General features: G+C 37.2%; 3 protein-coding genes across 11 annotated transcripts in view; all 3 read right to left on the minus strand.

Moving 5' to 3' along the window:
* Positions 1-211: 211 nt before the first annotated feature.
* On the minus strand, positions 212-27,234 carry LOC149775188 (NFX1-type zinc finger-containing protein 1-like). 3 transcript variants are annotated; one of them, XM_089944150.1, is made up of 4 exons: positions 27,151-27,234; positions 6,865-14,309; positions 6,001-6,231; positions 212-3,028 (listed from the first exon to the last, which is right to left on the minus strand). In XM_089944150.1, exons 2-3 carry the CDS (start codon positions 14,243-14,245, stop codon positions 6,023-6,025), a joined length of 7,590 nt encoding a protein of 2,529 aa, XP_089800276.1. In that variant the 5' UTR covers positions 14,246-14,309; positions 27,151-27,234; the 3' UTR covers positions 212-3,028; positions 6,001-6,022. The 3 variants fall into 3 exon arrangements, with proteins under 3 accessions (XP_089800276.1, XP_089800277.1, XP_089800274.1); XM_089944151.1 differs by lacking the exon at positions 6,001-6,231; XM_089944148.1 differs by having other exon boundaries at positions 212-6,231.
* A 13,951-nt stretch (positions 27,235-41,185) lies between these two features.
* Positions 41,186-44,850, minus strand: LOC149775189 (histone H2A-like). Of its 2 annotated transcripts, none has more exons than XM_089943217.1 (2): positions 44,776-44,850; positions 41,186-41,986 (listed from the first exon to the last, which is right to left on the minus strand). In XM_089943217.1, exons 1-2 carry the CDS (start codon positions 44,782-44,784, stop codon positions 41,576-41,578), a joined length of 420 nt encoding a protein of 139 aa, XP_089799343.1. In that variant the 5' UTR covers positions 44,785-44,850; the 3' UTR covers positions 41,186-41,575. The 2 variants fall into 2 exon arrangements, with proteins under 2 accessions (XP_089799343.1, XP_089799342.1); XM_089943216.1 differs by lacking the exon at positions 44,776-44,850 and adding an exon at positions 43,333-43,450.
* A 10,063-nt stretch (positions 44,851-54,913) lies between these two features.
* LOC149775190 (sin3 histone deacetylase corepressor complex component SDS3-like) overlaps positions 54,914-72,089 on the minus strand; it is a 56,227-nt gene continuing 39,051 nt past the window's right edge. For 3 of the 6 annotated variants that reach the window (XM_089944100.1, XM_089944098.1, XM_089944103.1), the window contains 3 exons: positions 70,966-71,170; positions 64,308-64,392; positions 54,914-57,309 (listed from right to left, as the gene is read on the minus strand). In XM_089944100.1, the coding sequence (XP_089800226.1) occupies positions 57,214-57,309; positions 64,308-64,392; positions 70,966-71,170 (386 nt within the window). In that variant the 3' untranslated portion in view covers positions 54,914-57,213. The remainder of the gene's footprint in view (positions 57,310-64,307; positions 64,393-70,965; positions 71,171-72,089) is intronic. The other 3 variants (XM_089944101.1, XM_089944099.1, XM_089944102.1) reach the window with 2 other exon arrangements.

The following is a 72,089-nucleotide window of genomic DNA, read 5'->3' on the forward strand; positions in this document are numbered from 1 at the left end:
TTCAATCATTTAACCATCGACATTGTTGACTGGGGGCTCGGTGCTTACATCTATCTTTCACTAATTTAACTTTCAACCAAAATCGAGCCTGGGTGGGACTTCTATAATAATTTAAATAAAATATTGTGAGCCCCCCACCCCAACAATAATAACACACCTACCACAGTGGCGGCATAACAACCCGTCACGCCACAAAAAACAACAGCTGAGATGGAGTTTAATATGTCTTTATTTGTAATTTAGGCAACTGGTTCATAATACAACATGAATATAAAAAGTGTTAATTTAAACGATAACGCCAGGCAAAAAAACAAAAAAAAAACAACCCAAAAGCAACCAAACAAACAAAATGTGCTAATACAAAAGAAACACGAAACACGTGGTTGACAATTTAACATCATATTAGTTACACATTTGAATCTCGTATCACTTATTCTAATATACTGCATACCTTTACATACATTTCAATATAAGAATGCATTCCTTTACATTCGTTTCACGAATATATTTAATAGTGTAGCTCTGACAGGATAGCGCATTATACAAATAGTATGAATGTTGACATATCGTCGTTTAAGTCGTCATGGTAATCAAAACAACAAACGTTTCTTGAGAAATAAAAAATCAGTAAGTTTCTTTAATATATTTCTTTACTGCCGGATATTAACAATTATTGGCATATGATTGGTCCATTATTTGGATTAATCTTCAGTATTTATGTTAAAAGTTTTTCTGGCGAGATGTATATACTCACCGGTTCATAATTAGATAATGTGATTTACAAACTGTGTATATATAGGACTCATGGCACTAATTCAGCTCCCATAGTAAACCATTAAAAATTCCAGAACTTTAAATTTCGGAATGCTTATGATCAAACCAGTATTTTTCAGTATAGACTTAGCAATAATGGAAGTTTCTGCGCGGAATAAGTCACATGTCCCGTAGCATTTCTTTTACATCTACAAGTTTAAAACACGCGTTTTCAACTCCGCACTTAAACAACCAGGTGTCAATTTCAGTAAGGAGTGTTCTAAAGTCAAACCAGTGCAGGGCATGATATTCCATCAGTAAGATTGTTTATTTCTTCAGTTACAAAGAAGATAAACTCTCAAAAGATTCCTTTTACTAAAGCGTTTTTTTCGTTATCAACCAGTCTCATATATACTCTATGTCATCTTCACCTATTTGTTGACTGGTTCTCATTCTTACATATAATTAGTACCGTGAGTCCTATTTTGACCTATTTGTTGACTGGTTCTCATTCTCACATATAATTAGTACCGTGAGTCCTATATCCACCCATGATTTACCCAACAGTAAAGTGCATAAGTAGACAGAACACATAGGTCTGCTTGGTAATGGTTACAGTAGTGAATTAGACTGCAACTCCTTAAATACGAATATTAGCAATGGTGGATTTCAGGTAACATTTAAGTATCTAAGTTTCATTTTATAAAATCAGAAAATATATTACAATAAATCCGTTTAATCAATAGTTACCTTGTTGTTATCGCCATTTGTCTCTCTTTAATAAAAGACTAAAATATATTATCAGCGTTGTCATAGTATGCGATAAAGAAGTAAAAGGTCAATGTATGACTTACGAAACGGAGATTCAAATGACATAATTACTTAAACAGTAAAAAATTGTGGTAGATATTAAAGTGACCATATCTGAAGCAAACTGTTTCAAAACAAACTAGCAAGTATTAAACTGGTGACCATTATTTCTCCATAAATGACAAATCGTCAAAATTTTATATTAATGATTTGATAGATATTAAGTCATGAGCAAAACACCCCATCTTGCATCGTCCATCTACACCCTCCCTCACTTCATGAGCAAAATACCCCATCTTGCATAGTCTATCTACACCCTCCCTCATCATTTCATGAGCAAAATACCCCATCTTGCATAGTCCATCTACACCCTCCCTCACCACTTCATGAGCAAAACACCCCATCTTGCATAGTCTATCTACATCCTCCCTCACCACTTCATGAGCAAAATACCCCATCTTGCATAGTCCATCTACACCCTCCCTCACCACTTCATGAGCAAAACACCCAATCTTGCATAGTCCATCTACACCCTCCCTCACCACTTCATGTCGAAAATTGCTATAACAATACTTGTGTTTAATACGCAACTGAAAATCATTCTAAGGTAGAACAAATGTATTCATTTTGCTTGTTATCTACTAATAGAACCAGAATTTTGGCAAAACTATAGAAACACTTCATTATTAAAAAGTCAATAACTGTAAATTTCGGAATGCACATGATCAAACCTATATTTCTCAATATATAACCAGCCTCGATACAGGCGTCTGTGTGCAAAACGTCACATGTCCACCGCATTTTGTTTGATCTATATATGTTTGAAACATGAGTTTTCATTTCTGCACCTAAAGAACCGGAAGCTAATTTCACCAATGAGTGTTCCAAAGTCAAGCTTGTGAAGTGATTGATATATCATCAATAAAAATATTGTCTAGTTTTGTTTTCAGTTACAACTTGAACAAGCTCTCAAAAGATTCTTTATACAAAAATGTTAATTCTATTATCAACCAATCCTGGTCAGCCTGACCCATATATCCTCTATTTTTTCTTCATCCATTTCCAATCTGATTAAAATCAGATCTTCTCTGTTATAAATGAAGATCTGACAGAGACCGCTCAGGGGTCATGTTCTGGTAACCTATGTTACTACCATAATCGCTAATTTTATCAACCAATCAGATGAAGTCTTATATATTCGCGTTTGGAGAAAGAGCAATGGGGATGAAGAGCATCAATGTGTACCGAACGATTTGATTCACTTTCAGATTTTTGAAAGATGCATTTTCACTGGCTAATTCAAAGGTCACAAACATGACCCTTAAGCGGCCGTCGTCAGATCTTCACCCAGTACAGGGGAGATCTGATTTTAATCAGACTGCATCCATTTCATTGACTGTTCTCATTCTTCTATATAATTAGAACGGCGAATCCTGTATGCCACATGACGATTGGAAATACTCAACTGGAAAACAGAAAATGGTGCATAACCTAATAAAGGAAACATGTTTAGTATCAATGTATGATCCAAATATATGAAATGATTTTATTATATAACACGAATGGATTACTGTGTGGTTTATCCATCCGTGGAAATTATCTAACACAAAATGGCTCTATTTCAATTAAATAATGCTTACTGGAAAGCAAGTCATTCGGAGAGGAACTTTGTAGACCCAAGAAAGTGCAACAACAGGCGTGAAGTTTTTAAACAATCATCTACAGAGATAGTAAAGGTGGCTACGATATCTATGTGGCATTCTCTCAATAAATATGTTATATAGTGTTTATGATTTAATCAATGCATTGCATGTTAGATTACTCCAGGGTACGGACTGTTATGGTCGTCCGTGTATCCCCTATATTCGGCTGAAGGTCCATGAAGTTATAGATGGTCATACAATCCCTTACAGCCACGAAACCAACATGTTATTAATATTCCCAGTCCCATGGTGAATGCGTACAAAATAAAAGTAATCTGCAACAAGTTGAATATTTTGTTATTGACTAAAGTCGGCATATTTGATACATTCAAAATATACTTGATAAAATATTACATGTATGATTAATCTCTTAAAGAAAAGTCATCATATATAACTAGTTATGACACTGATGCACTCCATCAAAGAAAAAGACAAATACTGGCAATCACTAAAAATTACAAGGACACGCATATGCTGATGAAAACTGCTTTCGAGTGATTTTACATCGTATTTTTATTAAATATACATTTCTAGTCTAAAACTAATACATCAATACCATATACACATTGCACTAAGTCATACATACGTTTCAGACCTATTGACATTATTAAAATAAGTCATTTAAGATCGTATTAATCAGGCCAAGAATTTTGTTCCATTCCTCTTGGAATCAAGCATAAATGTCTTCCCTAGCTGGCGTTGTTTGCCACCAATTCTTGCTTTGAAACACGATCAAGCACCTAAATGTTCTTACCGTCTCGTGCTGCTAAGACTGCAGTTACAGTAAGTGGCCAGATATATTTCAACAACTGAGACCACGTCATTCAAACAATTACCAGATATCGGTTATGGCTTAGTTTTGACGCCTTCTATATACACCCGACAAACTGGTCAGCAGACGATATATTGACTTGCATGGACGTTTATATATATATATATATATATATATATATATATATATATATATATATATATATATATATATATATATATATATATATATATATTCTGATGAAATCCAAGATTTTATCGAATTGTTTTTTTAGCGTATATAGTTGGAAAATGAGTGATAATGTTTGGAAATCCGAAAGTTCTATTTTGTTTCAGCCTGAGTCACGTCTACATCTGAAATCTGAACCAATAACTTCATTAGGATGGGGGTAGGTGTGATAGTTTCAACAAAGGCTGTGACATCTTACGTTGGACATCATCTTTCTTACCTGTCATGATATCGTCAAAGATACTGAAATATATATGACCACATACGTACCAGGATAATTGATTGAATTGGTCACTGATTGTTTAATGTCACATCAACATATGTAAAGGTGATTGTGTCAAGGCAATATACACTTTCCTCTATACCAAGAGTTACGTTAGTAGTGAAGGGGGATATCCCCCTTCACTAGTTACGTTCCCTATATGACCCTTAAGCCGGCTTTGATTATAAATCTGGAGTTGGCACTGTACCAATGACACTTCATACATGGACAAGTTTGTTATTGGAAGATTTAAGTCTTGCATTTAAACAGAAAACAAGTCATTTGTTTTAAATATGTTCTATGCAAGCGACGGGCTATTAAACAGTTTATTACTGTTGTAGTAAATGACTTTATCTTCGATGCGGACCTTTAGTGCAGTGGATGGTTGTATTTAGACCGGTACAGTGAACTGTCTCTGTTTATGATCATAGACCACGAGAAGAGATAGGTCTTGCATTAAACTAAAACAAATTATTAGCAAAGCATTTTATCAATATTTTCAGCAAAGCATTTTATCTATATTTTCAGCAAAGCATTTTATCTATATTTTTTCTTTTATACTGGAGATTGACAAAACGGCCCAAAGTTATCTTCACTTACACTCCAACGCTCGATCATTTACCGCGTAATTCATAACGCTGTATAGCAAAGACAGTTTTAAAAATAAAAAAAAGGAAAAGTGAGATTGGAATTATTTGTACTGAAAATGTAAACATGTAGAATAATATACATTAATAATACCTGCTCGAATCAAACGCTTTGATGCAATAAGCCCGACAAGAAAACGGCACGTGTGATTCACCTAATGTAAATCTGGCGGCGTTACACAGCGTTGCCATTACTGTCCGAGGCAACAGCCAGAGGTCGCTCGAGTATTGCCAAGACACAACATGGCGGTTGACCCAACTTGGTTTTGGAAAGATTCTAATTCGCACCTTACCGGTCTCCAATTCAGTATAAATGGATGATGTAGTAGATTTCAGGCGCCAGATTTTTAATGTAAATATAACGGCTTATACTGATATATCCATTTCAATCCATCTTGCACTAAGTCAAGCTTGTTCTGCAACTTAAATCCCTGGTTAAAGTCTAACTTTCACAAATTGGTCAACTCTGACCAGTGGTTGCCAAAAGACACTATCAGATATAGCAACGTTTACTTTTATTAGGCACCCCGAATATCCGACCGTCTTCTAATTCGAACCGATCCAATGACCCCCATGATTATCATACGAGTACAGGAAACATTTGCATATCTGTATATGTACGTACCCATCTAATTAAGACCAGTGTTCCCCGGAGAGTTCAGATAAACGGACTTTTACTGTACTTACATTAGTCGTCTTCAAAACAATTACAAACAACTACTAAAACTATCGAAGAGAAATGTAAACAGCAATTGTTTGGAGTTATTATATAGCTTCAGCTTTTATACATTATCATATAAAATTTATTATCACATATTTACACACATTACATTAATAGATGCCCATTCTAAAGCATTTCGTCAAAATTCGCCACCAGGTCATAGTTTTGCATATTGGCTTGTTCTGACCAGGCTGAGAACTGGGCTCCATCCATCTCGGAGGCTACTTGATTGTCATCCCTCAGACGGTGGGCGCTGCCGCCAATGGTTTCCCTACACTCTGGACATTTTCCTTCTACCATCGCTCCACCACATTCACCAATAGCATATATATGGCCTGTTTGAAGAAACATAAGTATGTGATATATTATCCATGGCAATTCTTCTGTTTCGTTTATTACTTAACACAACACATTTTAGATGAGCGAAATTACAACAAAAAAAAAACACAGATATAAGCAACTTACCTGTTGTTCAGAGACAGAGATGGTTAATTAGTTAAATTAAAGTTTTCATTGTGGTATGATCATTAAACTCGTATTATAATTAATGAGCGCGTGTTTTCACCAAAACAAAATCGTTGACATGAAAGCGTCTCCGAAAGCTTGTTTACTAGGATCGCATACCTCGGGAATACCTGCATTAAATGAATTTAAACATTTTTGGATTCGCTTAGTGATAAAGCAAAAATTTCCTGCATATTCTCTGAAACAAGAAAACTGCATTCCAATGCTTCTAAAATAAACGTTTAATCTTCTTCTTTGCCCAAGTTTGCTGACTATGATGTTGAAAGATACCGAATTTCATGTGTACAATGTTCAGCAAGATGAAAACAGTGCAGATCTTGTCTGCCCTCATATTAATCGCAACCAAATTAGGCCCCTATGTTATTTGGAACAGTGCAGTGTCAGATCTGCAGATAATGTATTCAGCGCAGTGCATGTTACGAACCGGGATAATGTATACTTACCGTTTTTACACTTGTACCAGTGACCCTTCTGTGAGAAATCCATGGCATTCAGTATCATTATTCTCTCGTCGTCGTTGATGCCAAGTCCAGAATGAGGATATTTTTCCTCAAGCTGCTTCAGTTTTATTTCTACCTCTTCGACTGTTTTCTCATTCTGTTTCTCCCCGCTATCCAACTGCATCTTCGTTTTCTCGGTCCACTCAGTGTCACAATGAGGTGCATTTTCCCTTTTTTGAATGCTGCACATTAAGACCTCAACTCTGAGGCTCAGTCTCACTCTAGTCAACTCCAGTTTGAACTCCGATAGTTCTTGTTCACTAAATCTGAATCTTTTAATTAGGGTCCACTCACGAAGCCCCAGAAGTTCTTTCAATAGATCTTGTCGCTTTTCTTCGAAAACGATGTCCTTGTACTTGGAATTAACATCTGCGATGCTTTTTGTAACACTCAAATACAAGTTGATTTGATTGTGGATTGCAGTAACCTGGTTTTTGTTTCTCGCTTGCGAAATACACGATTGAAGGAACTGACGATCATCCTCGATTTCTATTTTGGCAATTGCTTTCAACACCTCTTCTCTATCTCGACTAATATCATGGTAGCCAATTTTCCGTTTCACAGCGTCAATTTCCCGACTACATTCTTTGATGACATTTCCATATCGTTTCGAGTGAAGAATAGGTGTCTTGCATCTTGGACAAACTTTCAGCCCTACGCTTCTCTCTGGGTCCTTTTTATCCATATACTCATCAAGACAAGAAAGTTCAAAGATATGACAGCAGTCTTCAAGCTTATAAAAAAGAGCATTCGGATCATCTTCCTTGCCAAAAAAAATTTCAAAATGGTCCCCATCCTCACATTCTCTACATATGCATTTCTCGCAGTTAAGTGCAATGCACTTGTGCCTGCAAGTGGATATTACTCTTCCACATGGTTCATTGCATCTGGATCTGCTACAATCTTCGCTACATATTCGTATACACTTAAAGCCACTAGGACACCGTCTTCGACATTCCCACTGACAAGGTTCACGGCATGCGATGCATGGCTCTCCGCATTTCTTGCTACATTTACTATGTTCACATGCATTCATGCATACTTTTTCACAAGGAGGACAAACCTCTGTGCAGTCTGCTTTGCAAGGATGACCACAAATCAATATTCGTTCACATTTCTTCCTGCATGGTATGTGCAGTCGACCCTGGTGACATTTGCCACATGTGCCCGAACAAGAATGTCCACAGTCAAGCACTGTTCTGCACGGTATTTTGCACAGAAAATGTTTTTGATGTGAACATGCTATCTGACACTCATGACCGCATTTGCCTGTTACCTTGACCAACTCTGTACAATTATCCTCATCGTTGCAGATCTCACCGCATCTTCTTTGGCATATATGGCCGCATGCCAGTTCCTTGTGGCACCTTTCATCACATTTCACTTCATTGACATCCTCAAAGCACCTTTTCACTTTTGTATGCCCACATCTTGGGAGTATTACTTCAAGCCTTTCTATGCATTTTCGAATAGATTCGTGGCAAAGTATCTCATGACAATGCCCGTTCTCACAATATTTCTCGCAAACCTTTTTGCAGGGTATTTTGTGATCAGGGTCATCATTATGACATTTTCTACTGCAGGTGTGACCACAGTCCATACGAAACGTACAGGGCTGATTACACCCTCCATCTGTATATTTTTCGAAATCCTGTGGCGTCTCAACGACCATCTTGTTCTCTTTATGATTAAAGCACTTCAGCTCAAGATGTTTTCCACAAAGCCCCTGTGTCTCTGCCTTAGAAATAACCTTCTCCCAAAGATCAGATGCTTGCCTAAGACATGCCATATTTCCAATTACAAAAAGACCCTCTCGTGCCCGTGACAAGGCGACACACACACGGTTGGGAGCTTGCAGATATCCAATGTTTCCCTTCTTATTGCTCCGAACTAGTGACAGTAAGATGATCCGATTTTCTTCTCCTTGAAAGTTGTCCACTGCTGTGATCCTAACCTCAGGCTTGTTTTGTATTTTTGCCTTAGCACCAATATATCCTGGAAACACATCACCAACAGTACACTGCTCAGCAATTCTTATGTTCATCAACAATTCATCTGTTTGCTCAAGTTCTCTGATTTTTTTTCTAAGTAACTGTACCTGATCTTTATACAAAGATAAAACAGTTATCTCGTGTTGGAAATAACCTTGAAGGCGCAGATGGCGGTAAAGCTTTGAAATGAAATCTGCCTCGTATGTGTTGCTGTGACTTAAAGATTCATCAAAGTTGTCTTCCTCTTGTTCATGTGCTATGAAATAGAGATTAGTAGCAACACCTTTGATATCAGAATACTTGAATACAGATTCGTGGTTTTCCAGGGACTTGTAGATATGAGGCACAAGCAATGACGCTATCTCCGGACGCATACGATGTTGATTCTCCAGCTGCTGATAATACATTCCATTACGGATGAGGCGTTCAAACAATGACACGTCAGTGTGGTGCATTCGGGCTAAGCTATAGTCGTTGTAAGCCGGCCTTAGCTGTTGGTGATCCCCTATCATGATGAGGTGTTGACATGCAGAGGAAAGAGCACCTAGGACATGTTGCTCTGAGACCTGGGCAGCTTCCTCAATTATGACTACTGGTGGTGCGACCTCCTGAAGAGTGCGCGTGTAGCGGGCCGCTGCAGTAGTTGTCATGGCCACAATGCAAGCGTCTTTCATAATTTTACAATCCAGAAGATTCCTTGCTTCCCGATATCTCCTGGAGGCGTCGTCATATTCCCTCTCGTGTCGATGGAGTTGTTGACGCAAAGGAAATGTTGCCTCAAATACCCAGTATCTGTACAACCTCCATCTATCAACAGTAGACAATCGCCAAATATACCTAAACCTCTCAGTTTCTTCCTTCGTCATGCGATCTTTGACAGAAAGTTCTTGTATTATACTTCCCATCAAAGCACTGATCTGATTTTGCTCAATGTCTCGGTAATATGGATCCTCACGTAATATCTCCTTGTCAATCGCAACAACCGGTCTCCTTGCAAGATCTTCTTGTGGCATGATGGTGAGACCCCATTCATCCTCGTTATCATCGAGCATTCTTTCAAAATCTTCATTCATAATGTCCTTCTCTGTTACGTAATCAGACTGCGTATTTTGTATTCTTTGACTACTTAGTTCTTTTCGATTTGAAAGAGAAGGTAAATCTAGCCAAATCCATAAGCTGGTTTCATTCATTGGTCGATGCCTTTCTCTGTAAAGTCGTCCGACCAGCTGATTGTACATCCATGCTGGAATGAAATCCAATTCTCTAAAGGTTCTTTCATGCACAAGGCATGTTTTGTAGCAGTTAATTGAGTTTTTAAGTTCTAAAATATTTCTTTCTATCGATTTCAATTGAGCATAATTTCTTCTGAATGTGCACATATGGGGTCTCTGCAGCTTTCTATGTGATTTTAATGTAAATTTGTCAAGGTGTTCAATTTCGCATCTGGACCCTACTCTGACAACATCCTCTGTCAAACACTTTGCCATGACCGGAGTGTTCAGCAGAAGCTGTAGGAACTGATCCAGGGCATGATTTGTGTAGCTCACTAACAACATAGGTTCTCGTTTATGTCCTCTCCACGTGTGTTTATTGGAAAGAAGCAGCTCTGCGATTCTTATTCCCATTGTAGTTTTGCCTGTCCCTGGTGGACCTTGGATCAATGATAACTCCTTTGTCAGCGCCAGCTTCAGAGCTTTATGCTGAGAAATATCAAGACCTAACTCAATAGATGATGGCCACGTTGTTGAATCTCGAACCTTGACTGCACGAATATTTTTGATTGGTGCGATTGTACCGTCTCCATATCTTGTCAGACAAGTGAACGACATTTCTCCACACTCCACAAGGTATCTTGGATGCTCTATGTCGTTAGTGTTTCCCAACAGATATTTCCCAAACGGAAGCGTGCATTCTCCATGTACAAGGCCCAGTGCTAATTCTTTCAGCAGGGACAGGGTGTGCGAATAAGCTTCATAAAATGCTCGACTTTCAAGCATCACGAAAGTTTTTTCTACATGTGCGGCCATGTCATTATTTTCAAGAAACTTGATGTTTATTTTTCCATGTCGCAAACAATCTCTATTGACTACAGTTGCATAGTGCATCGTCTTGAAGTCGTCAAGGGAAAGACATAAGAGAGAGCCATACTGCAATACAGAGGGGATGTAAAAATTTCCCCGGAAGTTAAATTCAAACTGCAACGCCCATACAATGCCATTGTCAACATTTGAATCTGTTGAATGCAACTGTACTCCTTCAAATAATCTCACGTCTGTACTTCGAAATTTTGCAATGGAACCTCTTTCTTTATAGCTGATGTAGTCACGTATTCCTTTGCACAACGGTCGAATGAAATCCTCTCTAAATAGGATGAACATATGGGATACGTACTGTCTATCACTGTCAAACTTCTGTCCAATTTCGTGTTTAGGTATATCGGTTTCTTTTACCTCTCTGATTATATCGATATCAGGTAAAATTGGAAGTGTTTCAGCAAATAGCTCTCTCCGAAATTCTTCGTTTTTTCTTTGTTCCTTTAGTTTATTTTCAAAGCTTTCTGATATACTTTTCAAAAAAGTACTCTGTGTTTGAAGTCTCAGATCTTCATTGCGATGTTTAATTATGCTTTCAATTAACGACCTTGCAACTGTCGTATCATCTTCTTTTAAATTCACAGTGTCTATCATTGCTTTCATAACCAAAAGAAGTCCGAAGAGAAACCTGTCTTCTGCACTGTCCTTTGTTGGGTTAGTTATCATTTGTTTCAGACTGTCGATGACATCTTTTCTCTCGAAGAACTTGTTTCTCCTCAATATGTACATCACGTTCCGCTTGTTAGTCGGGCAAACTTTGCATTCAGCACATCTTACTAAGATGTCGATGAGAGACCAAAGCTTCGGGCATTTTTCCTCCTTGTGTAGATATTGATTAAGTTCATCCGATCTCATGGCCAAGATAACTGCTATTTTATCATTGGTATGGCATGATCGAGATAGATATTTCAGAGTGCCTAGGAAACCGTGCTCATCGACCTGACCATATTGCCTGTTTCCGATTTCTTTCCTTGTTTTCGGAATGATTTCAGATCTTCTGGGGAATGGCTGTGTGTTTGAAACCCTGCCTTCAAAGCAAGCTTTCGTCTTCCAGATTTTTTGTGAGTGAGCCACATGATAGTTAGTATCATTCCTTGGGTAACTAACATTCTTATCATGCAAGTTTAACTTCACCTGACTTACATGTCCAGCTTCCCATTCCCTCTCTTCAATATGACGAGCTGACAGATCGCGTCTTTCCAACGGTGTTTGGCAGCCATAATTCGTAGCTTCTTTACGATTGTCTTTGTCACTACGATGGGGATCTTCAGTAAGTTTACTATGTCTATTATCAGATACAAATCTTGGAATTCCGTCGTCCTGCTTTGGTCTGTGATGTGCTGAACTCCTATTACTCGTATTTGTAGATGGACTTTCCAAACTAGGTCGTTCTCGATTTCTTCGATAGGTGTCCCGAACATCTCTCCCATAATTTCTGCTTTCTGATGAAAAATCAAATGTCCCCTTGCCATCATGTGGAGATTTGTTATTTAAATCTTGAAACGCATGCTTTTCATTACCCCGCTCTCCACTTTTTTCCTTTATGTTTTCTCTCTTTTGAACTAATAGTGATTTTTCTCTGTTCTCCCTTCTGCCTTGAAAAAATCTAGAGCTTACTGCGTTGGGAGGATCCCGTCTTCGATCACATCTGCGAATTGGTGAACTGCTACGTCCGCTACTTCTTTGTGCACGTAGAAATGACGATCTTTCTGCATATCTTTGATTTTGATCCAAGATCTGATGGCCTCGTTCCTCAGGCAAAGAATTATGTATAAAATCATTTCTATTTTGTCTTGTCCTAAGATATGTGCTTAAATACCTGCCATCATCATGATGACTATGAGACGGTCGTGGAAATCTTTGGTCAGATGTGTCAATGTATCTTTTTCTTTCTGACGCACTTGTTTTGTGAAGTAAATGCGATCGACTGTTGTTTACATTTTGTGTTTCACTATCTCTCCGTCGTTTAGATCCACGTTCGTCTTTAGAGTATGGTTGCCTTCTTTTCATTGATATGATACCAATTGCGTCATGGTCACGCTCTTGTATGGTCCTTACAAGTTCCTTCGGATGTTTCTGTACATCCTCATATATCTCTCCTTCCTCTCTCAATTCAATACTCTCGGTTTTCTCTCTGTCAGCCTCGGAAATTTTATCTACGGTTCTGGTTGTGTCACAAACTCTGTCTGATGAAATGAATTTCAAATCGCCTAGTTCGTGGATATTTTCGTTCAACTTATGTCCTTCTGTTGCAACATGATAATACTTTCGTGAGGTAACTGAAGGTACTTTTTCCTGACATTGTCCGGATCTGTGACAGTCGCTATTTACGAATCCTTTATTCGATATTTCTCTTTTCCCCTTGATTTGTGAAACATATGGGACCGATACTTCCTTTTTAGTACTAAGTTGCAGCAAATGCGAACGGCTGTTGGTTACATTTTGTGTTTCATTATCTCTCCGTCGTTTAGAGCCACGTTCATCTTTAGCTTCCGGTTGCCTCCTTTTCTTGGATTTTATACCAACTGCGTCAAGGTCACACTTTCGTACGGTTCTCAAAACTTCTATTGGCTGTTTTTGTACATACTCATCCTCATAAACCTCTCCTTCCTCTCTCATTTCGTCGCTCCCTGTCTTCTCTTTGTCAGTCTCTGAAATTTCATCTGCGTCTGTGGTTGAGCCACAAACTCTATCTAATGGAATGGATTTCAAATCGCCTAGTTCGTGGATATTTTTGTTCTTATGTTTTTCTGTCGCAACATGACCATACTTTCGTGAGGTAATTGAAAGTTCATTTTCTTGAACTTGCCTGGATCTGTGACCGTCGCTATTTCGGAATCCATTTTTTGATATTTCTATGTTGCTATTGCAGTTTGAAACATTTGGGTCTGATGATTCTTTGTCAGCACTAAATTGCAGTAACTCGTCCTCCACAAACATACTCTGTCTGTTTCTTTTCCAGATACCGCCACTGAAATCTGTATTCGGATCATCTTTGTTCAAATCATCACTGGTGATCAGAATATCTGAATAGTCAATTTTTGGACGCAGGGAAGCTAATTCGGATATATCTTTGGCATCTTCCCTATTTCCAGATGATTCTAAGATTTCGCTGTTATTGACGTGTTCATTTGTCCGAAGAGCAGTTTGTCTTTTACGATCGATCACTATCCTTAAATCGACAATTTCCGAACTTCTCCCTTTCCTTCTACGTCGAGACGTAGTTGTTCTATTTCTCATGCCTGTCTTCCTTTGAAGTTTACCCCCGCTAAGTTACTCGTGTGCTGGTACTACGCTAACTAACCTGTGAACAAAAGTTTAAGTGCATATTACCAAATGCATCCCATGCAGCGTAACGTGTTGTGCTTGATTTCATCAAGCTTTGAGTAATAAAATAAATCAAACCTTTCTGCAAGTGGAAAAGGACTCGAAGGTTATATGGATTAAAATTATGTTTATTAGCAGGAAGTCTATCGCATCAATTACGAAACCACAATCCATAGCATCTATGATTTATCCGAAAACCCCAGGGGCGGATCAGAAGTATATAATTTGGGGACAGCATAAACAAGTAGGCGATGGGGTCTCTGGGACGCAACCCCGAATCAGGTCCCAGTGGGGGAAAACTCCGAAGTTCCTCGATTTTAAGCATTTCGTGGACTTATATGTAACTATCTAACTGTAAAGGAAAATTACTCTAGGAAACGCACCAATTGATTCGCAGTAGAGCTCGACTCCACCACACCCTCCTTTGTTCCCTCCTTGCAACCAGTGTGATCAAAATGGCATCTCTACTTTAGATGCAGCCATGTTCCAATCATGTGATTAAAAAGTTGTTCGCATATGGTGATATCGGTATTACTATTGAGTTCATTGATAGACGCCCCAAGATGTTGCAAGTGACCTGAAAGTAGTTTCAGGAGATTTCTATGCATTGTGAACAGTTTTGAAAAGCCTGCGGTGTTCCATGTGCAGACCGATGTTAGAAGTCAAAATGACAAACAAATTACTCTCCGGATTTTGTCGGAAGCAACGCCACTACCAGCATAGGCCATTGGTCCCTAGGGTCAGCCTCGTTTTTATTTATCAATTTAAAATGACTTTTTCCGTTGAATTTGAACTAAAAATATATAAGAAGATTAGCAGATTAGCTTGTTGAAGCCTTAAAATTATATATTTTTCATTATTATTTCCTGTTAAAAATGAGATTTTTAGAAAAACCCGAAACCACGCATATAGGAGAGAGTTGTAGGAATGAACTTGGTGGCAATAGCGTTTAATAGGAAGTAAAGGCTCTACCTCCGGAACAGTTTGAACCATAAAATGCCGGCTGCTCAGTGTAAAATCCTTAGGTAAATAGCACCATCCATATTTAAGTACGTTATACTCGCGGTCAAACGAACTCAACAACCCGTAAAATGTATGCTCAGACTAAGATTGGTTCAAAGTGTACGCTTACAGGATGCAGTGATGAATCAGAATGTGTGTGTATGTGTGTGTGTGTGCTGCGTTTGTGTGTGTGTGTGTGTGTGTGTGTGTGTGTGAGAGAGAGAGAGAGAGACACACACACACACACACACATGTTAAGGAAATAAAACGAGATAATACTGCTAGATCTTTTGAAAAATCGAACCTTACGAATACTAGTAAACAGACTTGAAAAAGAAATAAATATCCTGAAAAGAAAGTTGAGACAAAGCTATCAGCAGACGAGTGATGAATATAGGGATAAGGCTTCGGTAAATGAATAAAATTCCAAAACGCCTTGAACTATCAGCTAATCAGTTGCTGATATCAAAGTCATGCAGAGTTAGGTGACATGTTCTTAATTATATGCAAGACGTCGTGCCCACAGAATATTGACAAGATCTTCAAAATATGCCTGGTGAAGAAAGGAATTATGGATTATCCAAGAGAAAATAACAAAACGGATCTGATTGAGATAATTTAGAGAAAGTCTTACGTATTCTTATATGTAAAGGATGCAAAACACTGTCAACATTGACAGAAACACCCAAATCCTCGCGTGGAATGGTACAACGGTGTCGCTTGGCAAGTAAATTAAATACGACATAACTGTTGTGAATACAATATTTTAAGCCTGGACCTTTCCGCCTTTCATAGTAAGATGAAACAATGATGAATAAACTTTCATGTCATGAGAGAGAGAGAGAGAGAGAGAGATGCTGTGCAATTTCAGTTAACAGTAATTTTTACAAAAAGGAATGGGAAACATCACTGTTAAGTCTATGCAATAAACCTGGAGAAAAAAATATATTGTATGGAAATATATACTAATTGCAAAGAAATCAAACATTTATATCCATAAGGCAAATAGATTTTCGTGATCTTACTATCTTCAAGAGACGGTCTAAAGTTACAAGAGGCAACAAAATACGGCATATACAACATTCCGTGTGACAACAACATGCCCAGTTCAACGGTTTTGAAAACTGTTGATTGTTTAACATCCGTACACTTATTCAGTAGGATTACTTTCTTGGTTCAGCCTAGCCCCTTTGATTTCCATGGAGCTTTTATAAACGAGGTGTCGCTTGATACTAATAATAACGTCTCACCACCCATAAGCCAACCAATAGTAAGTATGGTGGTTACAGTCGGAAGCGATGATGAAAAGAGGTTGGGGAAGGTGGAGAACAGGCGTTCAATAAGATTGGCATAATAGCTGTTTGAGATTTTTAAATGGATAAATAGGGATAGAGGAGGGCAAAACGCCCCATTTAACAACTTTTTGTAATTTATGGCATGATTTACATGATTGTGTTCGCAATTGGACAATTTAGTTAAAGTATGCGTTACGTCTAACATAATGGAATGATGTTTGGTTACAATAAAGAAACTATTTGCGAGAAAAATGAAAAATGGTAAAACTGTATAAAGGGTCATGTTGCCCCTATGGTGGGGCAACACGCCCCCTCCGTTGCATTTTGCCCCACAATGCATTCGACATCTGTAAAAGTCTGTAAAACTACAGGAATACTATTGAACTGTAAAATCAAGTATTATTCCTATATGGACATTTTATATATGGCAAAGATGCTAAAACTGCATACTGTTGCATCATTCAAATTAGCACAAGAATGTGGATAAGAGTGCATCTACAACAATGCTCATGTCTAAATAGTCCCTAATTTACACCGTTAATGAAGAAAATGACAAAGCCCAAAAGTTGTGAAAGTTCCTGGTAAATTCTTTATTACTCACACTTAGCACAGGAAAATTGCTTATTGAGGGTGGTGTCACATGATTCATGGCACCACCTGGAACATTCCATGCACTGCGACCAGGAATCTTCTATTAAGGGATCATCACTTCCTCCATATTCAAATTCGCAGTTTCCACAAATGTTGTCTTTATCATGTGTTGTGTCTGCTGACAAGGCGTGTTTAGTACCTGACTTTGGACCCGAAGCCTATTTTCCCTTTTCATGGTTCTCTATACAAGTTGTCTTCATAATCTTAGATGGTTTCCTTTTTGTCATTTCTACGTATCTGCTTCCTTTTCTTCTGTATTTCTTTCTGTTTTGAAACTTTGGTTTCATTCCGATTGCTCCCACTTGCCTGTACAGTACTATCACATTTGCCTTTTGTATTTTATATCGTCTTTCTTTGCTTTTCAATAAGCATATATTTATACGGTGATTATCTTAAGTTAATAACTGATTCTGCCTTTCGTTTTCTTGTGCACTGACTGGATATTCTAGGTTTTGGCGAAAGTTTAAGCAATATGTTCATAAATGCTGAATCGTCTGCATTTTTGCATTCGTTATTAGATACCCCCGAGGTGGCACTTTCCGTTCTTTCAGCAAGAAAAGCTTCGTCAAACATTTTCAGATTGCCTGTCTCCTCGACGGCGATGGCAGAGTGATGTGTTTGTTGCTTATCAGGTGACTGAGTATAAATTGTTTTGTTTGTCTCTAGATTACCCGACCCATCCAGTGGCTGTAGAACTACGTTAGCAGAAACTGAACAGTTTTGCTTGGTTCAGTCAATGTTTCTGTACTGTCAGAAGTGATCATAACGCTACTAATCGATTGATCATCAACTGACCTATTTCGCTCATTCGATGTTTCTGTATCACCTGCCCCATAACTGATTGCTTGTCAGCTGTCTTGTCCTCTTAAACAGATGTTTCTGCATCACCCGGCCTCTCCAACATGCCTATGTATTAAGTAACCGACAGGTGATCAGCTGTCTTATTTGCTTCAATCAGTTGTGATGACATGGGTAGTGCTTGTTGACACGCATTAGGCCTATCTGATACTGGCTGAGGTTCATCAGTTTCCATAGAAGGAGCGAAATCGTCATCTGTGAACTTATATGGATTTAAAGGCCAAAGACTGCAGGCTTCAAAACCAGTAACAGTTTTATGTAAACTCGCAGATCGGTTATATGCTGAAGAATTGAAAGCACTTTTTAGTGCCTTGAAAAAATGAGACATCAAGAGGTTGGAACTGATGTGTGCAATGGGGAGGAAAGGTTATCAGCACAATCCCTTTCTCGTGTGCAGAGAGAACAGCTTCCAGCGTTGTATGGCTATGGTGCCCATCAAGAAGAAGAATGTGTGGAAAGTCCTTCGTACATTTCACAAAACAAGTGAAATGTTCCAGCCATTGCAAGAAAATATGACTGTCTGTCCACCCACTTGGGCTACACAAGCCCAGTGCTCCGGCTGGTGCGCCATTCATCAGTAATTGTTTCCATTCGTTTATGTGGGTAGATAAATGCTGGCGGTGCAAAAGTACCGGCCGCATTCATGGCACTTATTACAGTAATAGTTTGACCATGTTCACCGCTTGTAACTTTACCAACTGATAAAACACCTTTTGATGCAATGATGTTTACTGGCTTGTGAACATTACTGATGCCTGTTTCATCCATGTTCCATATTCTGAGACCATCAGCAAGTGTTGCGTCAAGAGATTCCTTATATACTTAGTAAAAATTGACTACCTGTAGCCGGTTAAAGCCCACGGCTCTGCTGACACTGGATGCCTCTGGAGCTCTGATGGCTAGATTTGGATGCCTTTTCATAAAGCCTTTCATAAAATCAATCAATACCTGCTGCATTGCCTTGAAATGGATGGTTTTTAATATTCAGATGAACCGCTAAGTTGTATGCCAAACGCTATACGCCAATAGTGGTAAGTCCAAATAATGCCTTTTCCATCGACTGGATGTGCTCAATTAGAAGTAATTCATAATCAGGCTTGAAAAGAGTAGTCTTACTTCCCAGTTTTGACCCTCCAGGTTGCGAAACCTTCAAATATATATGTCTGCGCAAAGTTTTAGCTGGAGTTAGATAATTCCTGGCAGCAGCTTTCAATGAAGTTCCAGAATAAATAGCTTCAAGAGCCGCTTTTAGAGCTGGTGGCCCATAATTTCCTCGATCAGTTTTATTACGAGGATGTATATTAAAATCACTATGGTTGACGAATCTAGGGACATTGATTACCACAAATAGTACTACAACTATTGGGGCCCCGAGTGGCTGAGTGGTCTAAAGCGCTCTCCGTTACGGATCATTGTCATCTCACCTCTGTCTGCGTGGGTTCGAGTCTTGGATTCAGCCAATGTGGCTGTGTGAGAAAGCTTGCCAGTAGCTTCTCGTGGGTCGGTGGTTCTTTTCGGGGCTTTCAAGGGTTCCTCCTCCACCATTAATACTGGCCGCCATGTATAGCCTACCGTGTGCTGAAAAATGGCGTTAAACCCTACAACAACAACAACAACTATTCCCACCCTAGCGCTAAACAAGCAACTTCAATAATTCGCTCCATACTGGGTTTATGTTCAGATTCATAATGTATCATCTCTCTCTCTCTCTCTCGTAATTGACTGTATTACATATGTATGTGTTTCTTATGTCCTGTATTTTGTTTACTACTGCCTTAGAATGGATCACAAACCAGTCAGAAATGACAAGATAAGATTAGACAGGGTAATACACTGGTCAGTTTTAATGTACTTCACCCCAAGATAAATGACCCACAATTCGTTTACAGATGCAAGCCAGGCCCTAGGATGTGCGGGGCCCAAGGCAGCTAACTTACCACTTATCTGATCTAAGCAGGTGAGAAACAAAAGTCTAAATAACTGATAACCAATCAAGCACGCAGTCTGACCCGCATGTAATTAATTATCACACGCTGTACGTGTAGACAAAGATGTAGTCAACGGAGTTAAATATACATTATATTCATATTCGGAAGCTGTAGCTGCAATTATCTGCACCGTAACAATAGTAAAGGGGATGTGGATAGGAGGGAGGGGAGTGGGGGTGGTGGGGGTGGTAGCGGAGAACTCAGTGGGTAGAAAGGCAGAAGGTACTAACATTCATTATTCCCCACCTGTCATATCTACCATGGAACCGTTTGACGACAAATGTCAGACAGCACAATAAGAGTTTACAGTTCCTACAACACGCGAAATTTTTGTTGCGCACACAAAAGGAAATGATTAATAAACCGAACCAATGAGACCAAAAGTTCAGTAAATAACTGTGTGTGTGTGTGTGTGCGGATTGTTTGAAGGTATCGTAATGAGTAGAATCTCCATCCTTTCCCAAACATAGTGGAACGTATCCTCCTTCCCAACCTAGTCTCAAAGAAAATCATACTTGCTTTCCCAAACATAGTGTAACGTATCCCTCCTTCCCAACCTAGTCTCAAAGAAAATCATACTTCCTTTCCCAAACATAGTGTTACTTATCCCTCCTTCCCAACCTAGTCTCAAAGAAAATCATACTTCCTTTCCCAAACCTTGTTTCACAGAAAGTCATATCTCACTTCACAAACCTCGTGTCACAAAAAATAATATAATTCGTCCCAAACTTCGTGTCACATAAAATCATATCCCTCTTCCCAAACCCTGCGTCACACAAAATCATACCCCAATTCCCAAACCTCATGTCACGGAAAATCATATCCCCATTGACAAACCTTGTGTCATATCATCTCTACCCCTTCCCAAACACCGTGTAACAGAAAAGCATACCCACCACCACCGCTACAACCATGTGTCACATAAAATCATATTCCCTTCTCAATAACTGCAGCTTAGCTTTAGCTTGAAAAGAAGCATAAAAATTATTTTTTTCCACCGCCCCTTTCCAACAGTAAATAATTACCATTTACAAATACAGAAACGTGCTACAAGTTTATTTTGTGAATTCATTGTATGATATATTCATCTGCAAATGTATTTTTCTATCATTTCCACACATCCACAAACTGACTGTCGAGATTCTGATAAAACAAACTACAGTATTTTGGACATCGTCTTAAAGCAGGAAACTTTACAGCTTTGAATAATTATTACATAAATAAATTCAATGAAAATGGAATCTCTACCTAAATTTAGTATCAGATACTTTGGCCTTGTTTAATACGTATTTTTTAAAATTTGCCTAATTTATGTTTATTATTTAATATCTACTACTACTACTGTACCAAGCTGAAATCCATATATATATATACTGTCTCCTGCACATAAATGTACCTTCGTAAAATAATCCAAATTATGTTAATTTGTATCGATCGTATTATAGATGTACGTGTTACGTATGTCATGTATGTTGTGTATTTTGCTGCCATGGGATACATCACCAAGCCATAGCCAAGCAATGACGAGGAATATTTTAAGAAAAGAAGAAAACACTAGTGGGGAAAAAACTATCAGGGTACAATTATAAAATGAATTTTAGTGTACATTGGTTATCGTAATATGTACATCGTTACGGTGTCCAACGCAACCCCAATTTCGTGCCTGTTCGATGCTACGGTGAACAAAAACGTTTTCAGTCTGTAGTGTACTTTCAATACATTTTCAATCTGTAATCGACTTTCAATAACGGTACTTAGAATTAAGTAAGTATTATGTACATTATGTACACCTTTACAGTGGATATGCATACACTTGTGTACAAAGTTATGTTGAACAAAAACCTCCCAGGTCTCAACTCGACCTTGACTAAATTTCTAAAGCTAAGTACATTTCTTATACCCCTTTACAATTCATCTGTATACAGCTGTGTATGACGTAGTGTTGTGCAAGTTATACTTTATGTTATACTATATCCCGCATTGAGAGAGAGAGAGAGAGAGAGAGAGAGAGAGAGAGAGAGATAGCAATTTTCCAGGGAAAACCATACCTGTGTACCCATAAATAAAATACATTTCAAATTGTTTTCCACGCTGTTCCCAATACTCGAAGGGCTTCTGAACAATTTTTCATTTATTATATTCTCTTATTTAATTTATAGCTTTCATTCTTTCCTCCTTATATATCTAACCACAGTAAAAAATACTGTAGGTTGAAATTTCATTGACTGGCTAGCAAAGTCAAATATCTAAAATGGGAAGATGATAAAGTCTGACAAACATGCAATAACAACAAAAAAACGGGTTGAGTCCATTGTTGATAAACATGCAATAATAACACAACGGGTCGAGTTCATTGCTGACAAACATATACTAACAACGAAACATGTCGATCCATTGTCGATGTAAAATTATGGAGCATAGAGAAAATAAACAAACCCATTGCAATATTTTCATTTTTATCAATAACTTCGTCTCTTCGTTTCTTTCGTGTTTACTTCCTGAAAATGAAAGAGAACGTATCCAAATAATCCTACATCTTATGAGGCGCCGTAGCGGACAAAAGCTGGTCCAATCAGAACGTTGCCGTTGAAATTTTAATGTCATATGTCCAGAATTCCAATTTCACGTATTGTATAAAAATTATTGTCCTAAAAGCTCCATTTTCTAGGTCGAGATTTTAGATTGTATCTGTTGAATTAAACAGTAGTGGTTGAAAGTTATATTTTCTATGTCATGGTTTTAGATTGTGTCGTTTGAATTACACGGCGGTGGTTGAAATTTCAATGTCATACGTCGAGAATTTCTACTTTACATATTGGTTCAAAGAGTTTATGTTGAAAGTTCCATTTCAAATGGTGAATATTTAGATTTCATCTTCTGAATTACACAGCGCTGGTTGAACATTTGATGTCCAGTATCGAGTGTTTAGATTGTATCTTCTGAATTACACGGCTGTTGTTGAAATTTTAATGTCATATGTCGAGAGTTTCAATTTAACATGTTGAATCACATTGATTGTGCTGATACTTCCATTTTGAGTTTTGAGATTGTATCTGTTGAATTACACAGCGGTGATTGGACAGTGTATTGTGCTTGTCAGAATTGTTGTTTTTATATGGTGAAATGATGTGTTGGTGTTGAATGTAATAATACACAATGTCCACTTTAACAATTCAAAATAATATCGAGTATTAAGACACATCATTTGTGTATTCAATTATGAGGCGCTATTACATTTCATTCATTTACAGTTTGAAAGTTACCATTCACAGGTCGAGAATTACTATTAACTTCTTCGCTAGAGGTCGCTCTCGTGAATGGACCGCGTTATTTTTAAACAAGGAAGCTGCTTCTCGTTGCTGTGAAATTCAACATATGAAATCTAAATACTCGCCATACGAAGTGGAACTTTCATCACAAACAGTTGCATACAACTTGTGAATTAGGGATTCTCGACATATGATATTGAAATTTCAACCATCGCTATGTAATTCAAAATATACACCGTAAAACGTCGACATAGGAAATATAACTTTAAACCACCACTGTAAAATTCAACATATAAAATCTAAAATCTCAGTCTAGAAAATGGAACTTTAAGGACATGGAATTTGATCCAACACGTGATACTGGATTTCTCGACATACGGCGTCTCATATCCTTGTTTAAAATTAGCGCTGTGCGTTCACGAGAGCGACCTCTAGCGAAGAAATTCATAGTAATTCTCGACCTGTGAATGGTAACTTTCAATCTGTAAATGCATGAAATGTAATGGCGTCTCATATTCGAATACACACGAACGGTCTATTCCTGTTAAAGAAGAGTGAAAAGACGGAGAAACTTAGTCGAAATCGACGATTGTTATGGATACCCAGTTATCTACCGGAAATATTTTGAGCCTTCCAAGCATTCTAAAGTCTGCTCTGAACATTTGTAACAACTTTGGAATGGATATTTCAATGAAATGATATCTGCAACACTCAATAGGTTCCGCGTTACGTTTGATTTATTAAAAATATATCATTCAATAGGAAAACTGCAAAATAGTCTGGTTTTGTTTTGGTGCTTTACAGCACAACAACACAGATAGGTCAGTTAGTGCTGATGCAGTTGGATAAAAGTGTCTTGCCCAAGGACACACCATGGTAGCTGAACCAGGATGGTCCGATGGTAGGATTCTAACCTGTACCCAGAGACTGGCACACTAAACACTGAGCCACTGCAGAATAGTCCAATGATGGCAGACTATATGACTGTGAACGCTAATTTTGCCCTGTGATAAATAATAGTAACTTGATCCATAATTACTTCACATTAATGATCATTCATATGTATGCATTTGAAACTTAAACAATACAAAAACGTTTTGCATGACAGGCGAGAAGGCTGTACACGTTTCGACATCTAGATGGGGTTCCTTCCTTAAAAATGTAAGCCCTTCCTGACAAAGCCTATGAAGTATCTAATGAAAATTAGAGCCAAAAAAAAAAAAAAAAAAAAAAAAGAATGACAAAGGGACACGAGCCAGGAAACACTACAGCAGGTGCATCGATTAATCTTGTCGTTGTTGTTTTGGGTTTAACGCCATTTCTCAACGCAAGATAGGCTATGCATTGCGGTAAAGGAAGAACCCGAGAAAACCCCGGTAAGAACCAACGACCCACGGGAAACTACTGGCGGTTATCTAAAAGAAAAAAAACAAAAAAACACTGGCCGAGCCTGAGACTCGATCCCACGCGGACAGGTGGGATGGCAGTTATCGGTTCACCCTTATCCAACTACAAAGTCTCAATTTAATTTGAGTACTTGTGCGAGTTCGACTAAAATTTCAATTCAAGATCATGCCTTTACTTTGAAATTGGAACTTTTACTTTTACTACACTCCACAGCGTGTACTTAATGACGATCTTCGAGTACTGGCCCAAACGGAAAGATTTGTGTAAAACTATGCCAATGGAATTTTCAGATGCCATTTTCGACTTAAAATTGCAGTGATATTTGATCTCTTCGAGGTTTTTAGTGAAATACCAGCCTAATTTCTTGCAGGGGCACACCCAGCTCACCATATACACATATTAACTCCGTAAATTATCGTATTGGAATTACACCAGAGGGATGTATATCTTCTGAATCAGAATCATCGGGTGGTGCTGAAAGTGACTAGTATACTACTAATCACTGGTTTCCTTAACAAACTCAACCCTGGTAAAGTAAGATTAGAAGATAGTAGCTTCGACATCTAGAAGACCATAGGACTGCCGAAGTAAAAATTACTAATTATACTAAAGGAAATGTTTAGTTATATGATGTAGAAACACACGTACGAATTTATGTTGAAAGAGCATTAGAACTGCTTCCTTAGCACACAGTTGTTTCAGATACACTGCCAAATGACTGATTAACAAGATCAGCATATGATGTGCCGCTAGTGGACAAAATTGTAACTATGTACTGCGTACTTAAAATCCCTGTATTATTGACAGTATTTTTTAAATGCTCACTAACAGTGGCGTCACTAGAGTTGGTGTCACCCAGTGCGGTAACTCATGGTGTCACCCCCATGAACCTCATTCCTGCACAAAAATTCAAAAATTTTATAGACAGTCATGTGCGGTAACTCATGGTGTCACCCCCATGGACCTCTTTCCTGCACAAAAATTAAAAAATTGTATAGACAGTCATTTTTTATGCCACCCCCTACAGGCTGATATTCATGAATTCAAGTACCTGCAGAAGTTTTTTTTGGGGGGGGGGGGGCTGACAGGTGTCTTCTGACATGGCTATAGTGATGGCTGAGGTACTTGGAGTACCGAAATAATGTCATATAAATGTACCAGCCGAACATGCTTGGGTCTTCACTTTTTTCAGCTATGCAGACGAATTGGCGACCAATCTTCTTGTTCAGATATTTTATATCGTTAGTGATCTAAAGTTGTCTATACACTTAACCTTCAGATTGGAATTATCAGCTGACTACATTCCTGCATCATGAACGGATATAAATTTCGACTTTCCACATTTATCTTGTTTTTGTTTGCTTCATTCAAAAATGGCGACGGAGTTAAATCAAGCCGTATGATAACAAGGTCAGTAAAAGCTGTCCTTTATCACTGTCCACCCTTAGAAGTCAGATTATACAGAGTGAAAGTCACATGCTCTATAAGCAACATTGCGTTGGCAGCAAAAAGTCGCTGGTCGTATAGTCTGAATATACCGCCTCGTCTGTTTGTACCAACTACCGATTTAAAAAACGAAAAGAGATTTTAAACATGTACAGAACATTTCATTCATTTATTTATAATTTCAAACCCGAAAATGACAGCAACAAAATTGTCTTTCACGTTGATTTAACAAGTAGTGTAATTTCTATGTAAATTTGTGCAATGGGATATAACTCTCAACCTTATAGTAATTTACGGCAGTTACCGAGTAGGATGAACTACTTCACTCTGTTGAGGAAAAGAGTCTCGCATTTAGTGTACGCAATATGGCGCATTGTTAGTTTGCAAAATATGTTAAGCATGAAACGCGCAGAAAACGACAGTGTTAGGGCCACCCTGGTCACAGTCAGGGTAGAAATTATAAAACAATAAATGAAATGACTAAGTTCAGTGCATTTTTTTTTATCACATTAAAAATTTCACTATTGATGTCGGTAGGGGGTATACACAAACGGGGATTTATGCAACAAAACACCCAGAAGAAACAAAGTGCCGAAAAAGATTAATCGACATCATTGAACTAGTCATTTGTAATGCGCTTCAGTCCTTCGTTTTCAGCACAACGTTTATCCTAAATCCATGCTTCAATGGTATGGATAAAAAGAAAATTGGTGAGTGGGTATGATTGTATCAAGTTCAAGAGCGTTGTGAGCGTGTGTATGTGGGGCATACATACATGTTTAGTTCCTATAAACCAATAATTCGGACTTACCAGGTTTCGCAGAAAACGGTATTTTTGGATTAGTTAGATTCAAATAAGCGCACTGAAACTCTCTGTATACGATTATTTCGTGAATACTTACGGAAACTGATTGTGTTCAAATGATCTTTCATCCCTAGGCCGTCTCATCTTCGTGACGTTTCTCCGGAGCTATTACTTTCCTTGCGCATCGATTAGCGGGAATTAAAAAACGAAAGTAGAGTTACGATCGTTCAGAGAAGTATCACGTGTTTGAGTTGACGTCAGTTCTAAATCAACCGTTGACAAACAAAGGAAAGGTAGAAGACATTGATACAGTGATGTTTCATAGCAGGCATTGTGCCGATCTTTACAACAAGTTCAGTCGATTTCACAAAAAGACACACTGGTTGCATTGGCGAAAGCTCGCCGTACGATTTAAATCGTTCTGCCATGATCGGTTTCGATTTGATCCTCTTGTCTCAAATATGCACACGGACAAACCATGAGTAGTGAATGGGGATACCCTAGGGACAACTGGGGACTTAAAGACACCCTGAGGACAAACAGGAATTAACAATTTGGGACTGTCTATGTACAATGGGAATTTAACATAAGGAATGTATAGCACTAGTATAGTGAGGCACCCTACGGACAATGGAAAATCCAGTCAAAAAGGTCGTGGGCAACTATACGGACAAGGGGAATTTAACATGGGAAATTTAACATAGAAATGTATAGGGACAATGGGAATTACCATTACAAAACCCCTTGGATCTGTCTACGGACAAACCTTTTCAGCAGACTCTGGACCTGTCTACGGAAAAGATTTTTATAGACAAAAGGTTGGGCCTGTCTATGGACAAGGGAATGGATTGAGTATGTATTGGACCTATAGGCAGGGTGGGTAAACAAAGACAAATATAACACATACACATACAAACACAAACAACTATACAACCGACTAAAAACAAATTAGGCAAGAAAGCAAATCTTTTCGAGGCATATGAGTGGCCCTGAAAAGGGCATTTGGGTTCTTCTTCTATTTTCTCCATTTCTACCATCATCTCCTCACTTTCTCAGTAATTCCTTTTATCTTCTTTTCCGTCTCTTGCATCCAGTCAGGATGTCACATATATCTAAATTTCTACTTCACCTTCATCCAGTTTTGATTTAGTCTGTCAAAGTCCTCTGTTTTCCTTCTGTTTTCTTTGTCCTTTCTTACTTTAACCAGCTGTCTTTTATCTTCTTCACCTCTTCTTCCATTACTTTTCTCATTATTTCTTCTCCATGTAACATTGTGGGGTTGTCTAGGGACAATGGGAATTTAACATAAGGAATTTTAACATGGATTGGACTATAGAGGGACAAAAAGTATTGGGCTTGTCTAGGGACAATGGGAAAATACATTACATGGAAGGAGACGTCACGGTACTGGCGATTAGCAACAATGTAGCAAGAGGCGGACCTCAATCGGGACCAAAGAGCGGGAAAAAACCCTAGAACGCTTGGCGGGACAGAGACAGAGATAACACATACAGCAGACAACATACAAACACTAAATACTACACAACGCAATAAAAACCATTTTTAGGCAAAAAAGCAAATCTTTTTGAGACATATGAGTGGCCCTGAAAAGGACCTTTCAGTTCTTCTATTTTCTCCAGTTCTTTCACAATTTCCTCACTTTTTAAATCATTCATTTCTTCGTCTATTTCTCTTTTTCTGGCATCAAGTCAGGATGACCCATTGATCGAAATTTCTGCACCTTCATCCAGGTTTGATTTAGTCTGTCAAAGTTCTCTTTATTTTCAACTTTCTTTGTCCTTTCTTTCTTTAAACCACCTGCCTTTTTATCTTCTTCACTTCTTCTTCCATCACTTTTTTCATTAGTTCTTCTGCTTTATTTAGCTGGTCCAGACCCCGCTTCACAAGAGACCACTCTGTCCAATGCAATATGTCTTCTAAAAAAAGCCTTACTTTCATCACATTATCAAGGACCTCCTTCAAGGTGCCCACTCTCACACATGGAGGTTGAATTAAGCCTCGTAACTTTTTTACTTCCTCTTCGATCATGCATTGTACCAGATCCCTGGATACTTTCAGGCTGGTCTACTTTGACTTGTCACAAAGTCTTTGTTACCTCCATTCATGTTGTATCCTTTCCACCACATAGGTGACATACACCATCTAGTACCAACTGTTCTTCAACTTGTTAAACAACTCTGTTGTCATCCTCTTTTATTGTGTAGAATGACGCAAACGACAAACGCTTTGACTTTATATTTGTCAAGCGCGGGCGTGAAGGAAAACATCCCTTACACTCGCTTCACATATTATATACTATCCACACACGGGAAGGAGAAAAGATAAACCCTTACTCTACTATCCACAAACCACAAATATACTATCCACATAAAGGTGAAGAGCAAAAACAAACCAAAATATACTATCCACACACGGGAAAAAGAAAAACAAATCCTTACTATACTATCCACACACGGGAAGGAGAAAAAACAAACCCAAAATATACTATCAAAAACCACAATATCTACTATCCACACAAATGTATGCGAACGCTTACAAACCCCAAAATCTATTATCCACACAAACGTATGCGCACTTATACAAACACACAAGTTACTATCCACACAAACGTAAGCGAGCTCATACAAACACACAAACAGACACACACGATTAAATCAGCAAAGGAATCAGTATTTATAATTACATCGCTCCACTTATTCACCAATTGGCAATTTGAATAGTCTCTTTTATAGAAATCCGCGTATCCCTGAGAAGGGCTGTTTTGTTTGGAACTTCAGATGCACCAGCTTAATGGTGCCACCTCCCAGGCCGAGCACCACAGACACAACACCGACTCCAATCATTGTCCCAATTGACTGTTGTGGTTGGAAGAGGAGACGGATTTTGAGTGGATTCACTATCCCAGTCCTCCGTTTGAGGGATAGAGAAGACTTGTTCTTGTCTCCTTCGTCTATTATACACCCATGGATGTTGTGGTCGCTGAGGCTCCCATTCTTTTTTTTGCCTCTCCAATTCCACATCCCAATTTTCTATCTGGGGAACCACGGGTCTTGGCGGTGGTAGTGGCTGTGGTGCTTGTCGCAGGGGCGGTGTCCTCACCATAGGCTTGGCTTCGCTGGTCTGTCTCACGATGAGGTGAGGTACGATATGTCTTTTCTTTTCCTCCGCTTCTTTCTTTTCTCCTCTTCCTATTCTTTTTCAACTCTGGCACTTTCTTCTATGGCCAGCTCATCCAGCAGACGCCGGGCGTATTCCAGGTGCATCTGATGTTCCAGAAGCTTGGTTAATCTGCTGCTCATTCTTCTTAGTTCACGAATCAACGAGAGGTAGACAGACTGTCGAGCGCTCCCTTTATATTTGTCAAACACGGACGTGAAGGAAAACACCCCTTGACACCAAAACGTACAAAATCCATATCATTACCCCAAAACAGCCTTAGCGAACGGAGTATTCGGCAAAGATATCTGTCTTATCCAAACAGTTTTAGCCTGAAAATAACATCACACAACCAGTATAGGCTAACAAACTAAAATTTAGGGAATAAATAAGATCATGTCTTTGACACGTCTTAGCCACCCGGGTATTCGGCAAAGATATCTGTCTTAACCAAACAGACTTAGCCTGAAAATAAACATCACATAACTAGTATACAGGCTAAGAAACTTAAATTGAGGGAATAAATAAGATCAGATGTCTTTGACACGTCTTAACGACCCGAGTATTCGGCAAAGATATATGTCTTAACCAAACAGACTTAGCCTGAAAATAAAATAACACCAAACAAATCTAACCACATAAATAACACCTGACAAATAAGGCACCTAGGAACAGAAATAGGAAGGGGATATTTTTCTGGGGATATGAGCTGGTCTTGACACCAATGCTCTGTTTCTTCAGGGTACATTTGAGTCGGAAAATGGTTTCTTTTGGGAGTAATTTTTGGGGCGTAAGGATTCCATTTTAAGAGGGAGCTAATGATGACACCTCCTAGAGAATCGCTACCTCCAGGTTTCAAAATTATTTGCTTTTTGGTTTGAGTGTCGATGCGGAGATCTGCCAGTTGCGTCAAGGCTTTTGTTTCTCTCAAAAAAAGCGTTTGGTCTGATGTGGGATGTGAATGATGACTTGAAGTAATTGAGATGCTGTCACCATATACCTTAGTAGGACGTCTCTGAGACTGGCTTCTAACACACGAACACGAATTTGTGGATTTTCCGAAAGTTTTCCAGTCACGAACATTTTACTAGTGAAGGTGTAAGTCACAAGCTCCACACACATCTTCGTAAGCATCATCAGTAACTAAACGTTGACGAATCTGTTTATCCCGTAGAGGTAGAGAAGTATCGAGATGAAAGGGCAACGCTTTTAACAGAATGAGTCTCTCGTGTACATTTAAATGTACCACCCTAATGTATTTTGTGTTAGGTACAGATCGTAAAGAGCCCACAAGGAATCTGCTGGTAAACGAAATCCGAGAACGGAAGTCACTACGACACACACCACACGACGACACAAATTCAATTAAGACAATTCTCGCAAAAAGTGATGGTAATCCTCCACAGTCCGAATAGTGTAATTGACGTCCTTCCAAGGAATTTGTTGTATCACGACTGATAAAGTTCGTGGCATGGTAGCAAGTTTTTATATCCTCTTTTATTGAAGGTAATAAATGTACTTTTTGAAAAGATGTGGTTTTATTTCAGTACCGTACCAAAATCGTTTAGTCACTAACTCACCCATCACATGTCGCGCAGAAGTCTCCTCTTGAACCAAGATTTCTTCGTGTAAAAGAATTTAGTAATCCTCTATTATTTCCTCTGGAATTCAGTGTAATATGGTCACCTTGTAAGTAGAATGAGTAGCATCCAAAGCTTTCTGAATCTCGTGATTCATTAATGTCTGACTATTGGAACACTTTGAAATGAATAAATCCAGATACCACTGGTTCCAACACAGCTGACGTAAAGGATGCAATTGTTCTTTGCGTTTCACTTGTATTTTGACAAACTCCTGGTAAATGCGTTCTCTCAGCTCCAGAGGTAGTTTGTGAATGTACTCTTTTAAGCTAGTCATTCACAGTAATGTCTTTCTTTGGTCAGAGGTAATAAGTGTACTTTCTGCACAGAGCTTATCGTACTTCAGTGGCAAATCTAAACTTGTACACCACACACCATACAGAAGTTTCCTCTTCAACCAAGATTAGATTGTGTAAAAGATATTGGTAACTCTCTTCCTCTTGTATTCGTTGCAGTAATTCTGTCGTGTAGTAAATAAAATCAGTAGCAAACCAATCCTTCCAGTCTTTGGGTATTTTATCAATGTCTGACCACTGGAACGCTTTCACCAGAATCAGTCCTTTTATAACATTCAGGTAACAGTGGTTCAAACATCGGTGACGTACTGGATGAAATTGATCTTTGCGTTTCACTTGTATTTTGACGAATTCTCGGTAAATGCATTCTCTCAACTCCACAAGCAAACCACAAAGGTTCTCTTGTAAAGTACCCACGAAGAGCTTACTGAGGTCGCCCTACTAAAGATATATAGTAACAGTGTGGAGATCATAGAGCATGTTCCAGGTAAGCTGAATCTTTCTGCTCCAACTCGTGAAGTGACATACCGCAACTGAAAAACTTGACTTTATCACCTTCACCCAAGTAGATAAATCCAGATCAGGCTAATTCTTTGGTGGTAAGTCCTCGCAGATATTTGGACCACTTTCCTTGGAAGATTTGGAATCGACTTTCAAAGTCGCAATATTCTTACATAGGCACAGGGACTAAATATTATTCTTTCACAGGTTAATTTCGATGAGGTTACTGTGAAGTAGTTTGCTCAGGCATGGATGACGTGCGTTGGGTGGTAACCGCATAGTTTCACGTTCAGGATGACTTTGAAAAGGAAAACCAGTAGAGTCCACGAAAACGAGTCGCATCGCTTTTGCATCGATCAGGTTTGACACCTACATCATCAATTTCCATGGTAGTTGTAGTAGTAGTAGTCATAGCGTTGTTCCCGTGATGTTGTGCTGAATCGCTCCGGACACAGCGTACGGCATCGGTGCAATCTCAAGACATAGCATCAAACAATCTTGTGAGGTACGTAGGTGGTCACTTTAAAATGTTGATCCTCTTCGGACTGCAAGGTTTCTTTCAATACCCCGAAGTTCAATACTTGACTGGTGCGATAATTTAGAGTCAATCCTTTCACTTTACACTCGGTGAGTACTTCTCCTTGTTGGTCACGGTTTAGTAGCCGTAATTTTCTGGACAGCCCCTGACAAAACTTAGAATCTTGTCGTCCGGGTTCTCGTCCGTCCTGGCTCTTAAACAGTCTCCTTCGATGTCAGATTGCCAGTGACTAAGGCGATTGATGTAGATGCAAATATCCGTATCAAAATACAGGACGCGATCTCCTAATTGATGTAAGGCTTCGTACATTTTTAAGCGAGCGTGGGATGTCAAGTAGGCCGCAATGATGACATTTCCAAATTCGTCGGCCTGTACAAACTTCAGTTCTTCTTCGTAATTGACCAGGATCAAGTCTTCACGAATGGCGTCCAGATGTTTCATATATTTGGTTTTGTCGTGAATCATCTGAAAGTAGCGAGAAAGCTCCGTCAAATACTCCGTCTTCGGTAAACACGGACCTTTTGCCAATTTCCCCACAAGCAATTTGGTAAAAGATCGCCTTCCTTCATTTTTCTCCACGTGGTCTAAAGTGATGCCTTCCTGCTCAAAGTATTTCTCTTTGAATTTTCGTTTGGTCTTTGAGATTGTGGCACCAGGAAGGACAGCCGCTGGCTTCTTGTTTCAGTTTCAAAAAGGCATCCACGTAGTCAGCGAAAATGCCTTTCTGAGTCTCGTCGCCCTTGTGGTACTGTTCTGTCTTGGGAAAGTGGTAAATTTCGTATACTTCTAATAATTGGTATCCCAGAGCTTTAAACTATTCCATGCCGACCCACGTTCCTGTCAAGGCCCATTCTTCCTGTGTGTGCTCACAAGGTTGGTCTTGGTTGCACGTTTCACAACAAGTACGGGACAAGGGAAACATCAGTTTTCCTTGGCAATGGTGAAGTAAAACGGGATGGTACAACTCCGTGGAAGGCAAGAATTTATATTTAATCAATCCTTCTTATTGTCGAATGTTGTTCACGTCCATGTGTTCCGTCAACAAATGTGGGTACCCTGCGGCAAAGTGACAATATTTGCAGAAGTATGGACACGGCGAACACACGTTCATGTATCTGATTTCTTCTCCTATCTCCTCGTCAGCGTGGTATAGCAAACAGGTGGCATTCGTCCGTTCTCCATACAAACGATCCCACTGATTCAATGGATCCACCAAATTGTAACTTTCCACGATGCACTTTAAATTCGGATCGGTTTCCAAACGGTGATCGTACTCGTGTTCCCACATTTCCACGACTTGGTATCCTTGCTTCTAACTTTAAGCGTCGCTGACAAGTGACCTCGTACAAATCTTCTATGGTACGAAGGTATACTGTTGAGGATAGCAGATCGAACATCCGTGAAATAAGCAACCGTTAAACTCGTACACGTTCTTAGGGTTTTCTAAGTCTCAACCATCCACGGAATACGTTCCAATAGTCTTTTCGCCTCCTCCGTTTCGGGCGTGTTGGATCCACAAGTAATGCAACCAGCTTAGAGTTTTGACCCGAGTATTGACGTTTGATAAAATTGGTTGTTTGAGGGCGGATGACAGCTAGAATCTTCTCGGTAATGAATCGTTTGAGGTACACTAAGGAACACGCTTTGGCAATGGTGCAGGCTTCTTTCAAAGGATCGATCCCTCCGTGGTCCATGAACAATTCTCGAAATTTGCCACAGCAAAAGCAGTAAAATTTCCACATCATGAAAGTCTATGGGGTCGGAAGTGTGAATTTGGTACCAAGCGTAGAAAGCTTCTCGTTATTCGGTGCGCATGTTGTCGTGGATGCAGTAGTATGCATCAGGCAAATGTGGTTAAACGGCGTGTTGATTGGCCTCGGTATTGAAAAAGATCGGAAAATAGCCTTTGACCATTTCTGTCATTCCAAAATTTTAAACATTCGACTCAAAGGCACGGCCAAGTAACTTATCGAATCTTTAAACTGCACGTTGTCCCACTTGCATGGAAATGAGTTTCGCTCCGTTCGAAGTGACTTTAGGACGTTCGGTGCTTTGTTACGTATAGTATTTCAGAAGAAATTGTTCATCGTACCCAAAAAAATTGTGAGCCGTCACCGCGGCATAGCTATGACATTCTCCGTACCGTTCGATGTCCTGGACGTTTCGTCGATAGGGTCTAAGATCCTTTCGACCAGCGTGTTAGGTCCTGGAAATATTTTTCACGCCCTCCAGAAATCTTTCTACAGAGAGGGCAATGACTAAATATCGGCTCTCGCATGCACTTCTCGCACGCTTGATGAGCCACAGAACTTTGGAATGTGCTGGCTGATCTCTTGACACATTCGAAATTGAAAAGATGAAATTCCCTTTCTTCTGGTCATCTTCCTCCTCCTCCTGTTGGGTTTGGTATTTTTGAATGTAGCATTCGTATTCCATGTCCACAATTTGGTGACAAATGTGACATCGTTTCTTTCCTGGAAAAATGTGTGCCTTGGTACTATTGTTACATATAACATGTCCACAAGTATGGCACAATTTCAGGAGTTGACAAGCACATGTCTGCTGTGAACCTTGCATCTTCAGATGTGTTGGTAACAGGTAGGGCTTACAAAATTGCGCTGACAAGCTGGGAAATGCACTAGTTGTTGTCCTTCGCCAAGTGAAGTTTGAGAGGCCAAACAACCCTCACATTTCGATCCACAATACTTCTGTTGCTCTCGAGTGTTATAGCCATAGTCACATTTCTCTTAATAATAGCTGTATCCCAGGAATCCGGTGATACTGGTAATGACATCAAAATGTTCATCGTCATGATAGACGCGAATGTATTTTCCATCTTTGAATTTTTTGCCTCCAAACAAAAGAGGTCCGCGCACTTCTTCAGAGTGTACTTTCAATGTGTAGTGTGGAGCTAAGACGTCTTGCAGAATTTGCATTTCAGGAATGCCACAGGGTGTGTCTTTAGATATCCCAACTTGCTGTAACAGGAGTTCTGCTTCTTTTCGTTGTTTGACTCTGTGCGATTTTCGAATGTTGTCCCAGGCTCATTTTCCATTCTACCCTGTCGTTCTTGTCGGCATACGTTCGTCCCATCATGATAACCCGGGAAAATGACATCTTGTCCTGAGGGTTGTTAATTCGGACGAGGCTTGTTTTGGTGCTACGAAGGTCGTCCACCAATAACAGCTTTTTGCGTCTGGTCCCTTTGGAAAGATAAACGTGGGCCATGTAGAGTGTCTCTTTTCCATCAGTGATGTGAAACTTGCTGTTGGACTGCTGAACCTGTTGAATCTTGTCGATGACTTTGATAGGTGTCAATTCTGATGGCCTGCTAAACTCGATCCAAACGAGGGACTTCAGACTACTGTCGTGATAAATGGAAAGTGTCATGCGATCGTCTTCGTTGGCTCGACATTTTCGTTTCAGTGTGGTTAACAAAGAATCCCACAAATCGGTAATGAACCCTTCTATTTTCTGCAGCGGTACATCTGACTTGAAATCTTTAAATTTCACCGTGTACGTGTAGGCCTTGGTTCTAAATTTTCTAGAGAAGTGTTCATTCGTCTCTCGAATGTGGTATTAGTTTACAGGTGTTACTGATGGTGAACTTTGGTTTGGCGGATTCTCTGGGTCTGGATTCTTGCTCACTCATGCCATCTTCAAAATCGCTGTCATGAATTTGAGCCAAGACTTCAGCTGCTGTGCGAGGCGATAGGTTATGCTTCGGCTTCTTACTTTCTCCTCCTTTCTCCAGAAATGGTGCGATCGTTTTATCTTTGTTGTTATTGTTGTTGTTGTTATAGGGTTTAACGCCATTTTCAGCACAAGATAGGCTATACATGGCGGCCAGTACTAATGGTGGAAGAAAAACCCGAGAAAACCCCGGAAAGAACCACCGACCCACGAGAAGCTACCGGCATGCTTTCTCACATATCCACATTGGTTTTGATTTTTTATAATAAGGACCTACACTCACGCACTCAAACAAGTCCATTATGGGGAAAAATGGATTTCAGTTTTATTTGATTTTGGCAAACGTTGAGCAGTCTCTTTTCGAGAGGGGTGGGTGGCTATGAAAAGGACCGTTGGGTGTTTGTTTCTTCAAACAAACTCAGGAACGAAGATAATGAGCTTTAATTGCCTTATTCCTTTGCCACGGCCAAGGCCTACTTCTGGACCTGCTTCTACCGATGATTTGGTATTAATCTCAGGCGTAGTGGGAGTGAGGACGGAGTTGGAGTGTTTTGCCAAGGAAGGTCTTTTTCTTTTGGGTCGTATTAAAGAAGTCTGATACATTTGTTTCTGACTCGTTAACTCTGCTAAATGTATACAGAGTACCGTGACCATTTGACTTTCACTGTCTTCCTTCTCTCCCAGACCTTGTTTCTTCTCTGCTTCTTCTTCTTCCGGTCGTTTTCTTCTTACCTCTTCTTCTTGCTGCTGTTGACTGAGAAAGGTTTGTTCTGCATCTTTCTGCTGTTGCAAAAATTTCTCCAATTCTTCTTTCTGCATCTGTTTAAATTCCTCCACGTACGTTAAGGAAGGAGAAAGCAGGGAAGGTACTGGTACCGGAAATAATTCTCTGTAAGAGAGAAAATCCGCTAAATCCCAATTAAAATCGTTCTCTTCTGGAAGTAGGATTGTAATTGTTTTGTTAGCCGCTGTTACGCCATCACTCCTCGTCTCCACGGCTGGTGCACCCCAATTCATCGTCATCGTAGTTTCAGTCATGTTCTAACAATGTCACATCAATTTACTGCGCACGGACGCTAGCGCACCTATATAGAGAATATGACGTCACAGGCAACTCTTCGGATTGGAAGACAGACTCCAGACTGTAACTGTATTTTGTAACGCATGTTAGGATTGGTGAAAGAACTCAATCCGTTTCGATCCGCTCTTCCACTATAAATAACCACGGTTCACCTCATTCCATGCACCTGTTCTCGTCTCGTCATGTTATGAGTTTTTTTTCTCGCCCGTCTGGGGAGTATATAGTAGTCCTTCAGTCCCTGCGTCTGTCTGTCCATCAGCTCATCCATCTATCCCGCACAAAATCTAGTTAGCGCAAATAACCCGTAGTGTTTCATGGATTGCCATAAAACGTGGTAAATATTATGTTCGTCACCTGAAGATGCGCATATTTGCTTCCGCAAGATGAACTGCTCCTGAATGGATGTTCGAGCTATTGCCTTCGTGTCCGGTTACTCTTGTTGTGTGTTTAACGCAATTTCTCAGCGCAAGATAGGCTTTATATGGCGGTCAGTATAACTGGTGGAGGAAGAATCCGGAAAAAACCTTGGTAAGAACAACCGACCCACAGGAAGCTACTGGCAAGCTTTCTCACATATCCACATTGGCCGAGCGCGAGACTCGAAATCACAAGCAAAGAAGTAAGATTGCAATGATTGGTAAAGTTTAGCGGTTTAGACCAATCAGCCACCCGGGGCCCCTGTATCATGTAACTTAATGCAGTGTATGATAAAACCTCATAAGGGCAAATAATCATTAGCTTTTGATTGGTTGGTAAATATCATGGTGATCAAGTGGAGATGCACATACCGAGAATTCACTCTGCTCCTCCAATTTTCCTCCGTCCGTTTTTAATCACTGTCTGGGGAATATGCCACCGTATTAATTTATTATCAATATTCATATGGGAAAAAATTTATAAATCTAGATGTGACACCTTGTACAATCGCACATACATGCAAATGTAATCTTTTCCATATACTCTTTAAAGTCGCCATAATTTCTTCTGTCAATTATCACCACAACCATCACCATAAAAAAGAAACAAGTTTGCAGAGAACTACACACGTTTTGCTGTTGATGCTAAGGCGGATGACGAGGTGGTGGTAAAGGATGCTGAACAGATTTTGGTTTCTTGACATGTATATTACAACACATGAAACAGGAACTGGCGGTATTCCTGGAGTGGCTAGCTTGTCTTCACCATCCCTTGCTTTTAATCTTGTCAAAAATACTGTCATTAAAGTTCACCTCCATCCTCCATGCAACCAACCTCATACCATCTTAATGGAAGTTTTATTTTTAATTTTGAACGTGAAAAAAATTAAAATGTTCGTGTGTAAATCCGACAGTCATACATATAAACAAACTCAAAACACAAATTAAACAAGATCTTTGAAACGAGTTAAGCTCAGAAAAGTTTTAAAATGAATAACAAGCTGCCTTTTCATGACGTAAAATATTTCCTCACGCGCTCGAACATACTACAATTACCCTAAAAAGGGTACAAACTTCCACGACGCTTCCATTACCTTACTCAAATTTAAGTTTTAACATATTTCTCATAAAACTCCCATACGTGTCCATGAGTTTCCTGAAAACTGAAAATATGCACCTTCTGAAGAGAGAGAGAGAGTGTGTGTGTGTGTGTGTGTGTGTGTGTGTGTGTGATTTGGATTTTTTATGTAGCTTTAACATTTGTTTCAGCCATATCGCTACTATGTCTGCAGTGTGGCAGTTTATAGTGATGCCTAGCACTGGGACATCAAGTCGCAGACCCAGTCACATTATCCTGACACCATGCCAACCAGTCCTAACACTAACCCCTTGATGATGAGCGACAAGCGAGGCAGCTGTTAGTACCATTTTTGTAAGTCTTTGGTATGACTCGGCCGGAGATCGAACCCACGAACTCCCGCATCCAAGGCGGACGCTCTAACCACTAGGCCACCGGAGCGGTCTATAATACTGTTACACGCACACGGGTATTTACTTGACCGAGCGGTTGTCAAACCCTGGCGCGATTCTCGCTAGAAGTCATAAGTTTACCCGACTTTCCAAAGACTTCCATACAACCTCAGTTGTAAATCAGAAAGCCCGACGTGTCCATTCTATACCTAAAGTTTCCTCTAATTAATGCAAGACCACAGATAAACCAAACTGCCAACTATCTATCAACCGTACATCTGCGTGTTTTGGCTTCATTATGTTTCCGTACCACCAACCGTTCACGCCTTAGAACATATATGAGTACTCCCTAACAATGGGAACTATTTTAACTCCGCCACCTTAGGCCAGTCAATGTATGCTTTCCAGGCACATTTCGTCGATATAACTGCACCATATTCGCCCACATGGCGACATAAACGGTGTCTGTCAAGTCCCTTTTTATTTATGCCCTTGTGTAATTTACCGGTTTAATACCGTAAGTACCGTCCTTGCAGTCACGCTACCAATGTATACCACTAGATTTTAATATGTACTATTTTACGACAGGGACATTCATTCGGTTTTGGTCGGAATTCACTACTAGTGAACCAGGACATCATGGAAACCTACTAACACTTCACTCCGTGACATTTGCTCCTATTAATTAGCTCAATAGTTCGGGCCAGGAATATTTCCATGGCGCCGAATTCCAATAATCAAACAAGTAATCACACAAATCTAAGAACTGCTTAAAACGGGGCACCACAACCAAATGCACATACTCTAAATTTACTACCATACTGTAGCAAGCGGTTTAAGAAACGTCAGTAAATGAAAAGAATTTTACCAAAACTTTGGCGCAAATTTTCTCAGACAGGGACCTTGACTCCAAGGAATAAACGCGAGCGAGCCATCGAATGGTGTCTTAGTTTCATAATTGTTCAAACTACTATGATGAAAATATTTAATAAGGTTTTGGAAATATATTCAAATTCGGTTATTTTTGAACCAAAGTTTTAAAATGTGGAAAGGTGTCTTTTGTTTGATTTTCCACAAACCTCTTCTGGACAATTTCCAAAAGCAAACACTGCTTTGCACCAGCTGTGAAACTAACGGACGGACACGCGAACAATGAAAAATAAGAAGAGGTACAGCGTGTATGTCTAAAAGCCAAAACGTCGTACTTAAAAGAAACACTAGCCGTGGAGACGAAAAATCATAATAAAAAATATTGGATTAGATACATAACAAAATGTCAACCAAGCATGAAAGAAATACATTTAATTCTAGCAACAACAAAAAAATGACATTAAAAATGAAAACACAACGAATGACTAGCAAGAAAGGTTTTTCATATTAATGAGATATTAAAATCAATCATGAAGTAACGCTCGTTACATTTTCTGGCATTCATATCTCTCTTCGCCACAAACACACAAAAGCCCGCGCACGCACGCACACATATTCTTCTCGCAACAGTGACTTCCTGTTGACATTTGTCTTCTCCATCCATAACAGATTAAAAAACGAATGTGCTCCATTCCGGTTATAAAAGGAAATGATATACATGAAGATAAGTCGCATTTTTGGAGAAATGATGATACAATGGGAACATCCTAACAAAATACATGAAGCATGCAAGAAAACGTTTAGCATTGTGAAAAGATATCCTTTTAGTGGCATGTGCGTTTAAATTTCCTGCGACTGTGATGGAGCTTTCTCACCGCTCACTTTCTTTTGGGGAAGAAGCGCTGCCTGAATATTAGGCAATACGCCACCCTGTGATATAGTTGCTTCTGACAGCATTGTACTGAGTTCCTCGTCGTTTCGTACAGCAAGAAGAATGTGACGTGGTATAATTCTCTGTTTTTTGTTGTCCCTGGCAGCATTTCCCGCCAATTCAAGAACTTCCGCAGTCAAGTACTCCAGTACGGCTGCCAAATAGACTGATGCCCCTGCCCCTACTCTCTCTGCATAGTTTCCTTTTCGTAAAAGTCTATGAACTCGTCCAACCGGAAACTGCAGACCTGAGCGTGACGAACGTGTCTTAGCTTTCGCCTTGATTTTATCGCCTTTTCCCCTTCCTGTCATTTCGATTGCCTGCAGGGAAGTAAAATATCTGAATTATCCACAATTAATCTCCAGAGATGGGGCTCCGCAGAGGCTCAAGGGGGTTACATGCTGAACTCGTGAAAACAAAGGCGTGGATTCGAATTTTTCGAAGACCAAACATTGTCGGCCACTGTGACAACTTTAAACAAGACGTTTTACAAGGTTTCATTTGCGTTAATCGCCGATCAATCAAGTCATCTTCACATTTATTCGAATTTCACATGATAGTGGATGTTTCATCCGATAGAAGTATGACATTTTTACGGTCTTTGGTGTTAGATAGAAACTAGTTTTAATCGTTGATAAAGAAATGTATTCATTTTCTACGTATTCTGTTTTGTAATATGTATGCTTGGTTCTCCGGTACCGGTGATCTTCTAATTAAGGTACTCAAATATTGTACTTCGAGAGGTGTACAAAATAAATGAGTAACTTTTAGACGGGCATTTATCCTTTTCGGTATTAGTGAAATCTAAATCTTGGATGCAATTTGTAAATCAGCCAATGAATGTGAAAAATTTGACCAGCCTTTATTATCAGTCCTTAATTTAAAAAAATTTCGACATAAAAACGAAAGTCAAGTAAAACGTGTGTGGGTGTGTGTGCGTGCTTTAGTTTTTAACATAGTTTTGACAATTTTTCAGTCATATCGCTACGATGTCTGCAGTGTGACAGTTTATAGTGGGGCATCGTGCCGCAGACATGTAGCATGATGTCCCACCCAGACACATTATCCTGACACCGGGCCGACCAGTCCTAACACTAACCTATTAATGCTGAGCGCCAGGCGAGGCAGCTGTTAGTACCATTTTTGTAAGTCTTGGTATGACTCGGTCGGAGTTCGAACCCGCGACCTTCCGCATCCGAGGCGGACGCTCTAACCACTAGGCCACCGGAGTGGTCCAGTAAAGTTTTTGAAGATCTCTACAGAAGTGTACCTTTTATACGCCTCTCTCCATGTATGTATTTGTGTGTGCGATTCTGTACGTTTTCATAAATGCATCAAAATCACTTGGAAATGGCGCTTTAATACATCAGAAATGACGGACATGATTCTAGACCAAGCATTTGCAACCTACGGCCCAAGGACCGGATCTGGCCAGCAACCTGGTTCGATACGCTTATTTACAGCATAGTCATCTTCGCTAGCCAAGGTTCCGATGTGATAACCCTATCAATACCTTGGCGTATCAAGCAGATATGCCTGTGCTTCGGGACTGTGAATTCCATTGGATGAGGCGGCCGCATCCAATCAAAATCAAGTTGTTCAAACACTGTTTCTACATGATTAAGAGAAGGGGAGAACACAAATTGAATGGATTGATGAACAATACCTTTAACTCCAATACACATACGATGGCTTCCCTCTGGTAGGTAGTCGTACTTTCGATGTTAAACTTCCAAAACATCATTTTTTAGGTCAACTGCCCCCAACAATTTCGGCCGATGTACAATGCACCAGGATATTGGTTAAATGGCATTACATGCAAAGGGAAGCCACTCAAACTCCCATAGATGTGGCTAGGACAAAGCACCAATATATATGTTGAGGATACGCGGTACTATTTCACTTCCGATAGTAAACTTATGCAAACACCATATTAAACATTCATTAACTTTAAATTTCGGAGTGCTCATGATCAAACATATACATATCATAATAGATGAAACCTGGATGACAGTTTCTCTATGGAGAAAGTAAAAAAAATGAGACGCGGCATTTTTTGAACCTGCATGTGTTTTCATTTCCGCAATAAAGAGGTGCTAATTTCATTATTGAGTGTTCCAAACCCAAGACTGTTCAATGACCGAAATTCCATTAATAAAAAATGACTTTTTTTCCCCACTTACGTCTAGGGTAAACTCTCAAAAGATTCTTTCTCCTAAGAAATAGCTTACATTATCAACCAATCCTGGCCAGCCAAACCCATGCATACGCTATTTTATGTTCCATTTCCTGACTGGTTCCCATTTTTACATACAATTAGTACCGTGTGTCCTTCAATCGGCCAAGGTGGAGATATCACATAGGAACCTTGGCAGTATAGTGTGACTTTAAAATCGTGTATCCCTCCCGCGCCCTAGAGGAAGTTACATATCTGTAATATACCTTGATATGCATGTGTTCTCTATAATTATCGAGGACCAGGATAACTAACGAGGAAGGGTGAGGACCTGGATAATTAACGAGGAAGGGTGAGGACCTGGATAACTCACGAGGAAGGGTGAGGACCTGGATAACCCACGAGGAAGGGTGAGGACCTGGATAATCCACGAGGAAGGGTGAGGACCTGGATAACTCACGAGAAAGGTGAAGACATTTCATATAGATGCATAATATTCTGCTTAACATATTTTGATACAAAAGAAGATATCAAACTAAAGAAAAAGAGTTTTTCGAGAATGGAAGAGAAGATCTTTCATGCTAGTTTCACAACAACACCTATTCCAACAACAACAGCGACAATATAAAACGGTATAGAGCTTATAATCATCAGGTGTATAGATGCAAATGTAGGTTTATCCAATTCGTCGTTTATTGAAACTTAAAAACAAACCCCGCTAGTACACTGTCTTAAAATATAAACTCTAAAATGTACGCGTTTATCATTCTGATATTTAGTATGACCCTTCACATGTGTCCTCTGGTGATCGGTGAGTTGACAGTTCGAAATGGGGGGGGGTCGTAATGCCATCCAAGCAGATACGTATTCCTTTTAGAATTCGCTAAACAACACGCCAAATTAGTTGTGTAAAAACACGTTGGATATACTTACAAATTCCATGTTCCTACGCCCAAACTCTGATGTTTCGTGTTGTATGCAGTAATGCGTTCGATTTGAAAGAATGGCACTAGCTTACCAGGTGGAGCTCGTGCGAATGTTTACTTAATAATAGTGACACAGCGGGGGGTGCAAACGGATATCGTTGTAAAGAAAGCATTATACGAGATGACCAACTTCAGTCCCTTCAACAGAAAACACATTGTACTGCATATATATATATATATATATATATATATATATATATATATATATATATATATATATATATATATATATATATATATATATAGAGAGAGAGAGAGAGAGAGAGAGAGAGAGAGAGAGAGAGAGAGAGAGAGAGAGAATGTACTATGTATCATTGATATACCACGATATGTTTAATTTTTTCATTAAAGACCCAAATTTACCAATGAGGCACAATTAGACGTATAAAAATGGAAGAAAGAAACAAAAAGTTATAGAAACAACAACTTTATTCGCCTATTTTACAAAGAAGTATCTGAAATTTAAACTTTAAAAGTTTCAACAACACCAATTGACCCATATTTGGTTTGTGTTTGCTCACAAATATGGTCTTAAAACCTTAATTCTCAAGCAAAATACATACGTTACAAGAGATCTTCTCGTATTTGAAAATATTTTTTATGATTTATAAATAAAATTATACCGGGAAAATGGTTGAAAATTGTATAATTAGGTATTTTGCGATAATTTAATATAAATTTAATTCAAAACATTATTGCGTTTTGCTATTATGAGTTATGAAAAAAGACAGATAAATGTGCTTAAAGTAAAATGCATCTTTACCAAAATTCCTCGTTTCTTAAATTTCATTTAAATTGATAATAATGAATATTCAAAACATCAAAAACATTTTAAGTTGTCAAATTAATACCATTCTAACCATAACAGTTTCCGATTCAAAATATAATCACGAAAGTTTAAAATGTGTATGCCTTTCCAGTTACTCCAAAAATGTAGCGTATGTATCAGATACACACGACAAGAGACTGTTCATTAAATTTATAATTGTTTTCACTCAGTTTTCTTGGTTCCCTTTTGGTCATGAAAATATGGCATGAAATTGTTACAAATATGTTTGATTAACCATATTAAACACGTACATTCGTCATTTTAGTATTTTCTCCTGCACCGCTCCGGTGGCCTAGTGGTTAGAGCGTCCGCCTCGGATGTGGGAGGTCGTGGGTTCGATCCCCGGCCGAGTTATACCAAAGACTTACAAATTGGTACTAACAGCTCCCTCGCTTGGCGCTCAGCATTAAGAGGTTAGTGTTAGGACTGGTCGGCCCGGTGTCAGGATAATGTGACTGGGTGGGACATTATGCTACATGTCTGCGGTATGATGCCCCAGTGCTAGACATCACTATAAACTGCCACATTGCAGACATCGTAGCGATATGACTGAAAAACTGTTAAAGCTACGTTAAAAATCCAAATCACATCACATTTTCTCCTGCATGTGACAGTTGAACATCATTATTCACATGCTCATTGGTCTGATATAATCATTATCACTTATTTTATATTTTATAGGAAGGTAAAATGATCAAAGATTTTATTCCTAATTAAGCTAATTCGCGAAATTGTTAAAATAAAACAAAATAACTAATGTGTTTTATAAAATGTTTTTGTAACGTAGAATGGTAACGTATGTGTCGTAGTGTAAAACACGGAAGTTCAAACAACTATTTTAACGCTTTTATTTCGGACAAACTGCACTGCATACAAGGAGCTTTCTTCTTACAAGATTCCGTCTTCTTTAGGTCAGACATACATTTTCAACATCTGCAACGGCTCGTTTACTTGGTGTTAATACCTTAGATGCTGTCAACAGTCTGAGATTTTTACTTAGTCGCTCAATTTTCTTATTTTTGGTCTTTATCTTACGTCTCAGGTTTGAAATTTAGATTTCAGAATAACTATATTTTTTGTGGGAACGCGCAAGAGCCCTACGCCTGATCATCTGCAAACCTTTTCCTTTGTTACTTTTAGTAATAAATGGTATCCTTACTATCACGTGATCATTCTGCTATTCATTTCTTGGTACAATATCACTCTCATATCCACTGGTCTGTTCATTTATGCATTCGTTGCTTTCTTCATTTTTTTTTCTCAGCTGTGAAAGACTGTTTCTTCATTTATTTTTCATGTTTCTCTCCTCCCTTTTCTTCTTACTTGTGGCCATGGCACATAATATTGCCTTTGCCTAGCTCTCTTTTTTGGAGGAACACCTGACCTTTAGCCGTCTGGCGTTCCCTTTAGGCCTTTTGTATTTCCTTTCTTGTTTGGCCATTCTAAAATAAACAAGTGTTATCTCTATTTGATTTAATTTGTATTTGATTTAATTGAATTATCTGTAAGTTTAAAAAAAATAATGTATTTCATGTTAAAGTATGTAATTTTGTTTACTGAATTTGGCATCTTCCAGAGATTAGTTTGGCCTGAATTCTTTGTCGTAAAACCTAAAGCTGACCTTGTTCCCGACCTTGATTCAGAAACAGTGAGTCAAGTAATCAACTTTCTATTTTTATCTTATTCTTGGAGTAAAATGATTGTCTTTTCTCATGGTCGTACTCGGAATACATGACTTTAGATGTAAATAGCCTCTATTTCGAAATACTGGTTTTACCGGAATTGCGCAGTAGTCATGTTTAATACCGATGTTTATAGAGAATTTAGTCAGTTTGGGCTTGAAAACACTTGATGTCATGGTATTCGTTTTGTTGTGACCAGTTTGGAGTTACATTTTAATTTTATTAAAATTATTTGGATTCTAAAAGATTAATTCGTTTTCCTGGAAATATTTAAGTGCTAATACAGAAATCTTGGACAAAGACATTTCTTTGAGTTTTATTTGGAATTCAAACATCGGAATATTATTGTCTGTGGAATAACAAAGAACTGTAGACATAAACAGCACACTATACTAGCTATAGTATACGTCATCACCTTCCATTTTGGATTTTCGTTGGGACTTGAACTCAAATTTCTGTAGAACATTATATTATTAGGATTCTAATTTTTAAATTCTTGGATTATTCTTGGATTATTTTTGGATTTTATTCTTAAAACCGTAAGTTCCATTTTTTCCTTTTTACCTTGTTTTTTTTCCTAGGAAATAAATTATTTGTTAAATTATACAAGCTTGTTGTCTTCACTTTTCTCTAGTTACTGTTTATTAGAGCCTAAACACGTAACGTAAGACAAGAACGAGTCAGTGCAAACCAAGGGGACTAATAACGTAAGTATCGATAATACGCTACGAAATTATCATATGAAGTATTGAGTATAGCTGAAATTAATTAATTTTTTTATATAAATATTTACACTCAAAGTTTGTTTCTAATTTACCTTTGGATTGAATTTTTTTTCCTAGTTCGTTTATAATTTACCTTCGCACTAAAGATTTGTTCTTTTTTATGCTAGTCCTTCAACCATTAGTTACCGAATATAATCATGTCATTCATACTCACTTTTAAAACTTTTTAAAAATTTATCCAATATTAATGGTGTTTTTAAGAATAACTGTATATAAGAGCTAAACTGAAGATCTAAATTGTACTCATATTTTACAATGATAATTATTTTTGTTCTGGATTAAGTCTTAATACATGCGTTACGCTCTGTAACGTATGTATCAGTACTTTATACACAGTGATTACATGGCTTGTAAACAAAGAGGTCACTATTTTATATATATATATATATATATATATATATATATATATATATATATATATATATATATATATATATATATATATATATATATATATAAAAGATATCTTCTCTGTCTTTTTTTTTACTGATTCCTGTCCAATAAAAACGTAAGTGTCAACCAAAAGTTTTAATTGGAATCGCCTATAGGTGGGCCTTAGTACATAGAGTATAACACAATTTTACTGGCTTGTCCTAGTTGTACCTGGTGTTATTTTTTTTCTGAGAATTGAAAGATAGCGGCATGATACCTTTCAGCATGCAAAGTTGGCCGGCTATCATCACGTGTTCCATTGTTTAGTATATCTTTGTCACGTATGTATCGTTAACGTACGTATTATTAAGCATTATTTATGCTGAAATTTGTCAAAATATTACTTTATAGATTTTCCAAGATTTTATTTTCAGACATATATGAAACATGATTACATTTTGGAAGGGTTTATTCAATCCTTTGATTTTGATTTCATATTATTTGGACCAAGTAACGTAAGTATCCCATGTTTTATAACCAATGTACATCAACATATGGCACGTAATTTTTTTTGTATGCATCAACAATAATCATTCATTTGTTTTTTTTTTATATACATAATAAAACGTACAAGTGAATTTTGAGCGCCTTTTATACTCCCCAAAACCCTCGTTTTACACAAAAAAATGTCGCGGGTAAATAAGGGATACGTATGTATCATGACTTTAGCGACCTACATTCTGAAGGCTCGTGAATGTTCAGGGTATAATTATTCAAAATTTGCTTTTAGATTTCTCAAAGAGTATACACGATTGATTCAGAGACTTTTTCATTCAATCTTCAGTTTTATTTTTCATCGTTATCTGACAGAACTGGCTCGTAATTACACTAGCGACAGTAACGTATGTATTGATATACACCATTTATGTTGCGATATTTTCAGATCCAAGCTTTATTTATTGTTTACATTGTTGCTTTTTTGGAATGATAGACGACGTATATTGATATAGCAAAAAGGTATGCATTAAGGAAAGAAACGTATATAATGAGTTAACCTGTCAGCGACATTTATTTGTGCCTCATTAGTGAATTTGGGTCTAAAAGGAAACGAGGTTTACCGAGTTTCCTTTTCTTGAAACAGTATACAACGAGTGGTATATCAAAGACACAGCGTACGTACTATTCAAATATTTATATCGCATGCGACTACACATAATTGCATTTCCAACGCAGGTAAGATTTACTACAAGCAACTGTATATTGACGGAATGAACGAACTCTTTACAGCCCTGTCCAGGGTGTCCGATACAAAATTTATTTCTTAACATTTCTCAAGTAATCGCAATCTCCTTTAATTAATAAATTGCTAAGTTGCTTCCTTTAGATTTTGAAATTCTATTTTCATTCATATTGATTAAGTAAATATAATATACACTTATGATTTAAGCAAGAAAGATGGTTTAAAAGAAGAAAGTAAAGCACTATAAACCTTGGTTAGCTACTTGAACATGAACAATTAACGCGCTGGCTTTCACACATCGGTTAGCATATTTTTAACCAGTTGGAAATATACACGAAGCGAAAGGAAGAATAGATAATTCACACATTTCAATGTATTTACAGTCCATCAAAGTCATTATTATGATTTAATTAGCATGGCTACCAACCATACAAAAAAAAATCTTTCCTCCGTTTCTAACTTTCCCCTTTTCGTTTTCTCGTGCGGCTACATTTTTCCATCGTTCACAGGGCCAAAGACATCGTCGCGTGACACAAAGGAACAAAGTCCGACATGCTCGTTTTGTAATGGATTTCGCTGGGAGAGAGAGAAAGAGAGAGAGAGAGATGGTGGTGATGGTGGTAGGAGAGACATACCCTAAATTCATTGACCATCCCTATGTTTCTTTATTGGTCCGCTGCCTAACCAACCCACACAGCGATAAAGAAAGGGTGATATGGTTAGATCGGCCTTCAGACATTATAATATTAAATAATACGTTTTCAGACTCATATTATTAGGTTTTATAAAACGTGAAGAAATTAGAATAAACTAAGCATTAAAGAGATTACAGTATGTGTATTCCTCCTTACAAATAAATGTACCGTACAAGTCGTTACAGGCTATTGCAACTCTGTATCATTGGTATTGCGAACACTATATAAAAAAATAAAAAAATAAAAAAATAAAAAAAATAAAAAAAAACATGGAACGTTACACCTAACTACTTCGAAGTCGTAGGTTCTTGTAGGTTACTTGGTGCAAGAAGTTCGGTTGTTGTTGGTTTTTTTCCTCACTCTACACGCTTCCCCGTATTCTCTTCCTATGCATGAGAGAGAGAGAGAGAGAGAGAGAGAGAGAGAGAGAGAGAGAGAGAGAGAGATGAAATTCTGCACAATGTATATAGAAAACGGGGATTATTAATATTTTTATTATTTTACTACAACGCTAATGATTAATCAGTGGACATTCATCACAGATTTAGTGAATATAGAAGCCATGGCCTACTGTTGGAATATAACCTAATGTTTAATGAAAACCAAGAAAGCTACACTTCTGACAAAATTGGACACATTGTTTATTGAAAAGCAAGAAGAAGAAAAACACCACACAAAAAGAAACAAAAATACCCCCCCCCCAAAAAAAAACAACAAACAAACAAAACCCAAACAAATAAGTATAATCTTCAACAACAAAGCCATCTAATGCTGGGTTTTTATTTGGCACTGGCCCTAGCACATCTGTAGTTTCATAATGGTATAAAGAACTACATAGAAATAATTTCAGATTATCGTTTATTTTAGGAGAATCTGTCAAATTAAGCAATCTGTCAAGATTAACTGGGCTAACTTCTCGCCTATTCATAAAGAATTCACATAGAATAATCGTATTTCCTCTAAAATCGCATCTTTATTTTGTAAACAAGAAATTACGTTCAGACGTGCAAGACTCATTGTACGTATAAAATATATTTTTTAACTGGTACAAGTATCTCCTTCAACTCAGGTTGCTATGACTCTCGCCCTAACCCCTTCCTCTTTGTCGAAATCTCTTCCAGTCATTTCTCTCTCCCATTCGATAAGGACAATTCATCTAAATGCTTGCATATTATTCTATTAGGACAGCAATATTCAATAAGAAGCCCATGCCCAATATTTGACGATTTTATATGGATAGATCTCAGGGCTTAAAATTGGGGAAATACGGTCATTTAAGTTGACCTCCACCTTCACTACAGTCAACCCTATACCATCTGTTATTAAAATGTTTTGTATTAAAAATGCCACGTTTGCATTTTTTAAGCAAAAACTCCTTACGCTGTTTGAAATGTGTAGACAAGAATCTTACTACCGTATAATCCTAGAGTAGCGGTGTCGGTACCCGCCCACAACCGTATTATGATAGTACGGGACCTGTAGCATATCTATTGAAGGGGCCCTAAATTACAACACAAAATTTAAAAAATAAAATAAAAATAAAAATAAAAAATCTTTTTTTTAAAAAATAAAAAAATATTAAAACATAGTTTTTAGCATGCATAGTAAAGTATTTGTTTTTTATTTGATATACAGCCAGATAATGACAAATGTGTCTGACATTCCAGTAATAGTATTATTTACATGCCTGTGTAACGCATATGTGTAATTTCTGTAAAATGTATAGCTTATTAGTTTGCCATAGTATGGTTTCAGATAGTTTCGAGGTTTCACGCAAAGTTAAAAATATTGAAACCTTTGGGCATGTAGCTCAAAATCTTTCGTCAAATATCACTTCTGTGATGGATGTTTATGAAGGAGATTTTGCCAATATATTAATGATGAAAAGGTCTAAAATTATTGTGTAACTATTCAGAATATAGGTTATTTTCCATAGCTTAAAGAATTCCACACCATTGCATAGCAGCAAGAACTTCCTAACATTCCATAAAATCCAGGCTTCCATGGCATCCAGAATTCCATACCATTCAATGGCATCTAGAATTCCATAGCATCGAGAATTCCATACTATTCCAGTCTCCAGAATTACATAGCATCAAGAATCTGATTCCATTCCATGGCATCCAGAATTCCATACCATTCAATGGTATCAAGAATTCCATACTATTCAATGGAATCTAGAATTCCATACTATTCCAGTCTCCAGAATTCCATAGCATACAGAATTCGATACCATTCCATGGCATCAAAAATTCCATATATTGATACATTACAATTTTTTACAATTCTGCACAAGTGAGAAGTTACTATTCACTGACTATATCAGTAACAAAGGAAATAAATGTTGTGCACTATTTTTTTTATATAAAAGACAGTTGTCATTTATTTCAATATACAAGTACCATGTTTCAGTACACTTGTACCATTTCAATATACTTGTACCATGTCTTTCAATGTACTTGTACCATTTATTTGAAAATACTTGTACCATTTATTTCAATTTTCTTGTACCATTTATTTCAATATACTTGTACCATTTATTTGAATGTACTTGTATCATTTATTTGAATGTACTTGTATCAATTATTTCAATTTACTTGTACCATTTATTTGAATGTAATTGTACCATTTATTTGAATATACTTGTACCATTTATTTGAATATGCTTAATGTACTATTTCATTCGATGTGCTGGTACCATTTACTGCAAAATACTTGTACCATTTATTTCAATGTACTTGTGCCATTTATTTCAATGTACTTGTACCATTTATTTCAATGTACTTGTACTATTCAATTCAATGTGCTTGTACCATTTACTGCAATATACTTGTACCATTTATTTCCATGTACTTGCATCATTTATTTCAATGTACTTGAACCATTTATAAACTAGTGCTAATAATGAAGGGTGCATCACAAAGGACCTCACTCTCTACAGGTTGCTCACAAAGGACCTCACTCTCTACAGGCTGTTCACAAAGGACCTCACTCTCTACAGGCTGCTCATAAGGGATCTCACTCTCTACAGGCTGCTCACAAAGGACCTCACTCTCTACAGGCTGCTCATTATGTCCTTAAACAGAAGATCTTGTGTTGGAAAACAAAACATTTTGAGAGGTGCAGTCAGGGGACATAACTCTTCAAAATGATGACATGGAGTGTCAAAATTCCAATGTATTAACAGTCTCAGCAATATATAAGTACATGACAACTCTGGCTGAAATGCAACATTTATTTTTCCCCAACTTTGATCAATATTTGCAAACTTAAAGGTCTTTTCTTGAAGGAACAGATTTATTCATTTTCCTGGCATCTTTCCAATTTCCCAGTAGCATGGGTACCCTGCATCAGAAACTGGGATGTGTATGTAAAGTGTCATGGCAATCCTACAAGTAGTTTAGGAGGAGTAGAAAAAAAGAACTTGTGCTAACAGATGATGGATGACAGATGGACAACAGATGGCTCGATGAAGGACCATTATATCAGCTCAAGGTCACCACACAAGTATCAGCACTATGAGGACCACACTGTCTGCTAATGTAGGCAACAATCAGTCTTAGTGCTATATGAATTACACCATTGCCTACTGCTGGCAACACACATTTTTGTACTATGTAGGCCACACATCTCCTAAAAAAAGCAACACACAAGTCTTAGTGCTATATGGGCCATACCATCACCTAATGAAGGCCACAAACAAGTCTCAGTGCTGCGAATCATGCCATCTCCTACTGCAGGCAACACACAAGTCTTGATGCTATGTGGACCAAACCATTACCTAATGAAGGCAATACACAAATCTTGGTTCTATGTGGACCACAGCATCTTCTAATGAAGGCAACACATAAGTCTAAGTGCTATGTAGACAACACCATCACTTAATGAAGGCAACACAACACTAAGTGCTATGTGGACCAACACCATCTCATAATGAGGCAACACACAAGTCTTAGTGCTATGTGGACCACACCATCTCCTAATGCAGGCAACACACAAGTCTTAGTGCTATGTGGACCACACCATCTCCTAATGCAGGCAACACACAAGTCTTAGTGCTATGTGGACCAACACCATCTCCTAATGCAGGCAACACACAAGTCTTAGTGCTATGTGGACCACATCATTGCCTAGTGAAGGCAACACACAAGTCTTAGTGCTATGTGGACCACATCATTGCCTAGTGAAGGCAACACACAAGTCTTAGTGCTATGTGGACCACATCATTGCCTAGTGAAGGCAACACACAAGTCTTAGTGCTATGAGGACCACATCATTGCCTAGTGAAGGCAACACACAAGTCTTAGTGCTATGTGGACCACATCATTGCCTAGTGAAGGCAACACACCAGACCACATGGAAGTGACAGATACATCTTGCCATCTGCAATACAGTAAAATGTAGCAAAACTATTAACTTGTCCATGAATTTCCGTAATAGTAAAAGAGTATAAAATATATGAAAGGAAAATGAAAGTCAATATTTAATAAAAGTTTGGCAGTGTTGATTTTATTTGTTGACAAAATAATAATACAGCTACTTAATGTTACCACAACATCAGTGTCAGTGACTATATGAATTACTATATATTTATATACATACATATACACCTGCTTATAAGATCAAACTAAAACCTTCATAGACCAAGATCTTCCACTGCACACTGGCACATCTGGGTCTATACAACTTGTTTTAGGCATAATCAGTAGAACAAACAGCATAGACCCTGACATGCTGATGTATTATGCAATGGTAGATCACGTTCCATGCTGTTTGCAGTTGGAACTGACTTATGAGTATAGACAATAACTATCTTGTTCATTGGCAAGGTAAGGAGAGGTAACTGATAAAAACTCTTTGAACAATCAAATTTCTGAAGACTGACTCAGTAAGTGACAATTAAACTAGGTTAGAAGCCATTATTTGCAATTCATTTTGGACTTTAAAAAGAAACAGCTGTAACATGATGTAACATGAACCAACAATATAGAAGATCTGCCCATGTATCATTGCACTGAAAATTCAGTCTTCAGCAATTTTGGATTGAAATCAAAAGTAGACCAAGCTCTACCTGCTCCACAATATGTAATGCCAGATCTGGGTCCAATCTGTCTGCAGCTGAACATGGGTTCCATACAAGCCAATGTAGTGCACATAATACTTCAATGTAGCAAATGTAGTGCACAGAATACTTTATTGTAGCAAATATAGCGAACAGAACACATCACTGTAGCAAATGTAGCACACAGAACACTTCACTGTAGTAAATGTAGCACACAGAACACTTCACTGTAGTAAATGTAGCACACAGAACACTTCACTGTAGCAAATATAGTGCACAGAACACTTCACTGTAGCACACAGAACACTTCATTGCAGTAAATGTAGCACACAGAACACTTCACTGTAGCAAATAGTGCAAGAACACTTCACTGTAGTAAATGTAGTGCATATAACACTTCACTGTAGTAGATGTAGCACACAGAACACTTCACTGTAGCAAATATAGTGCATATAACACTTCAATGTAGCACATAGAACACTTCACTGTAGTAAATACTATGCATATAACACTTCACAGTAGCAAATATAGTTCACAGAACACTTCACTGTTGTCAATATACATGGAACACTTCACTGTAGCAAATACCTCTGTTATGACAATCTGTATTTATCCTGAATGTCGTACTTCAATATGAGAACACTATAACCAAAAGTTTAGTGCTTTTCAAGCTGGGCAAAAACAAATTTATTAATAAAGCCTTAGCATACATTTTTGATGGTGGTAATAGTTTTCCAGTGAAAAAAATGCTGGAATTTAATCAAAGAATTTGATCTAAAATCATTTTCCATACTGTATAAAAAGGAATCTTACAAGATTTCATTAAATACACAAGTTATAAAACTAGTGGTATAAATATCATATGCCATGAGCTGTTGTAGTGGGTGATATATTACATTATTCCACAAGTTTCACAAATTGGTTATCTAATGCATCCAAGTTTTACATTCTAATTATCACATGAATTACAAACTCCACATTACTCGGATATGTTGCTCTGTGATGAGACAGGTTTTACATTCTAATTATCACATGAATTACAAACTCCACATTACTTAGTTACGTTTCTCTGTGATGTGATGGGTTTTATATGAGTGTCATACATTTTTATGACTTGATATTATGCCACACTTAAATGCTGTCTTGCAAAAGAAACTATGATCTACCATTATTTATTTAGTACCTGTATCACTAAATCTCCAGGTTGATTTATTTTGTGACACCACTTCCTAGCAGCTACATAAGAATGCTTAGCATACATATTATCATCCTTGCCATTAAGGTGTAACTAATTACTAGCCTGAAATTCACCTTTTTCTGTGGTTTGAGAAAAAAGGTATTTTTCTCTTTTTTATTACCATAGCACTGCTGTCCTTAAAGCATGAGAACTGCAGGTCCCTGCCTTTAATAACGAACTCTTCTTGATGAAATATCAACTCAGCACAAAATTTCATTTTAATAAGTCAATATGCAAATTAGTACAAGCATCAGAGTCAATGCTCAATTGTTTAAATGACTGCTCCATGAAGTACTATGATCAGAGTCAATGCTCAATTGTTTAAATGACTGCTCCATTAAGAGTACAATGACTGTTCCAAAAGCATATGGATCAGAGTCATTGTTCAACTGAGTGCTCATGAAGAGTATGAGGATCAGAGTCAATGCTAAAAAATGACTGCTAGAAGATGAAAACGATTAAGGATCACTTTTGTGTTTTTCCTCAAGACTGTCTCCTCCGCAGCATGAATTTTCCTTTTTGTAACTGAGATAAGTACACTCTCATCTTACTGTTGTCTGAGGTCTTCCTTATCCAGATCTGAAAAGAAGAAAAAAATTGTCTAAGTTCTGCATAATTATGTAAAGGACTCGTAACACTCATAAAAAAGTGCAGATATGATATAAACTGAATAATCTAAGACAGGCCTTTATTCTGGGAAATTTTTTTATAAAGTCTTTTTACCAGTACAAAAAAGATATGTTACATACAGTCTTGTGGCATTTGATATACCAGATTTTCGCACATGAATATTGAGTCATGACAGGTTTATCTGTTACAAGTGGATCAGTCCTAAAAGCCTGTCTATAGTTCCCTGTTATGAATAGATCAGTCCTATCAGCCTGTCTATAGATCCCTGACACAAGTGGACCAGTCATATAAGCCTGTCTATAGATCCCTGACACAAGTGAATTGTTCCTATCAGCCTGTCTATAGATCACTGTTACGAGTGGATCACTTGTATAAGCCTGTCTATAGGTCCCTGAAGAGCTTTTGGGGAAATCATACGTACAAAAACAAATACATTCGAGAGTTATGACACTGGAAAACAACGATGACTTGATAATAACTATGTTAAATCATATTCCGAAATTTTAAAATTGGTGAACAAAATGTTAAAGACATAAATGAGCTTTCACTGTTTCCATCAGTTTAAACAAAATGTTTATTTATTGGTTTGACAAATGAAAACATTTTTCGTGTTTTTCTGCCAAACACTTACAAAAGCAAATGCAAGGTTTACAGTAGAAGTATAAATTTAGGATGGCGGGGAAAGAGGGTGGGGTAATATAGCAGGGATTTAACAAAGAACTGAAGGTATAGCTTGCAAATAATATGCAAAAATTATTCACATTCTGTAAATTTGTCAGCTTGATATCTGACAAATTAGTTTGAATCATTTAAGAAGATATCCCAGAATAGACCCCTCAAATACCTTGTTCAATTACACCTATAGTTCAAGTGAAACAACCTTTGACCTTTCATTGTAATACTGAAAAATGCAGATAAGCATATTCACTTATTTCTAAAAAAATTATTGACAATTGTATGCACTTAAATTTGACTGTATGCACTTATCAGTAGTTAAGCATGTATCCATTCTATTGGCTTAATTTCTACAGTATGCTAGTGAATCATATATCCATTCCAGTGGTTTCATTTCTACAGTACACTAGTAAAGCATGTATCCATTCTATTGTCTTAATTTCTACAGTATACTGGTGAAGCATATATCCTTTCTACTGGCTTAATTTCTATAGTATGCTAGTGAATCATATATCCATTCAATTAGTTTAATTTCTACAGTATACTAGTAAAGCAAATATCCATTCTATTGGCTTAATTTCTACAGTATACTAGTGAAGCAAATATCCATTCTATTGGCTTAATTTCTACAGTATGATAGTGAATCATATATCCATTCTATTGTCTTAATTTCTACAGTATACTAGTGAAGCATATCCATTCTATTGGTTTAATTTCTATAGTATACTAGTAAAGCATATATCCATTATATTGTCTTAATTTCTACAGCATACTAGTGAAACATATACCCATTCTATTGACTTAATTTCTACAGTATACTAGTGAATAATATAACCAGTCTATTGCTTTTAATTATTACAGTATACTAGTAAGGCATGTATCCATTCTATTGACTTAATTTCTACAATATACTAGCAAAGCATATCTCCATTCTATTGGCTTAGTTTCTACAGTATTCTAGTGAAGCATATATCCATTCTATTGACTTAATTTCCACAATATACTAGTGAAACATATATCCATTCTATTGGCTTAGTTTCTACAGTATACTAGTGAATTATATATCCATTCTATTGACTTAATTTCTACAATATACTAGTGAAGCATATATCCATTCTATTGGCTTAATTTCTAAAGTATACTTGTAAATCAATATGGACAGCATATTACATATCAAAGGAAGGAAAGATACAAGAAAAGAAAAGTGTGATGTGAAGATAAATAGTTCTTTATATCCCTCAATTAGAAATAGAAGAGCAAACTGCATCAGAGACCTTTGTCATCTTTTCCACACATAATATGTCCTTATGTTTGCTATAAAAGTACTCAAAGGTCGGCATCAACAAATTTTCAATCTATGCCTATTTTCACACAGGATTTTTAAAAAAATCCAGATCTGAAAGTAATCAAGGGTTAGTCTACTGGTGGAATGTTTCACATGGTGAACATTTATACATTCTGTACCTTTAATATTTTCTATCATTAATATTCTTTTAGTCATGGTACAAACCACAAATAAGAAACTGCTCTCTGCTCTGACTCAACAAACATTTTATGACGCTAGAATAGTATGCTTTACAGCATGCCATGGTTCCCATGCTTTTCTAAAGATAAATTTCCAGGTCATTCCCAGGATAAAATTAATTTTTTCAAGGTTCACATATGACCATTACTGAATGGAATTAAAGAACATTTTAGATTATAAAACATGCATTTTCTAAATCTAAAGATGGTTCTCTTTCAAGACTCTCCAAAACATCTAAACCAGAAAAGATAATCATGAATAAAAACACAAAATGTATCACACAAAACAAGTTTGATTATATTCCTTTAAATTGGCATGTAAAGTCATTTCAATGTAAAAACTAAAACTTCTAACTTTTTTGCTGATATGCATTATGTTGCTAAGTGGGAACAACATAATGAACAAATATTAGTTTTGTTTCCTTTCAAACCTTTAATTCTAAAGAATTCTACAGCAATATATATATATGCATCTTATAAAAAGTAAACATTTCCTATTACAGTATTAAAAAAAAAAACAATAAATGCAAATAATTAGAATCTTGTCTTGTATCAAAGAGTGTTTAACCCTGAATTTATCTATGCCAATAAAATCCCAAGCAAGATTTTTCCAACAACCTAATCTCTTTAAGATCTGGTTAAAAATCCATCATTTAAAAAACATTTTAAAAAGGGTTGATTTAAATTTTGACAAAAGACCTTCAAAATTATATACTGTTGTATAAACAAGTCCTGAATTTTCAGAAAAAAATCAACTTGTCTTCTTGTAATTCGTTAAACCGGTCCCCAAACCTGTACTGATACAAGGGTTTGATTAGTTAAATATATAATACAAGGGACGACAATTTCTCATTTCAGCTCTGAGATTCATCAAGTTGGACTACAAATTTGGATTAAAACAAATAGCAGTCCATTTTCTAATCTGGGTTTTCTCTGAATATTCCCACCCCATTTTTCATATTTGGACATTTAGGATGGGGTGTGGGGTCGTTGCAATTGCATATAAAAAGTTTGGAATTTGCTGCCACTGTGCAGTAGTGACATAAGGTAGTCGCTTACCAGTGGGCCTATAAAATTTAAACTTACAACGACATCGGTAGTCCATTAGTCACGTCATATCAACAACAAATCCATTTTAATGTTGTTGCAGAGAAATTCAATTATATTACAAGAAAGTGAGATACTTTTTATAAAAACCAGCAATCTGACCAGTCTGATTTATCAAGCAGAGCGCATGTCCATGTGGTAGTCCTCTGATACAACAAAACTCCAAAAGTTGTTCTCCGAATATATAAATATGGAAAACTTTGTGTTCTTTCGTTTTTGTATTTTGATTACAACCAGTATAATACTTTCATTTAATATTTTTTTTTATTTTTTCCCTATAACATTTGAAAATGTGGGTTGCTAGATTTGTGTACTCATGTGACTAACAATGCAAATCGCGAGTATCTGGTCACATTTCATCAACTCCGATTTTAATACTCACAATTTCTGAGAAAATAAGTACTTTTCATATCCATTTCATGCATGTATCACTCAATCTAACAACGTGTAAAGTTTACTAGGCCATCCGGTAAGCGGCTACACTTTGCCAACACGATGTTTGCCTCTTGCAATGCTAGAGTGGTTTTCAGCTTCCACTTAAGAAGAGATACGGATATCAAGCTGACTTAAAAAATAAAAGTCTGCTAGACGAATCTAATCCACTGAGCGTTTGGACTGACTCAGGATATGTTTACTGCAAGCACCCAAATGATACATACTGCACCCTCTGAATATTCTGGTTAGAACTCAATAAATGTAGCTCACTATCAGTTTAGTTACGACTCAGTTACGTGACTGTTTCAGGCATCAAGTGCTGGCAGAAAATTCTTGGGTTTTTCCTGATTTTCGTCAATATTTGCGAAATTCCAGGACTTTTCACAGGGAAAAAAGTATAATTTCTCCTGACTTTTTCCAGATTTCCCGGTAGTGTGGGAATCCTGGCATGCCTCAAGTCCACAAGTAAAACACATATTCCCATGCTCTTCTGAGGTTCCCCCACCCCAATCTGAGTCCCCATGGTCAAGTCCATGGGGTAAGAATAAGGCCAATGATAAATGTGCATATGGATTTGTCTTTACATGCTCATCAAGTGAGCATGAGTGTGTGTGTTTGCATATGTGTGTGTGGCTGTGTTACAAACACACAAATATATCTGTGATCACAGAAACCAATTCTCAAGCATGTCTCTTGAACAGAAAAGGTATAGCTGTCTGACATTGCAAAATGCACACATATGAGCACACACGGACTGGCTCGAAAACATATTCACTGCCTTTTCTTCAAAAGGTGCTGAGATAAATATTTACTTTATAACATGGCTGTAGTTTTACTTAGGTTAACAAACTCTTGCAATATTTTTTTATATTACATAATTTATTAACTCTTTAAGATGTCATATATATTATCATGCAGGTCAAATATCTAATGCATCTGTTCTTCATACTGTATATCAAGTGCATGTTTTTTTACACCATGTCTAATACATGTTTTTTTAACCATGTCTAATGTATCTGTTCTTCATATTGTATGTCAAATGCATCTGTTCTTTATACCATATCTAATGCATCTGTTCTTCATACTGTATGTCTAATGCATCTGTTCTTTATACCATATCTAATGCATCTGTTCTTCATACTGTATGTCTAATGCATCTGTTCTTTATTACATGATTAATGCATGTTCTTTATACCATGTTTAATGCATCTGTTCTTCATACTGTATGTCTAATGTATCTGTTCTTTATTACATGATTAATGCATGTTCTTTATACCATATCTAATGCATCTGTTCTTCATACTGTATGTCTAATGCATCTGTTCTTCATACTATATGATTAATGCATCTGTTCTTTATACCATGTCTAATGCATCTGTTCTTCATACTGTATGTCTAATGCATCTGTTCTTTATACCATGTCTAATGCATCTGTTCTTTATACCATGTCTAATGCATGTTCTTTATACCATATCTAATGCATGTTCTTTATACCATGTCTAATGCATGTTCATTATACCATGTCTAATGCATCTGTTCTTCATACTGTATGTCTAATGAATCTGTTCTTTATACCATGTCTAATGCATCTGTTCTTTATACCATGTCTAATGCATATTCTTTATACCATATCTAATGCATGTTCTTTATACCATGTCTAATGCATCTGTTCTTTATACCATGTCTAATGCATCTGTTCTTCATACTGTATGTCTAATGTATCTATTATTTATACCACATGTCTAATGTATTTGTTCTTTATCCCATCTATTCTTTATACCATATGTTTTCTTGAATTAAATCACTACTTTTGTTGAGTAATAAATAGAATCCCACATCTCTGCTCATTTCAAAACAAAATTATATTCTCTGAATAATTTCAATTGCACAAGATAGAAATTATTCAGTTTGTTTCATAAATTTCATTTAAAACAATGCGTTCATTTGTAAACATTAATCCCCTCGACAAAAGAAGCAAGTTTTGGAGTAGCCAACACTACACAAACAAAATTACTGGGAAAGTACAAGAGTCATTTAAAATTACATCACAGTGACCTACTTGTGGGTGGGAGAGGTCATCCCTCTGAGATGTATCTAAAATATCAAGGCTTGGCAAAAGAATAGCTCAAAATACAAAAGCAACGCAAGTGAAAATTAGGTAACAGTGACTTAGTTTTGATATGATTTAGTTACTTTTCTTGTGATGCATCCACATGCTAAATTTCACAAGTGAAGGTGGCAGTTGGTTGGATAATTGGTTGGCTATATTTTACGGGCATTTCCTTCACATATCGTTAAGACTCCAAGATTCTGATGGTGTACTGTACTGTTGGCTGAAATAAAAGTCAACGAAATACTAAAATTGTCAAACGGACCTAGTTTTCAAATAGATAAGTTCCCATCCTTGCGATGCACTCAGATACTTTTTATCCAAAGTGTGGCTCAAGTATGGTCCAAGATACCATGGGTGTAATGAACAAATTGCTGAAAAACCACTAGTCATTCATACATAAAGTCACACTGACCTAATTCTTGTGTGACTGAGTAACCTTTCTGAAGATGCAATCACATACCAGTTTTCACAGATGTAGGTGATATGTGGTCCAGGATATCAAAGTTGTAATGAATTAAGGAAATATAAAAGTCACTTAAGTGTAAAATCTGGGTCACAATGACACAGTTTCGGAATGACTAAGTACTTTTGTCAAGATGTATCCATATACTAATCGATATGACTGTAGTTGAAATAAGATCCAAGATATTGAAGCTGTAAGGAACTAACAGCTGAAAACAAAAAAGTAATTTAAGTGTACCAGTTAGGTCACAATGACATTTTTTGATGTGGTTGAATTACTTTTGTTTAGATGTATCCACAAATTTTCATGTGTGTAGGTAAAATAATGTCCAAGAAGCTGAGGTGTAAAGAACAAACAGCTGAAAATATAAAAGTCAGTGAAACATGCAAATTAGGTCACAGTAACTACATTTTGGTATGGCTGAGTTACTCTCCCTGAGATGCATGCACACTCCAATTTTCATGTGTTGTTAAAACAAGGTCCAAGATATTGTGGGTGGTAAGAATGAACAAATGAACATATGAACAAACTGACAAATTGCAAAATCCTCTCCAGCTTTCCTTTGGCAAGGGGATAATGAACACTTGTGTATGATCCTCTACATGTAAGACAAATGTGTTGAATGGCTACCTCATTAGTTCCTATTGCTGTGATTACCCCACTAAATTTGCCATTGTCCCTGGACTCTACAAAGACTGGTTGATTACGGTGAAACCTAAAAAATAAACGACATGAGAAAAATATTTATTGTAAAACATCCACTGTTTTAAAAAACTGAATTATGTCAAATGAGAAGGCAAATTCATATTAAGACAGTCTGGGTTGGTTTGGTTTGGTTTTGTGTTTATGGCAAAGCAACACAAGTAGGTTATTTAGTGCCATGGCAAATAAAGTAAAATGCATTGCCCAAGGGCACATCAACCACAGTAGCTGACCTGGGCTGATCTACAACAATGCTCCAATTTGCAACTAAAATGGTCACATCTGCAACTGAAAATTCAGAATCACCAAGTGAAAAAAAAATGGTCCATTGGTCGATCTCTGGTGAACATCAGAATTTTAATCCAGCAACAAAACAAATGACATCAACACTTTCTCATTACAAGTAAAGACCAGGTTTCACATTAAAACTAAACAGAAGCAATTTAATTCACAGCATAACCCCTTCTTTATTGTGGGACTGCATGTTCCTATGCTAGGTTGCCATTTTTATATATGACACGCCTGGCTTACAGCCTATCAATGTGACCATCAAAAACATTACCTGTGGAATCAACCTAAAATGCAGACATTGAGACAAATACAGGAAATTTTGACAGAAGTAAATTTCTCTCAGCCCTACTTCCATAAATAGAGCTATGGCTAAGGTTGTATTAATATAAACTATCATCAGAAGAAAATGACTGTTAGGGCCCTTTACTGTGAATTTGAGGCCAGACAATATTCTGAGAGATGGTTTAGAGAACTCAAAACAGTTAATTTAATACCAGGCCTGAGGTTGAAGCAGATGATATCTGTTGACAGCTCTGTGAGACAAATCTAAGTATATTCTTTTAAAAAAAACTTGACATTTTATAAGTAATCTTTAAATTCATCACCTTCATCTTCTACCATTAATACCCTATCAACTAACTTCTGTTCTCAGTGTACCATATTAATATGTCTTGGAAACCTATATTCAGAAATGGCCACTACAATTTCCAAGTAGGTATCCCTATGGCTACAGGAGTTTGATAGGATTCAATCCAACACCCTTGCGGTACTTAGTCTAGCAAAGTAAAAACTGAGTCACAATGACTTCTACCTCCATTAGTCACCTCTTGTTTGACAGAGAAGTATTTAAATGAAAACAACAATCTGCACTCGTTTATGATGCTGCTGCTGAATGCAGTTATCTTCTTAAAACATGAATTTGCTTTTGAGCTTTCCTCATGAAAGTAGGTCTGACCAAAAGTGGGAAATTAAATTTGTAAAATGTGCTAGCAAATGACATAAGCCCAGATATAAAGCCTGAAAATGTATACAGTAGGAGCATATTGAGTACTGGTTTTCATGCACACACACCAACCAGTTTATATCTAATTTATGTACAGAACCCACCCCCTTGTAACCTACTCTGAATAAAAAAAAACACTAACAGCAAACATTATAATTAGTCCCACATACTAGGCAAAAGGGCATGCTTATCCTCCAATTAAGACCACTTTTTAACCATACACCTTGAAATGTCATCGTAATATAATAATGACATCAATATGTGGGCACTTGTTATCAAGAAATATTGTAGTATTGTAGCACTAAGTGATCATTACATGATGTCATCAATATGTGGGCACTTGTTATCTAAGAGTATTGTAGTACTGAAGCACCAAGTGTTAATTACATGATGTCATCAATATGTGAGTACTTGTTACCAGAGAGTATTATAGCATTGTAGCACTAAGTGATCTTTGCATGATGATATCATCAATATGTGAGCACTTGTTATCTAAGAGTACTGTAGTACTGAAGTGCTAAGTGATCATTACATAATGTCATCAATATGTGGGCACTTGTTACCTAATAAAATTTTAGTGTTGAAGCACTAAGTGATCATTACATGATGTCATCAGTATGTGGGCAATTAGTGATCATTACATGAAGTCATCAGTATGTGGGCACTTAGTGATCATTACATGATGTCATCAGTATGTGGACACTTAGTATCATTACATGAAGTCATCAGTATGTGGGCACTTAGTGATCATTACATGATGTCATCAGTATGTGGGCACTTAGTGATCATTACATGATGTCATCAGTATGTGGGCACTTGTTACTCAAGATTATTGTAGCAATGTAGCTCACCATACTCTGAGACTAGATGTGAAATGATGTGGTTGTGATGTTTGATATTAAATAATAGAACATTCTTATACAATTTTAATAATCACAAAAATAGTTCTGTGAAAGAAAAAAATAAAGTCAATGAAAAGTATAAGAAACTTGGGAAATATTTTGTCGTTTACAACCTGGCATTATTGACCACCAAGGCTTGCTGTTGAGGAAAACTGATGTGATCTCAATAAAAAAAAATCACTCCTAAATACACATTTTTCTTTGTGTCCTTGATAACAGGAGTCCATGATCATCAACATATGCAATTTTTTTAAAGTTTGCAATTAAACAAACATTTTAAAGACAATTAATGATGGTACCTCTCATTGCATTTTTTTTGTGTGATGACTCTTAACTGTCACAGATTTTAGCTAAGAGTAACATAAGAAAATGTACGCTAACAATATAGATATTTTAAATGATTCAGTATTGCTTAAATAATTAAAGTTAAATTCCCCAACATTTTGTGAGCAATCATCATTAATTTAAAGGCTTTAGTGTACTTAGTAATTATTCATGTATGAATAATGATCAAAACACTTTTCGCGAGAGGTGGTTTGATATTACTGATGCATCAATAAATATGTATTTCTTGGGGGGTAGGTGGGTTAAATTAATTTGAATACTGTAATACTTCCTTGCTCTTTTTGCAATGATATATTTATTCCTGGCACTAGTTCTCAGTCCGAGCACATTATCTCCTCCTCCAATTAACAACTGGAAGTCTATAATAAGAATAACATTATCCCCATCTGATACTCTGACAAAAGAACCATGCCTAAACTGATGAAGTGTTGAGCTCCCAAGAGACATGTATCAATGCATGCTGTCCATGGAAAAGAAAGATTTTGTGATCATCTGAAGTGAAGTTGCTTTTTCATCTAGACCTCCAATTACTAATTGGGGGAATGAACAATGTCCATGGTCTAGGGACTAACACCAAAAAATATATAATAACAAAATAACATCAGGTAATGTATTGCTTTTATTAAATGCAATATTTTCTCTGCGATTAACGTATAGCAATACACTTGAACTACTGACATAAGATTACATCTGAATAAAACATAAACTTAATAAAAAAAACTGTAAAAAAATGAAAATGTTTGTCATCTTTCCATCATTTGACTAGTCTATAACAAGGTTGATTAAATGGCAAGATTATGCTTGTAGCCAAAAAGTGGACATGGTGAACTCATTTTGTGTTTAACCATGATTGTCCCAACAGGTGATGTGTGTGTGTGTGTGTGTGTGTGTGTGTGTAGGGTTGAATTGTATGTAAGAACAATACTGGCTATAAAATGCCAACTAATAATTAAGTTCAAAAACGGGAAAAATAAAGAACTGCATAAAACTGTCAGAAATTAAACCCTACCAAAAAAAAGCAAACATGTAGTACTACTATATACCAGATAAAATGCACAGGTGTAAAAATTCTTTGAGAGGTATATACAATTGAAGATCAAATTAAAAAAAAGAAATAATATCCTGTAAATTTAGGGTAAAAAAAATCTTACTATATAAACCACATTTCCCTGAAAATAAAGTCCAAGTTTTTGTCTGGTGGTATACACAAAGTTTCATACGAGGGTTAACGTCCTTATTTTTCTCTCTCACAGCAGGGTGGAATCAAGACAATAAACTCAGGTGTGGAAAAGTCTATTATTAGTTAGTCAGTAAGGTTTTATTAGGCATTGCATGCTAACTAAACTAACCTCAATGGATCACTACCTACTGGTGAATTTTTGTTTATCATAAAAACAGCTATTATACCTATAGTGGTTTGAAAGTATTTCTCCAAATAATACCATGGGTACATTTGGACTCGGGGCCCCGAGTGGCCGAGTGGTCTAAAGCGCTCTCTGTTATGGATCACTGCCATCTCACCTCTGTCTGCGTGGGTTCGAGTCTCGGGCAGGGCAAATGTGGATATGTGAGAAAGTTTGCCAGTAGCTTCTCATGGGTTGGTGGTTCTTTCTGGGGTTTTCCCGGGTTCTTCCTCCACCATTAATACTGGCCACCATGTATAGCCTATCTTGTGCTGAAAAATGGCGTTAAACCCTATAACAACAACAACAACATTTGGGCTCATTTTTGTTGTTTTATTCAGTTTGGAATTTAGTTATTGTTTTTTTTTAGGGAAGTGTGTGAGAAGCATTTGCATATCCCATAGGCTTATTATTATTCCAACATACGTACTTGCTTATAGGTCAAGTCCAACTGAAAAATTGCACAACCTAGTTCTGCCATTGCATAATGTGCTGGCAGATCTGGGTCTGTGCAGTTTCTTGGGAGTAATCTGTAGAACAAAAAACATAAACTCTGATCTGCCAGAGCATTATATTACGGCAGATCAAGGTCTATGGTGTTTGCAGCTGAAACAGACTTATAAGAAAGTATGTACTACAGATCACTTAAGGCAAAAATATACGGTAGATCACTTAAGGCAAGAATATAAGGTAGATCACTTAAGGTAAGTATATACGGTAGATCACTTAAGGCAAGTATATACGGTAGATCACTTAAGGCAAGTATATACGGTAGATCACTTAAGCAAGTATATACGGTAGATCACTTAAGGCAAGTATATACGGTAGCTCACTTAAGGCAAGTATATACGGTAGATCACTTAAGGCAAGTATATACGGTAGATCACTTAAGCAAGTATATACGGTAGATCACTTAAACTGCATAACAACTACTTACTAAATCAATTAAGAGTAACTGAAAAGTGCTTCTTAATACACATTGCAGTGTAACAATAATGTTAAGTACACATTTAATTATAAATGAATAATGTTAAGTATGCATTTAAGTGTAACAATAATGTTAAGAATACATTTAATTATAAATGAATGTTAAGTACGCAGTTAAGTGTAACAATAATGTTAATAACACAGTTAATTATAAATGAATACTGTTAAGTATGCATTTAAGTGTAACAATAATGTTAAGAACACATTTAATTATAAATGAATGTTAAGTACGTAGTTAAGTGTAACAATAACGTTGAGTACGCATTTAAGAGTAACAATAATGTTAAGTACGCATTTAAGAGTAACAATAATGTTAAGTGCATATTTAGGTATAGCAATAATGTTAAAAACACATTTAGGTATAAATGAATAATGTTAAGTATGTTCTTTATACATTTAAGTGTATCTAGAAAATGTTCAGTACACAATTAAAATCGAGACAGAAAGAAATAGAACAAAAATTTGTCTCATTTTGGGAATTCAGCCTTTCTAAAATAGTTGTATGTAATATTTGTTTTGTAAGAAAACTTCATTTTTATTTTTTAATATATTTATGTATGTGATACTACTGTGATACATAGTGGACTGATGACAATTATTGCGATACATATCATGACACATCATAACTAGTGATACTGTTCATGCATATCATGATATATCATGGCTGGTGATACTATTGTGATACATAGTGGACTGATGACAATTACTGTCATACATAAATACTTGTGATACTGTTGTGATACATATGATATATATGATAGCAGGTGATTCAATTGTGATATATAGTGTACTGATGACAATTAGTCTGAAAAGATAATGACACACCATGACTGGTGATACTGTTGTGATACATCCCATGATACATCTTGGCTGGTGATACTATTGTGACACAAAGTATACTGATAACAACTATTGTAATATATGTGATACAGAAATACTGGTGATAGTGTTGTGATACATATATGATATATCATTGCTGCTGATAATATTGAGAAACATAGTGTGCTGATGACAATTATTGTGAAAATATAAGGATACATCATGACTGGTGATACTGTTGTGATACATATCATGATACATCATGGCTAGTTATACTACTGTGACACAAAGTATAATGATGACAACTAGTGTGATACATACCATGATACATCATGGCTAGTTATACTACTGTGATACAAAGTGTAATGATGACAACTAGTGTGATACATACCATGATACATCATGGCTAGTTATACTACTGTGACACAAAGTATAATGATGACAACTAGTGTGATACATACCATGATACATCATGGCTAGTTATACTACTGTGATACAAAGTATAATGATGACAACTAGTGTGATACATACCATGATACATCATAACTGATCCTGCTGTTGTGATCTATATTGTACTGATGACAATTATTGACACATATCATAATAAATCATGACTGGTGATACGATTGTGATACATCATGGCTGGTAATACTTTGGTGATAATATCACGATACAGCACTGCTGGTAATATTCAGCTGTATGCAATCTTTTTGCTGGAGCATGAAAGAAAGCTTTTGAATCCCTAGGCTTTGCCCTTAAGAGTCAAACTCTTTCCATCATGCTCTAGTACAGAGCAAACTGAGTACAAGTACTTTATCTTGTGCTGTATTACTTACCATCTTTTATCATAGTACAATCGTCCATCATCTATCTTAACATCAGCAAGTCCCTCAATAGGACTGGGAGGAGGGAGTGGTTTACGATTGACTGGTTTTCCACTGACTTTATTGATAATACGAAGATCATCTAAAATATCCTCCTCATCTAGTGAGAAATTTATCTGAGGTGCGCCAGTTAAGGAAAACAAAACATTGCACAATGGTAAGCCCGTTAAGGAAAACAAAACATTGCACAAAGGTAAGCAAGGATAACAAAGCATTGCACAAAGGAAAGCAAATTAAGGAAAACAAAACATTGCACAATGGTAAGCCAGTCAAGGATAATAAAACATTGCATAAAGATAAGCCAGTTAAGGAAAACAAAAACATTGCACAATGGTAAGCCCGTTAAGGAAAACAAAACATTGCACAAAGGCAAGCATGGATAACAAAACAATGCACAAAAGAAAGCAAGTTAAGGATAACAAAACATTGCACAATGGTAAGTCAGTTAAGGAAAACAAAACACTGCACAAAGGTAAGCATGGATAACAAAACATTGCAAAATGGTAAGCCAGTTAAGGAAAACAAAACATTGCAAAATGGTACGCCAGTTAAGGAAAACAAAAACATTGCACAATGGTAAGTCAGTCAAGGATAATAAAACATTGCACAATGGTAAGCCAGTAAATGAAAATAAAACATTGCACAAAGGTAAGCAAGGATAACAAAACAGTGCACAAAGGAAAGCAAGTTAAGGATAACAAAACATTGCACAAAGGAAAGCAAGTTAAGGAAAACAAAACATTGCACAAAGGTAAGCAAGTTAAGGAAAACAAAACATTGCACAATGGTAAGCCAGTAAAGGAAAATAAAATATTGCACAAAGGTAAGCAAGGATAACAAAACAGTGCACAAAGCAAAGCAAGTTAAGGATAACAAAACATTGCACAAAGGTAAGCAAGTTAAGGAAAACAAAACATTGCAAAATGGAAAGCAAGTTAAGGATAACAAAACATTGCACAATGGCAAGTCAGTTAAGGATAACAAAACATTGCACAAACGCAAGCAAGTTAAGGATAACAAAACATTGCATAAAGATAATCAAGAATAAGAAAACGTTGCACAAAGGTAAGCAAGTA

Source organism: Sinohyriopsis cumingii, chromosome 19 (assembly GCF_028554795.1).
Source record: "Sinohyriopsis cumingii isolate HCF-2022 chromosome 19, ASM2855479v2, whole genome shotgun sequence".
NCBI classification, from domain to species: Eukaryota; Metazoa; Mollusca; class Bivalvia; order Unionida; family Unionidae; genus Sinohyriopsis; species Sinohyriopsis cumingii.

Bases quoted from the DNA above. Each gene is read 5' to 3' on its own strand.
- LOC149775188 (XM_089944150.1), bottom strand. From the start codon at position 14,245: ATGAGAAATAGAACAACTACGTCTCGACGTAGAAGGAAAGGGAGAAGT. The intron at 6,232-6,864 runs GTAAGTATACAT...TTCTTCAAACAG, and splicing joins CTGGTACAAGTGTAAAAACG to GCCATATATATGCTATTGGT.
- LOC149775189 (XM_089943216.1), bottom strand. From the start codon at position 43,410: ATGATGTTTTGGAAGTTTAACATCGAAAGTACGACTACCTACCAGAGG. The intron at 41,987-43,332 runs GTATTGTTCATC...ACTTCCCTGCAG, and splicing joins TATGTGTATTGGAGTTAAAG to GCAATCGAAATGACAGGAAG.